Here is a 72,089-nt window from a genome sequence, read left to right on the forward strand (position 1 = left end):
TTGATTCTTGATGATGATTTACAGTCTGTTAATAAGGCATTAGATTTAATTGAGCTTTACTCTACTTGTTCTGGGTTGAGAGCTAACTTTGATAAAATACAAGCTGTATGGATAGGGGCTCGAAGGGGCTGTGGAATGGAGCTTCCGACAAAAACTGCTGTAAAATGGAATCACTCCGGTTGTTTTAAGTTACTTGGGATTCAGTATTCTCTTTCAAAACAAGAGAAATATATTGATAACTTCACTCAAAATATCACTAAGATAAAGAAACTTTTAAAAGATTGGTCATTAAGAAATATATCACTAGTAGGAAAAATTACAGTCATAAAATCCATGGCTTTACCCATTTTAGTGCAATCATTTACAGTTCTTCCTGATCCACCGGGGCACATTATTAAGGAAATTCAAGACATATTCTTTAACTTTCTTTGGAATAGTCAAGTTGATAAAGTTAAGCGAAACCACGGTTGTGGGAGTTTACGATGAGGGAGGGCTAAAGATGCCTCATATCCTGTCTTTCATGCATGCTTTAAAAGTTTCTTGGATTAAGAAAATCTTGGATCCAAATAATGCTGCCCCATGGAAAGTCCTACTGGCTGATATTTTAAACAATCATGGCCAAGAAAAGTTTTGGTTTTATACTAAAAGTGCACTAAACAATTTTTCAAATAGATTAAATCCATTCTGGAGAGATGTTGTTAATATATGGGCATCTATTAAAGAAGATCCATCCACAGCCCCTGAGCATATAATTTTTCAACCACTTTGGAATAAGAGTAATATTAAGATTGGTGGACGACCCATACCTTTATCATTTTGCTAAACCAGAACTATTTTTTGTAAATGATATGATAAAAGAAGCTGGAATGTTTCTAACCCCACAAGAATTACAAGAAAAATATGACATAGCACTTAACTTTTTAGAATATCACAGTTTGGTGCATGCTATCCCACAAAGGTGGAGAAATTAGTTAATTGATAATAGAGTCGAAAAAGACTTGAAAATATCACAAATAAATATATATCTCTAATTCGTGTCAACCAGAAAGTTGTGAGACCTTTTTATAATATTCTTTTGGAAAGATGTTTTGAATCACCTAAAAAATCTCAAAACAAATGGATTAGAGATCTGGGACTAGTGGAGGATGAAAACTTTGAAATTTACCATGACATTCCATTTAAAACCCTACTTAGCACAAAACTGCAATCATTTCAATATAAAATAAATTTAAGAATTTTATATACAAATAGTCTTCTTTTGAAATGCAAACTCTCTGAGACAGAGCTTTGTAGCTACTGTTTTGAGACAAAAGAATCCTTAATTCATTTATTCTTTGAATGTAATTTAGTGCGCACTCTTTGGCTCCAGCTTAGGAATGAACTGAGATCAAAATGTAATATTACAATGGATATCACTCCAATATCGTGCACATTAGGTTATCCCCCTTTTATGAAAATTGTGAAATATTGAATACGTGCCTCATAATCATTAGATATTACATTTATGTTTGTAGAATCAAAAAAGAAATACTGAATTGGACAAAATGTTTGGAGACCTTAAAATATTTTAGGGATATTGATCTAAAATCATTATATCTATGTTCAAACCGACAGTCTCTATTCACCAAGTTAAATTGGCAATCTATAGACAATCTTTTTCAATCCGATGAGTGAATTTTTACAAGTCATATGCTGTTGAATGAAAAAATAGTATAAAACCAGTTTACCATATATACTTTATGTAACATACATGTTTTTTCTCATACACTTTTTTTTGTGTTAATACCATAAAATGTCACTTTTGATCATAATAAAATATATTTGACAAAAAAAAAAAAATTGTCGACCCCATTGTCCTTGTGTCTCATCCCTTTTTCATTTCATCATCATTTCATGTTCATTTGATCATCAATTTCATGTTCATCGTCTGAATAAAGTTGAAATATTGCTGCTCGGACATTAAACCCCAACTAACAAACAAACATCTAACAGGTTGGGAAAAGTAAACCCCATTTGTGGTACTCATATGATTTTTTTACTCATAATAATCTTACAAAAGTTTGAAAAGGTAATATTCTAGAGAATTTTATCTCTTCAGAGGAGGAGGTACATGTATCTTATTTGGTAATTTTGTCAGAAAGAACTCAAAAGTTTTGCTTAAAAATATTTACCAAAGTGTCAATTCTTAAATAACTAGTGTTTCTCAATTTAATAATAAATAAATGACTTCAGAAATATGAGGACAACACATCTAACAAATTCTGAACATTATCTTCTATCCCAGGATTTTTTTGCTTTCTATTTTATTTATGACTTTCCAGTTATAGAAGGTAAAATTAGCTAGATGAAGATAAAAAAAATTGCTTCCACTAAAAGTCATGGTACAATTTTTTCAGTATTTTCATTTAAGGATAAAATTGAGAGTGAAAGAAGAAAAAGGAGCAGGAGAAGTTCATTGTCCTAGAACAGACCATAATTACATGCACATTGAAGGCAATGATTCAACAGACCTTGGATTGGAGAACGATGACATCACTGTCATTGCCGAAAACAATGATACTGAACTCAAAGTTCTTAAGGACCAAAGTATATTATTAAAAATATTTTTTAAAGTGTTATACCTTAGAGTTAACTGATTTAGATGGATTAGAAACTTTTTAAAATAGGAAGATGAAAGAATTTAGAAAAACAAGATGAAAAACTTGGTTGATTAAGTCAATTTAACTCTTTCAGCTCTCTGTAACTTTTGTAAAATATCTCTTTTGAAACTTTCAAGGTAACTTTGAAAATCATGTTGTAAAAAGGACATGTTACATAGAATTGATGTTATTCTAGCAGTCAAAAGTGTCTTATCAAGTATCCTCTTTGGTATGGTTTTACTTAATTTTTGCAAATCTCAATGATTTTCACAGGACTATCTCTTTCATTAAATCATGAGTCTTTCTCAGCTATGGTAGTCATCTTCAATCACCATTTTAAACATGAGCTTGTTTTTGAGTGCACAATATTTAAATTATAATTAACAAATTTGTACTTATTTATTACAGAAAACATTTATTGCAATTCAATATCAGGGTATTGCATATTTATTAAAAAAAAACATGTATATATACAATATTAGTGTTTTATAGAAAAATATAGAAAGTATTTGTATGAGGCTAAGGAAGGGGAAGTAACCGCGAGGCTCTGCCAAGCAGTTACTCCCCTTCCGAGCCGAATACAAATACTTTCTATATTTTTCTGTAATACACTTATATTGTGTTTATCCCGCAAATAGTCAACATTGAAAACCCGCATAGTAGTTCTGAAAGATGGACATCGTTTGATGAAATGTTGTAACTTTTACTTTTAAACGAGTCATAAACACAGCATAAATATTCAAAATTAAACAACAATTTCCGTCATTAAACATGTTTTTCTGATGTGAAATAAATTCTTCCATGACCTACTTTCACTTTTGACAAAGTTACTGATTTGTGAGGTTATGATGGTACTATATATATATACAAACGTCTCAGAAGGAGGGACAACCAAAATGTTGCTTCGCAAATTTGACATTTCTTACATCGTTGGGAATTTTAAGACTGATTATGTGGTCTGTAGCTGTTTTCTGAATATTAAAAAGAAAAAGTGCATTCGAGGACATTTTGACATACATGTACGTGAATCACCTCCTGTCTGATTTTAATAAAGACTGCTACTGAAATAATGGAAGTCAGAGTTGCTGTTGATTCTTGACTGATTTGATGTAATAGTCAAATGTAAACTGAATCTTAATGATTAAAGCATAAGTCAGAGAAAGTAAGATTTATTTAATTACAACAGGAGCTGTCTAAAAAAGCATTACAATCTTGATTACTACAGCTATATACAATGTATAACATAAAAGACTGTAATGATGATATAGGCAAAATAATGAACATGAAAATGATATTTTTCATAGCTCTAAGTAACTTGTTTATGAACATATTTCATAGCCTACTTAGGTTGTTAAAATTACAGATTAAAATATTTATTATTTGTGTACTTCAAGGTTGAGAAAAGCAGTATTTTAAGCAAAAATTTTACATAGAAGACTTTTACTTTTCTAGTTTGTAATTGAACTGAAGCTTTTTGATCCATTTTCTTATAATTTATTGTATGGACAAAAATTGTGGTTGTTTAAAAATGTTGAAAAGTTGCCAAAAGCATTTACAATGCATGTACCATAATTTTAATACCCTATCAGAAACCCTGCGAAAAGTTTGTCTCTGTCAGTGCTTGAGGGTTTCCAGTTGATAACTTGAAAACTGATTAATGAACTTTCAGTAAGGCTATTTTGAACACTTTGCCGTCCCCTTTTATAACCATTACATGGCATAGTATCATTTAATGTTCATTAATGTCCTATTTTTAAATTTGTTTTTTACCAAAATCACAAAAGTTTAACATAAGTCTAGTAGCTGTCTGTACATCACAATAAAGGGATACCTACTTTGTGTAATTTGTATCTCAAAAAAGTTTAAACTAATATTATTCAATCTTAGCAGTGTTTATTTACATATTGTTTCAAATATCTATTACCAAAAGCTACTAGAATGACCTACTGGACAGGTGCAAGAACTCCACAACAGGACAGGTTAAGACGAAGTGAAGGTTCCTTAGATCTTATGAACCAATTGTTTGCTGTTTTGATGCGTTTAAAATTAGGTCTTTTTGTTCAAGATATAGCTGACAGGTTTAATATTTCAGCAGGAACTTTTTCTAAATATTTTTCAACCTGGATTTGTCTCCTGCATTATGAACTGAAAATTTTAAATTCATTTCCTACTGGAGAAATTATTGATAAAAACATGCCTGACAGTTTTAAGAACAAATATCCTTCTACTAGAATGATATTAGACTGTACAGAAATTTTTGTGCAGAGAGCAAACAGCTTTATTAATCAGTATGTTACTATTTCTGCATACAAGCACCATAATACTTTTAAATTTTTGGTTGGAATTACTCCATCAGGGGTTATTTCTTTTGTATCAGAAGGATGGGGAGGGAGGGTATTTGATCGGCAGATCACTATGGAATCAGGTGTTTTAGAATTGTTGCAGGAAAGTGATAGTGTTATGGCTGATAAGGGATTTATTATAAAAGATTTGTTAGAAAAACAAAAGTGTATGTTGAATATTCCTCCTTTTCGAGGTGTTCTGCACAATTTTCCACAGCAGAGGTCTTTGAAACTCAAGAAATCGCAGAATTAAGAATACATGTAGAAAGAAGTATAGGTAGAGTTAAGAATTATCACATACTAGATGGTATATTACCTTTGTCAATTGCGCCATTATCTGCTAAGATTTTTCAGGTTATTTGTTGGCTTACAAACTTTGATGTTCCTTTGGTGCAATGAAGAAGTTTTTTTTTAAATGTTTTAGTATTTAAATTTTACTTATAAACTAAGAAGCTGGCCCAAGCCTGTTGTTTTATGTAACCTGTTAAAAATTTGAAACATTGTGAACTGTAAATATAGGGGAATAACATGTTATGATTAATAGTGCCATGGTGTTGTTATAATGTTTCATTGAATCTAATTCTTCTTCATTTTAATCTTGATTCACTGCAAATTTTGAGCATTCATTTGTCATTGTTTGTTATAATTTCTCTTGTGGAAATATATCAGTTATTTTAAATTTATTTTATGACGGTGCATAGCGAATAGATATCCATTGTACATGTATAATATAAAAAGGAACATTTTTCTTCACTTAATTATTTTCTAACAAATTTAGAACTACAAAAGATGTGTAAATTCAACTAATTTTGGCATCATCATTACAACATATTCTTTATCAAAATGAATTCTTTCTATGAATATGTTGTTTTCTTTTGATGCCGTCCAAACAACAAAATCACACCATGAAAGCCCTTTTATTGCCATCTCTCCTTGAACTTGGGCAAGGTATAGTGTTTTCTTTCCTCAAGGAAGGTCCTAAATCTGAATGAGTTAAACAAAATGTTTCACTTTCTAGTTTCAATATCTCATCTATTGTCATGTCTTTGATTTGAACCTTGTCCAAAGAAAATGGGCACTTAATCTCCAAAACACCTTTCTGGACTGACTCATTAAGACTGTAGTCACAAAAAATCCCATCACTTGATGAACCAAGGAATGAGTGTGATGAAGGTCAAGTTAGCCCTGCTGGTTCCACAGTAATGTTACCAAATTTGTTCATCAAATATATATAGTTCTCCCATGCCTCATCTTCCCTCTTCATTCCCCATTTCACAGGAGCTGGAATGCTTGAGTACCTAAAAAAGTTGTTATAGAAATTGAAAAGTAGATTATAATAGATACTATACTAGTGTGTAATAAGATGCCACGCTTGACACAGTTTAGATCCAGGTCAAACCCAGCATGAACAGTTGCGCAAATTATGGACACAACATCCAATCTTGATACAGTTCCAAGTTTAGATTCCAATTAAATATTTGACACAGTATAAAATAAACTAGACACTTAATGGGATTAATACCCCTGCATTCTGTTGAACCTTGTATATTTGAAGATCATTGTGGACACATGATTCATATTGGACACAATTTTTATGGGGGATAAGCACTTTTGACAAATAATTTTGCAACATTTCTATAATAACCAACTCCAATCCACAATCAGTACTTTTTTTTGTTGACAACACAAAGACAGAATAAAACTGTCAATTACTTAAAACATAAATTCCTGATAATATGCACAATCCAATATGGTAATTTAACACTCCATAAGTTTCATAACAATTCTGGAAGTTGTTAAGGAGTTGCATATAATATATGAGACCAAGTTTTGCTGGAAAATACTAATAATTTTTGCCAAATTATAAATTCCTGACAATATGCACATCTCCTTGTGATTATATTATATCCCACTAAGTTTCATAACAATGCTGCAAGAGGGATAGACACACAGATAGGGTGAAATCTATATACTCCAATTTCATTTGAGGGGTTATAAAAATGGCCCCTATATATTCATAAATGGTTCCAATCGCAACCCATAAAATGGATCCCAGCCTTCCTTTGGATGTATTGAATTTCATGATACAATTTCATAGAATAAAGTTATTGTCTAGACATTATGACAATGCTTGTTTCCATTCCTTAGTTTCTAAAAAGTTCAAATAACAACCCCTAAAACTAATCCCTTCCCCATCACAAGACCAGAAGCAGATCCAGATATTCATAAATGGGGGATCCAAGCTACTCTCTAAATTTAGCAAAATTTCCAACAAAAAAGGGTTCTAAACAATGGGGCCCCTACCTGATTAGCCAAATAATATCATAAGGTTGTTATTTTACTTCACAAAATGTTGTAGGTGAATATTTGATATTCTTGTACTACTGACCAGTGCAATACAGGAGTTATACAATAACATGTACATGTAACAAAGCATTACAGTCAAAGCTAGAATGGTGATGATGAAATTGTTTTGATTGCTGCTGACTCCCTTTTAGAATAGAAAAAAAAAATTAAAGTGATAGACCAAGTTTTTGATTACCAAATTAGCTCATTGCATACACATTGTAGAACAGAATTTGGACGATAGAAATATAAAAAGATTTAACTAAAGAGGGGGGAGTTGATTGCCTTGGAAGATTTCTTCACATTAAAATGTTTATATCTACCATAATAACCTTTTATTTTTTTCATGTACATTGAAACTAGTTGTTATGCCCCCGCGACAAACTGTTGAGGAGGGGGCATATTAATTTACCCCTGTCCGTCCATTCGTCCGGATTACACATAGCTTGTCTTGCTACCTCCTCGTACAGTTTACAGTACTATATCTAAAATATTTTAAAAACACATGATGAAGGTGTGCAGGGTCAAATGTTTTTGATTTTCGTGAAATTTTACAGAAATTGGTGATAGTTAAACTTGTCATTTTACTCAGAAACAGGGCTATATGGTTTGTCCGGTTATCTCCTTGTACAGTTTTTGAACTACATCTAAAATATTTGACAGCATATTTCTACATGTGATGAAGGTGTGAAGGGTCAAAGGATTTTAATTTTTGTGAAATATTACAGAAATTGGTGAAAGTTAAACTTACTTATTTTCGTCAAAAATATGACTATATGGCTTGAATGGTTATCTCTTTGTGTTTTTTTTTGCAGGATGTTTCTACACATAACATGCAAGGCCACAGGATCTTGTTTTTTCATGAAATATTACGGAAATTGGTGAAAGTTAGACTTAGTCATTTTCATCAGAAATAGGGCAATATGCCTAATATGGCTTGTATGGCTACCTCTTCATCTAAAATATTTTTGCAGGATGTTTCTTTACATAATGATGGATCTCGATTTTCATGAAATATTACAGAACTGGGTGATTGTTAGACTTTGTTATTTTTGTCAGAAATATATCCCAAGCAACAAAGTTAGGGATTTGTTATGGGGGGTATTAACAATTTTTATGTGTCCATTAATACGTCCATCGGTCCTCTTTTTTTTACATCGCAACTAGTCTGACACAACCAAACAGAATTTCATGACACTATGTGGCCAGGATACAAAATGTAGATATGCATATATTTAGGAATTTCTGACCCCCAAATTGCGGGGGCTCCTGTGATAAACAGGCCTTCTAGTTTTTGTTTTCCTCTATCAAAATCAAGCATGTACTTTTTTAACAAGGCAATACCTGTATTTGGAAAGACTTTTTTTTAAGTCTTTTAAATTCTTCAATACCAAACTAGGGTAGGTGTTTCTGTCTTCTTGATGTCTTGAATCAAATTCCTGAATGCTGGTCTTAGTCTCCGATTTCTTAAATGTCAAATTATTGACAGGAACAGGATCTTGTTTCTGTTGTCTAAGAACAACCCATTTACATTTTGAAGAAGTGCAGCTATCTGTGCCCATTTGAAACTGAATCAATCGATTCTTCCCATTCAAGGCAAACAACAGTGCCCCAATATGACTGCATGCCTGTCCTAAACTTTATAACATAAGTAACATTTATGTGCATACTTGTTGATTATTCAACAATAATTCAATTTGATTTGTAGCAAGCATTCTGATTAGTTGATTCTCTTTGAGCAGAGAACGCACATTTATTTCTCTACAACCTGGTTTGGTACTATGACATCATTGATGTGTCAACAATCCACAAATCAAAGAATAACGTTTTGTATCAGATTTAATCGTAATATTTGGAATGGAATAAATAAGAAATAGAATTAATTGGTACATTTCTATTTTTTGATAAGGTTGTACAAAATAAACTGTTCAAAAACAGAACCATTCCTTACTTAGGGCATACTTTGCATACTACTACTAACTTAGGTAAAATTAATTGTAGATTTACCTTCTTGCATTAACAGAAGCAATAATTACACTTAATACTTTTCTTCCATGTATATGTACAAGTATATAACAAAAACCTGAAATTGAAAAAAGTCTAAAGATTCAATGTCTTCAACATGAAGATTCTAAAGATTTACATGATTCCAAAATTTCTGGCAAAAATAATTTAGTCATTGTATAGGTATGTACATGTACATGGATGTCTTTATACAGTTACAACTTTAAACCATTATGATGTCAGAATTATTTTGTCTTGAGATTTGTAATTGTAAACATACCCAATTGGGCATTGGCAATATGCATACTGCACAACACAGTTATCAGAAGTTGTCACACATACATAGACTGCATACTTCTCTTTCTTCATGGAGGCAAGACAAGTGTCCTTAATATATATCACTGTACTTGTAATATATATATACACAATGTATATATATATATATATATATACATTTGTATATATACATGTATGAATGCATGTATCTGGTGGAGGCACAGGGAAATCTCCTCCATTAGCACCAGCAAATGTCTAAATTACAGTATCAATACAATGTCAGGTGGTTTTTTGTCAATAATTTTTGATAGATTTCACACTTTTCCATAAATGAAAAATATGAAGTATCTTAACACTAATCAACATAAGCATTTCCTTCACGAAATTTAGCTGATACATGTGTATATCATTTTTTACACAAATGCTTCCAACCAACAATTCAAAATGTTTTAGATCTTTTACATGTATTCCAAAAAAGCTTTAACTTGGTGGAAGTATTAACTGGCCAAGGGTCTTCAGAAAACATGTTATGGAAACTAATTCATGGTAACCATGGAGATACTATTGCACCTCAAAGGAGTAGAAAATCCATTTTTTGACATTCTTTCACTGAAAATTGGTTCTATTTTTTTTTTAAAGAATTAAACCATAGGGTCAGAACCCTGGTAAAATCAATAAAGTACAGGTATTTTAAGAATTTTAAGGCTACCTGGCCTCTAGAAGTTGCTGTTCCAAACCACGCTAAAAAATGGTCAAGTCATAATAGCCAAAAATGACACCATTATAAAGAAAAGGGCTAACATAACTTGTAGCAAAAAAGAACATTCTAATTCAAACTTGTGCAGTTAATTCAGCATGCAAACATTGTATTTTTACTAGTAATTTTGATATATGTAGTTGACACCCTGGGTGGGAATCGAACCCACAGGCCAGAATACAGCATTCATCACGTACAAAATTTACTTCTATTGTAACCATTCTCTCCCCCACAAAGAAAATAATGAAAATAACCAATGAAAATGGGCATTGCCATTCTTAGTTTGATGCATATTGGTTATCAAAGTCAAAAGGAGGAAGATCATTGCCTGGTTTTTAAAGTAGTTACATAAATGTAGTTAAATTTGAAAATCTGTAACTGAGTTTGGTAACTGCACTAGCAGATTTTTATCAAGTATTCTGTTATATTGATTTGTTTTAGCATCATCATGCACAATATCATGAATATTGTCTTGGTACCTGAATTATAGTTGTAGTTCAAATGTACTTTTCTTAAAATGAAGTTTAAAGGATTTAAGGCAGATTAATAGCATTTGAAAAAGTGTATTTAGATCAAATATGAAGAAAACACTACATTTTAACAATGGAAACATATCAGTTTTTAGTTAAATGTTAAAATGTTAAAAGTTATCCTCACCAGTGAACTGTCCTAATATATCCTTTTGTAAAGAAATACATGTTTTGATATGACCTGTTAAACTTTTAAAAAATGTACATACATATCTGTTCCATTGTTACTCTCCTAGGCTCTGGCTATTCAAGAAAGTAAACCCTATTGAACAAATGTATCCCTGATTGTACTTTTTATCCAAATGGAAGCACAGCTTCTCTAGGATTGGAAAGTCAATCATCATGATCAATATCTATTTAAATATATCCCATAAGATGTGTACAAAATTCAGTGTCCATTTGATTATGTGGATGACTGTTATATTTCTGGAATCTGTACAAGCAATGAATAAAAAAATATTTTAAACAAAAGTTTTGATACTGCTTGTAAGGATGAAAATAAAAGTTAAATTATTTTGAAGCTCTTCAGACTTGTTTGTATATAGATAAAACCTACTCCATATTAGCATATATGCATTGTAACAGAAAATGAAGTTTTAACAAAAAAAAAGACTATAATTCATATTATTTGGTAAATCGTTTAAAAGCATTTTAAATAAAAATAAATTAATTTGAGATAAATACTGTAATTTGATTGGTTAAAATAATTTTGTTATATCTCAATGGATAAAAAAAATATTGACACGTCCCCATTCAGTTAGATTCAGAGCTACTTTTCTCATGTTTAAAGATACAAGTATGTTTTAAAATTAATTTATAAGAATTGGCTATGATAAAAATTTTGTCTATTGAAAAATTACATAAATTTTCCATGTGCATATTTTGTTTATTAAACTTTGCACAATAAACAATATGCACATGGAAAATTTATATTACATGTATTTTTCAATGGATAAAATTATTATCATAACCAATTCTTAAATAATAATTATAATAATAGATTGGCTAATGTTTTGGAAGAGAATGATCTCTAAATTGATTGCTTAACGTATGCTGATGACACTGTATTATTTCAAGAAATACAGCAATAACGAGATAAATCAGGCTCTTTTTAATCCAAATGGTGTTTAAATGTGAATTTTGTTTTATTTTTTTTTAAATCAGGAAGGCATTTAGATTATCAGTTTCATGAAGATGGTAGATTTATTGATTGCATGTACCAATATAAAATATTTGGGCACTACATTTGTATCCAGTGGTAAATTCACTCAGTGTCAGTAAGAATTATACAACTCCAGCAGCTTGTTAGAAAGAGGTACAGTATATTCTTGTGAAAGTTTTTGAAAATGATGCATCTGAAGATAACTGTGATCAAATTTATGAAATACAGTATATGTTAAGTGTTAAAAAATCAAGTAATTTTGCTGAGGTGTCTGAACTTGGAAGGTATTTTATGTACTATCAATGTTAAAATATTATTCCACATAAGAGAAGGTGGATAGTGGGTTATTGTTTGATCCATACATGTATATGTGTATTATAAATCTTCCTCAATACAATGCTATTTTATGGCTACCTTGAATTGAATTTATTCTTACAAAGCTTGAAACAAAAAATATTGACTACAGCAATTTACAAACATGATCACTGACAAGTTATTTCACCGTTATAATGCTGTTTTGGATGCTCATTGAGATCATTTCAAATCTGCACAAGGATAACAATTTTCTTTTTTCATTTAAAACTTCATTTGGTATAGAAAAATAACTTGGATTTAACGGAATTATTAGACAATCAATCTGTAAATAAAACTAAGTGTTCACCCTTTAATGGTTGATACAGACCAATATTCCAAAACAAGAAATAAATCATTGCGATAATGTCAGTACTATTCATTACATTAAGTTTATGATGAAAATTATTTATTATGATAAATATAATTGAATGCCCATCATTATATATATAATGAGCAAATTGAGACTGACCTTCATGTAAAATGTTTAAATGTACCATTCCAGAAATTTGCCATTTGGATACTAATTCTGAATCAAATTTTATTTTTCTCCCAAGAACATTTAACTCATAACAAATAATATATGATTATAATTCTGAATAGTCTCTTCATTTAGGTTAAAAAACACTGGTTCTGTCCCAGCTCTTAATTGAAATTTTCTATCACAATTGACAATGTGTCAATCATTTGTATGTAATTCTATGCTCTATCAAAGGGCTTTTAAATTGGACTAAATGACTCTTATTTTAATCAGACAGTGGTTCAATGGAAGAAAAACGAGAAGTCACAATAATGTTACTAAAGATCAACTTGATATTGTTGAATGTATTTTCAATTTTCATGGTTAGAGTTTAGAAGTTCTAAATACTAAATGGGAACAAAATACCGATGATTCTACACCAAATTCTGATGAGAAATGACCTCTTTTGACCTGTTGACAAATACAGTCAGGACAGGTAAACACGTGTGTTAGTTCCATTGGGGTGTAGGTCGAGACAATGGCTTGATAAATGAAGCACCTACTAATGCTGAGTCTAGCGATGAAGACCACGAAAGCACAACCATATGTACATGCACTTCACCAACAGTGTGTTCGCATTGTTGTTGGATCCTTGTGTAACCCATACACTACAGCTAACGAGTATTTTGAAGTGGCCACTCGCACACGGTGGACAAATCAAGTTGTCCACGCTTTGCGCACCCTTAATGCCCACGGTGGACAGACGTCCACGTGCCCACCGTGTCAGGTGGACAATATAATGTCCACGCCCACGGTATCCGGTGGATGCGTTTGTTGGGGTTTAACGTCCGAGCAGCAATATTTCAGCTATATTCAGACAATGAACATGAAGTGGATGATAAAATGAACATGAAATGATGAAATGAAAAAAGGGATGGGACACAAGGACAATGGGGGATCGGCAAATTTTGATTGCCACTGGAAATAGGGAGAGGTGGGTAGGGTCGGACAATTTAGCCTCCTGTGGCGGAGCCCTATGGTTCCTACTCTTGGAGAATACCACAGTAGGGTTCTTCAACGTGCGAGGAACGTGCCGGTGGATGCGTGATAACCTGTTGATTGTACACCTGACCTGTCACCAGATTGTTACAAACTGTAAATTATGATGTTCAAGAAAACCGAGTATTTGCGAACTCATTGTTTTACTGACAACCTATTTAACGCAGTTGTATTTTCTTAGTGAAAGAACGGATTTGAAGCAAACACGTGCAACTTTAACTTACAGTCTATAAATAACCAATTTCGGTAGTGTGTCATTTCAACAAAATTTGAAAGCAGGAAGCATCATTGGAAGATGATATATGATCCAGAATTATTGAACTGCGTAGTTCATGAGTTTTCAGATGGCAATGGATTTAACCGCATATTATCCGAAGCACAAGTTATCCAAATATAGTGATGGGTGAAAATATCCTCTCTTAAGTTGAATATGCAGTTCTTTTAGATTTAACGCACCATAGACAGTTGAACGACTTATTTCTTCCGTTTTTTTTTTCTTCACTTAGTTCAACAATTTTTGACTCCGATTAATTTTGTTATTATATAATAACAGTAGCATACAAATTGTAAATTAAAATGTTAAAAAAATTGAGTACTTGCGAACTACTTATTTTACTGACGGGTTTCGTATGTAATAATTCTAAAAAAAAAAAAAAGAACAAAGTCTTTTAAACCAATAACTATAAAAATGCTTTGAGTGTGTCAATTTCTTATGCAAATTTGATAAACGCCTTTGTAACATCGTCGACCAATCACGTTTTATCAAAAGGTGTGGCCCTGTGTTTTGGGCATCGTATGAGATAAATTGACATTTCGTTGACACAGCAACAATTATCGATCGACGAACAACGTGCCTTATTTGCATAGATAATAAGAAGAGTAATAATACATGAAAGTATTTAAAATTCGACACCGTCATTAAAAAAAAAAAAATGTTTTCTTAAATTTTTCATAACGTTTACTTAAATCATAACTTTTCATTTTACGAGTCAGACTTTTTAATTAAAAGTAATTTACATGTAATTGCCGAAACTCTTCGCATATCAAGTTATTAATCAAAATGCGCTTCGAAAATGGATTTCCTTTAAAGTGTTTATTTTGAAATCTCGTAAATTTTTTTAGAATCTTCTGAAACTTTATTCCAGAAACATTATTACTTTTATTTTTCGAATTATCCATTGTTAGTTTATGAATATACAAATTGTGAATAACACAAGTCAATCCTATGTTTATTTCAATAGTTAAATGTTAACTGTTCTTGTAAAATCATGCTCAATACAAGTATTGTTTTTTTTCTTTTAACTAAACGTAATGATTTTGTAAAGTATTTGTGATTTTCATATCATAGCCACCTAGAAATAAAATTAATCAATGTGTTTACAATGTAAACTTAATTAGTCAAAACAGTATTATTCTTGTAAGGTCACATTGAGCCAATATACAGGAAGTGGTCGATTAACAGCTAATTAACGAGAAGGAATTGTTTGGTAATATTTAGATTAAAGAATAAAAAGAAACCAATTTAATGTTTTATGATTGCAGAGACGTATTAGGGACATCCAAAGTTTTATTTTTAAATAAGTATTTCGACATTTAAAATCCCTTATAAAGTATAAAATAGTATTTGAATCCCCCAGATATAATCTGATAAAAAATCAAATTCTTCTAGTATGAATTTTACGACTAACTATGTATATAATAAATTCATTGGTATCTTTATTTACACAGGTGTGCCGACTTAGTAGGCCTTTTACTGAAAATCTCAATATTTCAATACTAAAACGGGACAAAAATGAGTTATTTTGTCTTTCATTTGTAGTTGTTGAAATGGATACATATTAAATTAATCATAATTGAGAGTATTATTCAAATTTTAGCATATTTAAAATTCGTAACACCAGCCCACAGTCGTTTCGATTTTATTTTCGAATTTCATGAAGGTTGCACTCATCGTATATCTCGTTTATTTGTTGACGGTTGTTGACAAAAAAAAAAAAAAAACAAAAAAAAAACATTTTGTTACTTCTAAATCTTAATACACACGTGCATGAAGGTCTAATCATGATTAAATCACTTACATGAATACGGCTTCTAAGGTACATGTAAGTGTCGATAGCTAATAAGCGCCTGTTAACTGTCCAGTTTCAGTTTACAATACTTTGAACCACACCCTCCATATTCCTATAATTTATCACCTGTCAATCAACGTTACTGGAGCTTTACTTAAAACCACACCCTTGACATTTTATTTAATCGATTACCTGTCAATCAAAGGTCCGAGATAGAAGACCTGCATCTTTAGCCACCGTGAGAAATTCAAAGCAAAATAATGCAGTGCCGTAAAAGGGGATGCAGTTGTAAATAGTTTTATCTTTCAAATGGACTGCACATCCAATCTTAGCTGATTTTCTCTAAGAATTTTAAATTTTATAAGCAAAAAGAGGGTGCAATTTTTCCATCACATGGCCGTTAAAGTATTCTTCTCAGAATTCAACTTACAAGATTAGTTGTTGTTTCCAAATTCATACATGTTATGTTGAACTATTCAGTATTTCTGAATATATTCTAATCCAACAAGTAACACTTGAGTAACGTTAAATTAAATTTTCTTCTATAACACGATTTATTTTTGACAAGTGATAGCGCTGCACTGTATTAAAACCTGCCGCTACCGTTAATTTATTAACTGTCATTTAAAGAGATCAAATGGCACCTATCAAAGGTTACCACGATTTCCTGTATTTATTCCATTAATTGGTTGATGCTCACGCTTCTCTGCTTTAATCCTGCCCACAGGTAATTGATGACTGTCAATTATAAAGAAGCTCCATTGACACCTGTGCAATATTGTTACCAATAGTTCATACAATTAGATACGCTTTTAAAATACAACAGGACCGTAATATTTATTACGTAAGAATGGGTTTTAACTCCGATTCCTGTTAAAACGGAACAAGATTTAAAATTGACCACCAGAATGCGTGGGCAACGTGGACAGAGACCAACCACGTGTCCACCGTGGGCCGGAGGGAACGTGTCCAAGGGTGGACACAAATTGTCCACCATTGCCCACGCCCACCGTGGGAAAAGGGAATCGTCAAAATGGTCGCTGGCCGTAGTGTAACAGACAATCGTGGTTGCCATCGATTCCAGTCCGTCCGCACATGCGGAACCGAACAATACGAAAAACAAAATATAGAAAGTTTTGGACACTGATGCAACGTCGTGGTGGTTGGAATGACGAACGTTACCAAGCGAAAAAAACAACTTTTGCTTCTACGTCACGTGACAGGAATCTTGACGACGAGTCTTGGATCAGCTATGGAGAAATGAGGGACATGATGCCCGATTGTGTTTTAGAGGCTGTTCCTGAAATATATCCGAATCCTCCCAATGTTCCGTAAATGGACCATAGGTGGTAATAGTAGCTTTTATACGTAGTCTTGATTGGTACCCCGTATTAACATAAGCTAATTTACGCTGACGAAAAAAATTGAAACATAAATTCCTTGTGCATATGAAACAAAAAATATTGGAGTATATACTTTCTGTGCATATAATTATGTCTTTTTACTTGCTTCATGAAATGCAAAATTCGATTGTTTATACTACCTACTATTCCACGTGGTATTGTTTATATTTATCAGTACAGCATCCACGTGACTTGCATGACCTCATTGTGATTTTCAAAAGTTAGCAGGTTTGCCATACTTATACAAATTTTGTATTACAAACATGAAAAAGACAAAAATGGAAGAAGATATTTCTGATATAGCACTAGCATGCATCTGAAACAAACTAGCATCAGTGTTCTTTTTTGGTTGAAAAAACATACAACACGTTACATTGCCTTTTCCCCTGTGTGGCCTGACCCCTCTGTTTTGAAATCCTGCTTTAATAACATGTTTCTTTTCTTTTGTAGAAGCCAAATAATCACAAACGAACGCAGTATGAATCCTCTTCATCAGACTCTGATCATGCTGACAGAGCTTTGTGACAAACATTGTTTATGTATTATATTGGGGATGGGGGATAACTGGTCAGTTTTTATTATGATGCCTATTTGCTGTTTGAAACTTTCACCATTAATTATCCTTTTAGTCGTCTTTATGATAATTAGGCAGGAGGTGATTCATGTATTTCAGAAACCCATCTGATCACTTTCATTTCTTATTAAGAAACAATTACAGACCAAATAACCAGTCTTACTTTTAAATTTAGTTATACTTTTAAGATAAAAGTAATATACATGTACATTTTATATGATATTGGTACATTACTACAGTTATAATTCTTGATTTGGTCGATTTATGTATGAGATGAATGTATTTTTTTTACTGAAAAATTCAGAAGGGTTGTCTAAATGTAAAATTATAGCATAAGAAGACTGAAAACACATCATTTGATTTTTGGGTTTTTCTATTCCATGAATCACCTGTACCACTGGTATTGTCTGAATTTTGTATGGATTGGTACTGAAATACTTCAGTAATTTTACAATGGCACATTTTTCTAAAAGGGCGTGTTTTTTTATGTATAAAATGCAAATAATATGCTGTTTATTTTTTCATGCCTAAACCATTAATAATAGGTTTTATTTAAAAACTTTGACTGTAAAGTTGTACATATCATGTAATAATGTTGATGTAATTATGGTATCAGGTAATGAATTTTACTGTGATTAGATAATGGGTTGATATGGTTTCATATCTTTTACACATTTTATATTTTTTTTAAATGATGCTTTTCAATACACAATATGTATTTTCTGATTTTACACATATATGCTTATTTTTATCACCAAGTGATACATTCAATTCATTTAATAATTTGTTAATTTGTATCAAGCTATAAGGAAAAATCTCTGCATTTCTTTTTGTGTAAAATTTATATTTTATCTTAATTACTAACAACCTGCCTTCTTGATACTTTCAAATTGACGTTTTAATGTTTAGATTACTTTTTTGCTGTATATTTACGTCTGATTTAGCAAATTTCTATTTTGTTGACCTTGAAAAAAATCGGGTAGGTAATAAGTAAGTAGTTAGACTAAAAATTTTGATAGGTAGTCTTGTGATTTTTTTAAAAATTGGATTTAGACCCGTGGATTTCTCTGTGTTAATAGTTTCTAGTTTCTGACTTTTTATTTATTTGGCATAAAACTTTTCACCAGTCAATTGGAAATAATAAAACAGTCACAGGAATATATTTTTGGCCAAAATTTGAACAATTTCAAGACTTTTTTTAATACACAAATATTTGCCTTTTTTTCAACAGCCTACATAGGTCCTCTTTGTATATTTATTAAACAAGCTGTTTGTTGTCTTTGCTACTGTATTTGGAGAGACTTTGATCTTGAATGTTGTTGAATATTTTAAATGAAGTATTGATGTGAAAAATAAATGATTAATATCATAGTTTCACTGTTCATTAGAATGCATTTACAAAACTTTCAACAGTTTTCTTCCATGTTCATATATGCTTCTTATCCAGATAATAGACTTCCTATACATAACTAGGTATTGAGAAGACATGATTTAAGTAGCCTTTTAACATTACAAAGAAATGTTCAAGTAGTATTTGGTTTAATTTTTCACAGTTATAGCAAAGGTTTCTTTTACATCCAAAATAAGTTACTAAGACATATTCAAGTAACAAGGGTTTGGTTATACTACAATGTTATAGTAAAGTGCAGATTACGTTGGAGTCACTTTCCTTAGTAACTTAAGAAAGGAATGCTAAAGCATTGTTTGATTCTGGATACAATGCAAGGTAAAGTAACGTTACAAATACGTTATTTTGACGATACAAAACGACATTAATTTAACATTAGATTTTTACTGAATTTTAACATCTGATCTATGTAACACTATGTACGTTATAACAAATGTCAAGGTGATGATAGTTTCAAGTTAAAATTTAACGTTATAGCAAAGGTAACATTTATACTAGGTTTACGTAACCTACTAACGTTACAAAGAAATGTTAAAGTTATGTTAGATTTTAGTTATAGAGGAACAATTAAGTTAACGTTACTTTAACGTTAGGTCGACACCACAAAATAACTTTAGTATAACGTAAACTTTTGACGTAAATGTGACATATAATTTATGTTATACTAACGTTATACTAACGTTAAATTGTTTGCTGGGTAGATGCTTTTCACAAGTATCTAGATGCTTCGCACAACTATCTAGATACTTCTCAAAAGCATCTAGATTCTTCACACAACTATCTAGATACTTCTCAAAAGCATCTAGATAGTTCTGCAAAGCATCTAGATGCTTTTGCAAAGTATCTAGATGCTTTTGCGAAGTATCTTGATGCTTTTGAGAAAAGCACCCAGATGCTTGTGAGAAGCATGTAGATAGTTGTGAGCAGCATCTAGATGCTTTTGCGAAGTATCTTGATGCTTTTGAGAAGAATCTAGATGCTTGTGAGAAGTATCTAGATAGATGTGAAAAGTATCTAGATGCTTGTGATCTTGGGTTTAGGAGTAAGATCACGTGATGTTCTGTTTTTATGGTGTGACGTAACAGGCTGGAATGAAAACCAAGTTAACACAATATAACTTTATTAAAATAGATGTTTCTTGTATGGCGGCCGTTGTCCAAATGGCCCGAATAATATAATCAAAACAATATGATAATGCATTAGAATAGGTTAATAGCTAACATTTATGCATAAATTAAACAATGGGGAATTTAACTCATATTTTGATAAAGTGGGGGAATTTAGCTCATATAATGTTATTAGACAGTGCCAAACAAATATTGTGAATTATGAAAACATGGGGCTTCTTTTACTTAAATGTAACTACATGGTTGCCATAGAAACCAAAATGTAAACAATAATGATTGACATATCTAGATAAAGATTAAATTGAAACTGTCACTAAATTGACATAATAACTACTAAAAACATATATACAACGCGCTGTGATCTAAAGAAAAAGTTAGTAAATGAAATGCAAAGCGTGCAGCATAATTGAAATTCAAGTTACGCTTAATAAACTATGTTGGTATTGAGCTGCTAAAAAGTATTACATAAGTACAGCTCATTTGTTTAATTTTACCTTTAAATGCCTATTTACGGCTGAATTCATAGCTATAAATGAAATGTAACTTTGCCGCTGTTTACAAAATAAAGTTTCAAGTGGAGATAACTCCTACAATATATCTTAAAACCAAAGCTTGAACTTGTTGCCAATAAATGCGCATGAACCATAGTAAGTATTGCAAAGTAAGTAATTGAGACAATGATTCAGTAGATTATTATAGAACTACATACACATAAGTAAATGTTAAAATGTACACACACATATATGAACACAAATAACAACTGATTGTCATGTGCTAATAAAGATATTCTATTCAGATAAAGTGCGCTAATTACTGCAAGTTAAAACACTTAAAAATAAGTATCAAAATGTAATTTATACTAAGACATAAATATCTCATATTAACTATTAAACATTCAAATTGTAATATAAAAATTTACTACTTACCTGGAATGAAAACCAAGTTAACACAATATAACTTTATTAAAATAGATGTTTCTTGTATGGCGGCCGTTGTCCAAGTGGCCGAATTTACCAAACATAAAGTTATGTTTTCACTCCAGGTGAGGCCCATTGAAGGAAAATAGCTATATACACAAAGAGCAAATATATTAAAACCCCTTATTGAACCTCTATGAAAAAATATGTGAAAAGCCATTTCATGTCACCTAATCCACCTATGTTAAGTGCTAGGACGCAGTCCTTAATCCGGATATGCTATAATCTTATCCCTGATTTTGTATAGCCTTAATTATACAGTTAATTATCAAGTCTTGGTATCTTACGTAAGATATTTACATACTTAAAACATGTTGGCACTACAGCATTATGTTTCTTTTTAAATATATGTTTATTAAAATACTTGTGAAACAATATTATGTTTTCACTCCAGGTGAGGCCCATTGAAGGAAAATAGCTATATACACAAAGAGCAAATATATTAAAACCCCTTATTGAACCTCTATGAAAAAATATGTGAAAAGCCATTTCATGTCACCTAATCCACCTATGTTAAGTGCTAGGACGCAGTCCTTAATCCGGATATGCTATAATCTTATCCCTGATTTTGTATAGCCTTAATTATACAGTTAATTATCAAGTCTTGGTATCTTACGTAAGATATTTACATACTTAAAACATGTTGGCACTACAGCATTATGTTTCTTTTTAAATATATGTTTATTAAAATACTTGAGAAACAATATTAAGTTTAGGTGACTGGCTTGGACATTACAATGTACAAACATGAAAAATATCAAATGAAACAATAAAGAAAATTTAGGTGACTGGCTTGGACATTACAATGTACAAACATGAAAAATATCAAATGAAACAATAAAGAAAAATATATGCATATTATGTACAAGAAGGGATGATGGCTTGTTTTCCCTATCACATGCTTGTGAGAAGTATCTAGATAGTTGTGAAAAGCATCCAGATGCTTGTGAGAAGCATGTAGATGCTTTTGCGAAGTATCTAGATACTCGTGATGAGTTTTTGTGTATCTAGATACTTCTAAGAAGCATCTAGTTACTTGAATGAAACTTCTAGATAGTTTAGAGAGCTGATTTTAATCAGATTGAGTTTTTACACAAATCTATTTTTATCTTTAAAACTAAGCTCTAATTGGTCGAACAATCTAGGTCATCAGTGCGGTAATAGGAAATATCACAACTTGAAGAAGTCAAATGATTCATGATGAGGTAAACAGTAAAGCTTACTTGCGTTATTGAAACCCGATAAAATCTTTATATATTCTGAAAGTAGTATCTACTAACATCACAGGGGCATGTGTACTGTGATTTTTCGAGATCGCTAGACACACCCGCTCTTTCCTATCTCACTATGTGTTGATTTAAAAATGTCCAACAGCCATCTTCCTCCGTCTATTGTCTCAATATGTAGAAACCATCAACTTTCAGGGGCGGATTCAGACACTTTGAAAAGGGGGTGCCAGTCGGGTTCCTCAGAAAATGGGGGTGCTAAGAGTTGTCAACTATTTTTTGCCAATTTTACGCATGAAAACAAATCATAAAGGGGGTTGCCAACCCCCTGCACCCCCCGGATCCGCAACTGACTTTTAAATACAATACTCACGGGAGTGGGGGGTGGTCACTTTGGTTAAAACTTTGTACGGGGATGCAGATCGAGCTAGAAAAACATCCTCATTAATATATTTGCCTGGAAGAAAATGAGTCCCACTCTTTTTTTCAGCGCGAAATATATACCATATACATATATTCTACTACTGCGTACTTGACATCTTTTGAATTAAGAGTAGATAAGTAAAAACAAAGGTCTCCAGAAGGTTGCAGAAACGGCACATAATTGCTAAATCTTTTGATGAGATTTTATATACATGTATCTGTAATTTATCAACTCGTCACCTAATCAACCAAGTTTTTTGGTTCATTCTCACTTAGCCAACATTTTGAAAATTGATAGTCTCATCTGGCCAACATAGGTAATTGGGGTGTTAAAATAACATTTAGAAATATTGTTTTTATAACTGTTTTATTGAGGCCACCCAAAGGGCTACATTTATGTTGGGTAAAATAAAAAAAAAATATTAATGATATATTTTTAAAAGTATTTATAAAATAACACAAAACATTTTTTAATAATCTTTAAAAAAATATATAAATATATATATTTTAAATATAAAAATAAAAAAAATATAAGTTTAATTTTTAAATTCTGTAAATAAAATTTAGTAAAATGAAATGACTGCTATTCTTAATTGAGAATAATTATTATTAATTGATATTAATTAATATAAATTAAAATAATTAAAGATAAGATATGTTCAGCTTGCACCACTCTACTTGACAGATGCATACTCACTATAGCTTGAGATGCTATGGAAGAGTATATAAATGTGGGGCCAACTAGCAGATTTATCATTTCATTTCTCATGGCTAACGCTCAAGTACACGTAAACTTTCTTGAAAATGGCCGCGGTGGTCATTCTTTGCTCCATAATGGTTACAAATATTCAATAAAAACTAGACGCAACGACCGTTGCTACTGGAGATGCGTCTCACGTCAATGTCCTGCTACTCTGACAACACTAGATAATGTTCCTGTTACCATAAACAACAACCACAACCATGACTCAGATAACATTAGTTTAGCAGCAGCAGCCTTTATTAATAAAGTAAAAAAGCGTTGCAGGGAAGAGGTGTCACCAATACCTTCCATTTTTGATGAGGAGCTTGGTAGTCTTCGTAATAATGAGTTTGACGATGACGTCAATGAGATGATAGAGAAAATTCCGACGTTTGAAAGTTGTAAAGCTGCACTCTACATCATGGAACCACTACGACAATAATGGTCCAAGAACTACCAACAATGTTGAGGGCTGGCACAGTAAAGTCAACAAACTTTGTCATCATGCACACCCCAATATTTTCCTAGCCATCAAATTGTTTCACAGCATACAGGCATCAAATGAGGGGAAGATTATTCAGATCAGATCTGGTGGTAAGCAGCGTGCCTCTAAAAGAAAATACAGACAAATGGAACACCGACTTCAAATTCTCAAAGAAAGATTTCAACGTGGAGAAATAACATTAATGGAATTTGCAGATAGTGCTTCTCACTTGGTTCACTTAGACTGAATAAACAATTTCACATTGTACTTGTAGTGCTCCTGATTGAACATATTTTTTAAATGTAATAAGTAAAATGTAATAACATGCAGACAATTTTTTTATATGAATATAGTGCTGATTATAAAAAAATATCATTGCTTTAATATAAAAATATGTTGTTATGTGTTATTGCTTGAAATTGTGATTTGATCAATTATTATTTCTAAAATAAAAAAATGTAAATATATATATATTTATTACTTTTTTCTATCAAACCCCTGCATATTATAAAAAACCTCAACAAACACATTTACCTTGAATAATTATTATAGTCCCCATGGAAGAGGCCCCAATCAATTAAATAATTGCAGTAAAAACAATTGCAAAGTCTCACCTAGCCTACATGAATTTAATTACCTGTAGGTACCTGAAATACAAAATGTTGGCTAAGTGAGAAGACACCAGTTTTTCCCCATTGGCTGGGTATTCGTTGCAGCACACACTAATTGAAGATGAATTGGTGATGATTGGAAAGTTTGTCTTAGCAATAAATTATACATTGAAATTGTAGATATTTGACCAATTGATATAGTACTATACTTCAGAAATGACAGCCCATTGACATAGGAAATGAAAAAATTATGACCCAATCATATATTTCAACACTAGAAAACACAGAATCATTCCAGAGTCACGTCTGCATATAATAGTATAAAGGAAGCGAACCCCAACCCCGTTATACAATTATTGTTCCCTGTGAATAAGACAGTATATATATATATCAAACAGCCACTATATAGGGCTTATAGTGCTCGAATAGGGCGATAATCGACAGCCAATCGATACGCGATTCCTAGAGATTGATGTCACTGACCGGGCTCATAAATTGTCGGTGGGGGCGATTTAGACAGAAAACTTCCTTATTTATAATTACAAGGACTTTGACCACCCTCAACCCGAAGTGTATCAAATAACCAATACATGGGGTTTGTAGTGCTCGAATAGGGCAACAATCGACAGCCAATCGATACTCGATTCCTAGAGATTGATGTCTCTGACCGGGGCTGAAATGTTGGCGGTCGGGGCGATTTTGACAGAAAAGTTGCATATATATATTTGCAACGACTTTGACCCCCGTTAACCCGAAGTGTATCAAACAGCCCATATATAGCGGTTGTAGTGCTCGAATAGGGCAATAATCGACAGCCAATCGATACTCGATTCCCAGAGATTGATGTCTCTGACCGGGGCTGAAAAGTTGGCGGTCGGGGAGATTTTGACACAAAACTTGCATATTTATATTTGCAAGGACTTTGACCATCTTCAACCCGAAGTATATTAAATAACCAATACATGGGGATTGTAGTGCTCGAATAAGGCAACAAATCGACAGCAATTCGATATTCGATTTCTAGAGATTGATGTCTCTCGCGGGGGCTCAAATATTGGCCGTCGGGGCGATTTTGACACAAAACTTGCATATTTATATTTGCAACGACTTTGACCCCCATCACCCAAAGTGTATCAGACAGCCACTATATAGGAGTTTTAGTGCTTCAATAGGGCAATAATCGACAGCCAATCGTTACTCTATTCCTTGAGACTGATGTCTCTCGCCGGAGCTCAAAAGTTGGCGGTCGGGGCGATTTTGACACAAAAGTTGTATATTTATATTTGCAACGACTTTGACCCTGCATGAACCCGAAGTGTATCAAGTAGCCACTCTGTAGGGGTTGTAGTGCTCGAATAGGGCAATAATCGACTGCCAATCGACACTCCATTCTTAAAGATTGATGTTACTGACCGGGGCTCATAATTTGGCGGTGAGGGCGATTTTGACAGAAAACATCCTTATTTATAATTGCAAGGACTTTGACCATCCTCAACCCGAAGTGTATTAAATAACCAATACATGGGGATTGTAGTGCTTGAATAGGGCAATAATCGTCAGCAATTCGATACTCGATTTCTAGAGATTGATGTCTCTCGCGGGGGCTCAAATATTGGCGGTCGAGGCGATTTTGACAGAAAAGTTGCATATTTATAGTTCCAACGACTTTGACCCCCGTTAACCCGAAGTGTATCAAACAGCCCATATATAGCGGTTGTAGTGCTCGAATAGGGCAATAATCTACAGCCAATCGATACTCGATTCCCAGAGATTGATGTCTCTGGCCGGGGCTCAAAAGTTGGCGGTCGGGGCGATTTTGACACAAAACTTGCATATTTATATTTGCAACGACTTTGACCCCCCGTAACCCGAAGTGTATCATACAGCCACTAGATAGGAGTTTTAGTGCTCGAATAGGGCAACAATTGACAGCCAATCGATACTCTTTTTCTAGAGATTGATGTTTTTGACCGGAGCTGAAATATTGGCGGTCGTGGCGATTTTGACACAAAAGTTGCATATTTATATTTGTAACGATTTTGACCACCTTAACCCGAAATGTACCAAACAGCCACTATATAGGGTTTTAGTGCTGGAACAGGACAACGATCGACAGCCAATCGATACTCGATTCCTAGAGATTGATGTCTCTGCTCGGGGCTCCAAATTTGGCGGTCGAGGTGATTTTGACACAAAACTTGCAAATTTATATTTGCAACGTCTTTTAGCACCCTTAACCCGAAGTGTGTGAAACAGCCACTATATGGGGATTATAGTGCTCGCGAAGGGCAACAATGCACAGCAAATCGATAATCGATTTCTAGAGATTAATGTCTCTGACCGGGGTTCAAAATTTGGCGGTCGGGGCGATTTTGACCGAAAACTTGCATATTTATATTTGCAAGGACTTAGACCCCCGTTAACCCGAAGTGTATCAAACAGCCCATATATAGCGGTTGTTGTGCTCGAATAGGGCAATAATCGACAGCCAATCGATACTCGATTCCCAGAGATTGACGTCTCTGACCGGAGCTCAAAAGTTGGCGATGGGGGCGATTTTGACACAAAACTTGCAAATTTATATTTGCAACGACTTTGACCCCCCGTAACCCGAAGTGTATCAGACAGCCACTATATAGGAGTTTTAGTGCTCGAATAGGGCAACAATCGACAGCCAATCAATACTCTATTCCTAGACATTGATGTTTCTGATTGGAGCTCAAAAGTTGGCGGTCGGGGCGATTTTGACAGAAAACATCCTTATTTATAATTGCAAGGACTTTGACCATCCTCAACCCGAAGTGTATTAAATAACCAATACATGCGGATTGTAGTGCTTGAATAGGGCAACAAATCGACAGCAATTCGATACTCGATTCCTAGAGATTGATTTCTCTGCTCGGGGTTCAAGTGTTGGCGGTCGGGTCAATTTTGACACAAAACATGCATATTTATGTTTGCAACGACTTTGACCCCCTTCACCCGAAGTGTATCAGACAGCCACTATATAGGAGTTTCAGTGCTTCAATAGGGCAATAATCGACAGCCAATCGTTACTCTATTCCTAGAGATTGATGTTTCTCGCCGGAGCTCAAATGTTGGCGGTCGGGGCGATTTTGACACAAAAGTTGCATATTTATATTTGCAACGACTTTGACCCTGCATTAACCCGAAGTGTATCAAGCAGCCACTATATAGGGGTTGTAGTGCTCCAATAGGGCAATAATCATCTGCCAATCGATACTCAATTCCTAGAGATTGATGTCACTGACCGGGGCTCTTAAGTTGGCGGTGGGGGCGATTTAGTCACAAAACTTCCTAATTTATATTTGCAAGGACTTTGACCACCCTTAACCCGAAGTGTATCAAATAACCAATACATGGGGGTTGTAGTGCTGGAATAGAGCAACAGTCAACACCAATGGCTACTCGATTCCTAGAGATTAATGTCTCTGACGGGGGCTCAAAATTTGGCGGTCGTGGCGATTTTGACACAAAACTTGCATATGTATATTTGCAACGACTTTGACCCCCCGTAACCCGAAGTGTATCAGACAGCCACTACATAGGAGTTTTAGTGCTGGAATAGGGCAATAATCGAAAGCCAATCGTTACTCTATTCCTAGAGATTGATGTCTCTCGGCGGAGCTCAAAAGTTGGCGGTGGGGGCGATTTTGACACAAAAGTTGCATATTTATATTTCTGACGATTTTGACCACCTTAACCCGAAGTGTACCAAACAGCCACTATATAGGGTTTTAGTGCTGGAATAGGACAACAATCGACAGCCAATCGATACTCGATTCCTAGAGATTGATGTCTCTGCTCGGGGCTCAAAATTTGGCGGTCGAGGTGATTTTGACACAAAACTTGCATATAATATTTGCAACGTCTTTGAGCACCCTTAACCCGAAGTATGTGAAATAGCCACTATATGGGGATTACAGTGCTCGAGAAGGGCAACAATGCACAGCAAATCGATAATCGATTTCTAGAGATTAATGTCTCTGACCGGGGTTCAAGTGTTGGCGGTCGGGTCAATTTTGACACAAAACATGCACATTTATATTTACAACGACTTTGACCCCCTTCACCCGAAGTGTATCAGACAGCCACTATATAGGAGTTTCAGTGCTTCAATAGGGCAATAATCGACAGCCAATCGTTACTCAATTCCTAGAGATTGATGTCACTGGCCGGGGCTCATAATTTGGCGGTCGGGGCGATTTTGACACAAAAGTTGCATATTTATATTTGCAACGACTTTGAGCCTACATGAACCCGAAGTGTATCAAGCAGCCACTATATAGGGGTTGTAGTGCTCGAATAGGGCAATAATCGATACTCAATTCCTAGAGATTGATGTCACTGGCCGGGGCTCATAATTTGGCGGTCGGGGCGATTTTGACAGAAAACATCCTTATTTATAATTGCAAGGACTTTGACCATCCTCAACCCGAAGTGTATTAAATAACCAATACATGGGGATTGTAGTGCTGGAATATGGCAACAATCGACAGCAATTCGATACTCGATTTCTAGAGATTGATGTCTCTCGCGGGGGCTCAAATATTGGCGGTCGGGGCGATTTTGCCACAAAAGTTGCATATTTATATTTCCAACGACTTTGACCCCCCTTCACCCGACGTGTATCAGACAGCCACTATATAGGAGTTTTAGTGCTCGAATATGGCAACAATCGACAGCCAATCGATACTCGATTCCCAGAGATTGATGTCTCTGACCGGGGCTCAAAAGTTGGCGGTGGGGGCGATTTTGACACAAAACTTGCATATTTATATTTGCAACGACTTTGACCCCCCGGAACCCGAAGTATATCAGACAGCCACTATATAGGAGTTTTAGTGCTTGAATAGGGCAACAATCGACAGCCAATCGTTACTCAATTCCTAGAGATTGATGTCACTGGCCGGGGCTCATAATTTGGCGGTCGGGGCGATTTTGACAGAAAACATCCTTATTTATAATTGCAAGGACTTTGACCATCCTCAACCCGAAGTGTATTAAATAACCAATACATGCGGATTGTAGTGCTTGAATAGGGCAACAAATCGACAGCAATTCGATACTCGATTCCTAGAGATTGATTTCTCTGCTCGAGGTTCAAGTGTTGGCGGTCGGGTCAATTTTGACACAAAACATGCATATTTATATTTGCAACGACTTTGACCCCCTTCACCCGAAGTGTATCAGACAGCCACTATATAGGAGTTTTAGTGCTTCAATAGGGCAATAATCGACAGCCAATCGTTACTCTATTCCTAGAGATTGATGTTTCTCGCCGGAGCTCAAATATTGGCGGTCGGGGCGATTTTGACACAAAAGTTGCATATTTATATTTGCAACGACTTTGACCCTGCATTAACCCGAAGTGTATCAAGCAGCCACTATATAGGGGTTGTAGTGCTCCAATAGGGCAATAATCGACTGCCAATCGATACTCAATTCCTAGAGATTGATGTCACTGACCGGGGCTCATAAGTTGGCGGTGGGGGCGATTTAGTCACAAAACTTCCTAATTTATATTTGCAAGGACTTTGACCACCCTTAACCCGAAGTGTATCAAATAACCAATACATGGGGGTTGTAGTGCTGGAATAGAGCAACAATCAACACCAATCGAAACTCGATTCCTAGAGATTGATGTCTCTGACCGGGGTTCACAATTTGGCGGTCGGGGCGATTTTGACACAAAAGTTGCATATATATATTTGCAACGATTTTGACCCTGCATTCACCCGAAGTGTCCCAAACAGCCCATATATAGCGGTTGTAGTGCTGCAATAGGGCAATAATCGACAGCCAATCGATACTCGATTCCCTGAGATTGATGTCTCTGATCGGGGCTCAAAGGTTGGCGGTCGGGGCGAGTTTGACACAAAACTTGCAAATTTATATTTGCAACGACTTTGACCCCCCGTAACCCGAAGTGTATCAGACAGCCACTATATAGGGGTTGTAGTGCTCCAATAGGGCAATAATCGACTGCCAATCGATACTCAATTCCTAGAGATTGATGTTTCTGACCGGAGCTCAAATGTTGGCGGTCGGGGTGATTTTGACAGAAAACATCCTTATTTATAATTGCAAGGACTTTGACCATCCTCAACCCGAAGTGTATTAAATAACCAATACATGGGGATTGTAGTGCTAGAATAGGGCAACAATCGACATCACATTGATAATCGATTTCTAGAGATTGACGTCTCTGATCGGGGCTCCAAATTTGGCCGAAGGGGCGATTTTTACACAAAACTTGCATATTTATATTTGCAACGACTTTTGCCCCCTTCACCCGAAGTGTATAAAACAATCACTATATGGGGTTGTAGTGCTCGTATAGGGCAACAATCGATACTGGATTTCTAAAGATTGATGTCTCTGACCGGGGCTCAAAAGTTGGCGGTCGGAGCGATTTTGATACAAAACTTGCATATTTATATTTGCAACGACTTTGACACCCTGCACCGGAATTGTATCAAACTGTCGCTATGTAGGGTTGTAGTGTTCGAGTAGGGGAATAATAGATAGCCAATCGATACTCGATTGCTAGAGATTGATGTCTCTGACCGGAGCTCAAATGTTGGCGTTTGGGGCGATTTTGACACAAAACTTGCATATTTATATTTGCAACGACTTTGACCCCCAATTAACTAGAAGTGTATCAAACAGGCACTATATGGGGCTTGTAGTGCTCGAATAGGGCAATAATCAACACCAATCGATACTCGATTCCTAGAGATTGATGTCACTGACCGGGGCTCAAAAGTTGGCGGTGGGGGCGATTTTGACACAAAACTTCCTAATCTATATTTGCAAGGACTTTGCCTCGGGCCATTATAGGCATACAGAATGTACATGTATAACGTGGCTATTATAAGAGAAACACTTTTATTAATTATTTTACTTTTACTAATTGTGATTGCAATTACTCCATATGAATAACTAGGTACCTGTACATGTATTTTTAATCTTGTACTTGTCTATAAATTTACGATTTTTGTTTTGTTTTGTACTGTTTTTTTTTTGTTTTTTGTTTTTGTTTTTTGTTTTTGTTTTCTGTTTTGTTATGTTTTTGTTGTTTTGTTTTGTTTTTTTGTGTGGGGGGGGTGATTTGAAAAGACAACAGTATGAAATCATATGCATTGAGACCCGTGCAGGTCCGGGTGTCAAAAGTATTGGCCTGCAGCAGCGCTAAGTTTGTCGTAAAAGGCGACTAAATAGTGCCCTGAACCATAGTCGGGGGCTAGGGCGCTCTGCCCACAGAGCAAATGGTTTGTGTGCCCAGGTGGTGGAATGGGGTACCCAGGCGTGTTACATGCTGAGGTTGTCAGGCTATAATACGGAAAACCTGACCGCAAACCATAGCGGTGCACCGTGTTGGGAAAGATGTTACATTCCTCGCACCTTAAAAAACCCTACTGTAGTATTCTCCCGGAGTAGGAACCATAGGGCTCCGCCACAGGAGGCTAAATTGCCCGACCCTACCCACTTCTCCCTATTTCCAGCGGCAATCAAAATTTTTCGACCCCATTATCCTTGTGTCCCATCGCATTTTTTATTTCATCATCATTTCATGTTCATTTTATCATCCAATTCATGGTCATCGCCTGAATATAGCTGGAATATTGCTGCTCGGGCGTTAAAACCTAACAAACAAACAAACAGACAAACATCATATGCATTGATAATAGATTCTGACTATGTCCTGAAATAAAGTTGGTTAATAAAAGTATCAATGCATGGCTTTTTCCATATTGGCCTTGTAACATGCCCGTGGTATTAATAATGACTTTGGATGGCTGTAATTGCCATTATTAATACATCGGGCATGTTACAGGGCCATACATTATTACTATAATAATCATGATAATAGTATTACACCCGTCTAATTTATGTCGATGATTAAAACTCCCAAAACATTACATGTATACATGCATTTACATGTGCATAGAAGTCATTCAACATGTTTTATTTTGTCTAGAACGATTATTAACTTTTAACATACTTTGTTTCAGTCTTGCTGCCTTAATGGTTAATCTTGTGGTACTATTTTTATACAAGTATACCAAGGTCACAATAGCAGGTAAATACAGTGAGAGGGGTATGTTAGATAAGTGACAGAACCGTCTAAGTGGTCTCGTTGTAGCTACCTTGCTCGAGTGAGAAATGTAGTGAATTTGATTCCTAGTCTTTAAATTGGGTAGTCATTGCTTCTCCACTAAGTACGTGGCATAAATGAGACACATGTGCATGTAGAATGACAACGGATTTAGTAGGAGACTAATAGTAGTTTGGGTTAATAGTATGACACACGGCTGTTTAAGTCCTATTCGGAAGAAAATTATCGCTAGTTTTTTTTCATATTTATGTACATTGTATGCCGCCGTAATCTACCTTGGTCGATTTTACTGAAATTTTCAGGTTTTCGGAGGGTACCCTAATTGCATTCTTTGAATACGACTTAAACAATTTAAAGCAAAATATCTCTTAATTGGTACGCATGCATTAGTTTTAGAAACTCCTTTTTGTAAAATGTAATTCCAAATCATCTTCCAAAAATACGGAAGATGATGTTTTCAACATGCTTGAATTTTTGATCGACAACATATTTCTCCAGTGTGGTGGACGCGTTTTTCATCAAAAGGTAGGCATTCCAATGGGAACAAATTGTACTTCTCTACTTGCTGGCTATTCGCTCACTTTTATGAGGGTGACTGTATAGCTGATCTGATCCGAAAGAAAGGAAATTGTTTAGCTAGATCTTTAAAATTTAGTTTCCGTTATATAGATGACGTAATATCGTTAACAAATCCTAGTTTCTGGGATTTTATACATTGCATCTACCCCAAAGAACTTGAGATAAAGGACACTATAAGACACTGTGAAGTCAGCCGCATACCTTGATCTACACTTAGAGATCGATGGTAAAGGAAAACTGTCGACCAAACTGTACGACAAACGTGATGACTTTTCATTTAAAATTGTCAACTTGGTCCATGCTCCCAGTTTGTAGTGGAGTCCGACTTTCTCATTCACTTTCGTTACTTTGTATTTATTATTTTAGTTACTTTATGTTAGTTGTCGTGTTTGATTGTTCTCTATTTCTGGTCTTGGTCCCTGGATTACATTTTTGATTACCGCTATAACCTTGGTTACCTTTGGTAAAATTTATGTAATTTTGAATAATAGTATGGATTATCTCGCATTAATGATAAAAAAAATGCTATTTTTTCGATGTCAATTCTTTTTAATATTTTCCTTTTTAATATACTGGAAGGATATAGTGCAAGAACTTTACAACAAAACGTCGTGCATGTTGACTCATTTATCGAATATCTCGAGTGGTTGCCTTAACCGTATAAGGAAACATTTGTTTTCTGCAGACACCCACTTTTTGTCGTAGATGTTCAAATAAAACTATCTGCACAGGGTTTGGTCATATATTAGTTCATGTTTTTTTTATAATAATGAATCATGCTTGATCATGTAAGACATGATTTTTCCCGAAATGGCACATTCAAAATAACAAATAGGAATTTGTTGTCCAAGTCGAAAAGTTAAGGTACAAAAGTGTGATGTTTTTTTTTATAAAACACATGCACGATTTTAGTTTATAAATTCAAAAACTTTGATGGTTGTAAGGGATCAATATGCCCATGGGGCAACCTCTGCTCTATCACCCGATATATAATATTGCTGTCATACTGTTAAGGCAAATTAACGAAAATCGCTACCCTGCTACACTAAAAATTGCTTCAAATAATGGCTCCAAGATTGGTGATACATGCTTACATATACATGTTCATGCGGGCTGTTGTCTCTATGAACTAAATGTAGCACTATAAAGATCGACTAGTACGACTAGTACAAAGCAGGTTATGTCCGATTTGCCAAATTTTGCAACCTTTTTTTCCTAATATGCATGGAATGATTTCCACCAATATACTAAATGTAAGCCAAAATTGGAAAGATCCTCAATGTATGCATTTTATACATTTAACACAGACAAAATTTTCGAAAATCTCCTTACAGAAATAACAAGAACTATATGCATTATACAACTTGTACATTTTTGTAGTACATAACCAATAATCTTATCTTCTTTTTCAGTCAAATGGTCCCTAAGAACAGACCCTATTGTGTTTAAACATGATGTGACGCTTTTTTGTTCTCTCCCAAACAACTTTAATAAGGGTTATCCACGACAATGGAAAAGAGATAATAAGGTGTTGATTTCAGATGAGGGTCCTGCGAACAAATATAAGTACGAAGGATTATTGGAACAAGATGGTTTTACTCTTACAATAAAAAACTTTGCGATGGAAGATTTTAGTCAGAATTATTCTTGTCTGTACGGATTTGAGGAGTATACGGCGAATCTGAAAACAACAAATTACCAATGTAAGTATTCGATATATCATTGTACATTGCGGTAATTAAAACAAAAGTTTATCAATTATGGACTTTAAACGAAGTCAATACGTTATATATTGACTTGTTCAGGTCATAATGACCGAGGACGAAGTCCGATGTCAATATAATCTAACAAGTCTATTTTTAACGTATTGACTGAGTGAAAATCCTTAATTTGAAGTCCGATGTCAATATAATCTAACAAGTCTATTTTTAACGTATTGACTGAGTGAAAATCCTTAATTTGTATATTTCATATGTAGATAATATATTTTCGTTTTGTCTGTGACGCTTTCGCCGTCACTGGCTAAGAGTAATTACGGAACGGAACGGAACATACCCGGATCTAAATTTAGTAGTATAGCGTCAATATATTTAAAAATAGAAACCAGGCCTCATGTACGTGAAATATGCTTTGCATCACGTGATCATAATAACCAATCAACAAAGTAGACCGTTACACCATATGTCATATTAAAAGTTATTCAATGAATCTTGTCTGCAGCAATTGAAACCCATTAGGACTGAGATATTTGTTCTGTTAAGGACAACGTTCGGTTTACACAGGTTAAAATATTGAAATTGATAGGAAAGGACAGTTTACACTGCACATGGTTACTGGTTTATTCAGTGTTCAGTTTAGACAAATATCACTTTACGCTGAAGTTGCAATATAAAACAACGATGTGTTTATAGCAATGAGCCACTTCCGGGAGGTTCGAAATTCGATACATGTAGCATGTGTATGCAGTGTATAACACATGTTACATGTACTTAAACCATTGTTGTGACGTCAACCTATTGTTTTAACAGAGGTTTTTTTACGAATCAACGGTGAACATTCAGTTATAGATAAAACTTTCCAAAAACAAGTCAGTGAGTAGTTTAAAGAAAGTGTAAGCCGTGTTCGATTTATCAGTGCGCCACTAATTACCATTTGTCCAAAAAGAACTAACGAAAAAATTCAAATTCAGTCATTTTATTAACATTGACTTCTGAATGTATATCCGCGAATCCAAGTTGGGTTTCAGTTAATCCTTTCGCCAGTTTGTTTACCTGGCGTTTAACTGTACATTTTGCTTGCTTCATAGTGATAACTTGCGATTTCATGTGCTAGAGTACATGCACTTAATTTTGTATAATATGATAGCTACTTTTAAGGACCACATTTGTTTAAAGGATTTTGTTTTCAAAATAAGAAGGAAATGGAGACAAACCTTTTAGCTTTTTCATTGGAAAAAATATTATGATAAATATGCCGATCGGAAATTCGAAAAAAAAAATCGAATTGACGATCTAGCTCTTCGGTATGGTCATGTCATAGTAACTCCGTATCATCAACTGTTCACATATTTACCTCTTGCTATGGAAGTAGTGTCAAAAGGCCGATTCTGCCCCACATGCAGAAATCCTGCATAAAATCCCCAACCCCGACGGCCAAATGCAAACGGACGGCATCCCTATTGAGCATAGGGTAAATACAAGAATTATGGCTTTTGCACATAGCATGAGTCAGGTCGCCCCAGAGGATAGTGGGGATGTGGATAAGGACACCTTAAAGAGAGGTGTGTCACAGATTGAAATAAATAAAGGGATGGCATCCAATAGTGATAATATGGATCGCTTCCAGGATTTCTTTCTGGAAAATCAAGAAGATTTGGAGGATACCATTCCAACCCCAATCCCCCAAAGGCAGCAGCAGTGCTGCGATAACCCCAACATGGCGCAGACGGATAAGCATACCTAGATGTGCCAAAATTGTGGTGCGCAGTCCGCCAAGCCGCGATTTGAGCATCAACCAGATGGGGAGCAGAAGACCACCTGCGATTATCCACTGAAAAGGAAGAAGGGGCAGTTCTGCAAGAGCAAGCCCGGGATGGGTGGTCGCTGCTGGAGGCATAGCAAGCAACCACGCCAGCAGGAGGAAGAGGTCATCCCAGTCGAGGGGAAGATGGTGGTCAAAGAAACCATGAAGACCCTCCGTGAAATAGCTAAGGATGAGGGTCTGAGGGGATTCAGTAGGAAGAACAAGGAGGCCTTGGTGAAGCTCATCGAGGAGAAAACCGTAAATGTACCCGTAGGGAAGTCTTCAGCAAGATGCAGCTGAAAGCACTCGCCAAGAATCGCGGGCTCACCAGGTACTCCCGGCTCAAGAGAGAGGATCTACTCCAGCAGGTGGAAGAGAGCATCAGAAGCGCCCCAGTCGAAGAGGAGATCAAGATCACCGATAGGCGTCAGGCACTGAATGGGGTATTTGGCACGGTCGTCATCGAACCTTTGAAGCCGCACGACGTGGCCACCTATCTGAAGGTAAGTCGAAGCACCATCACCACCACCATCTCCGATCCGCTTGCTCAAAAGAAGGGATTGAAGGTGAACTTAGTGCTTCTTGCAGAGCTGGTGAGGACCAACCCCGCGACCGGAGAAAATACCTACGTCACCCCTTACTTCCGATCACGCACGACAATGATCGGAGAATCTGACGACCTCGAATCGGAGATCACCTACATGATTGAGAAGATCAAGGAAAGTATGACAAAGTACATGCGTGAAGGTAGTGGGTGGACTTTCGGCAGCGTCGAGAAGCTAGAAGTCCACCTCAACCAATTCAAGCCGCTCAAGGGGGCTTCCTTCATACCGACCCCATCAGCACTCGCGAAAAAGAAGGCCATCATCAACGTGCGGAACGAGGATCAGGAGTGCTTCAGATGGGCTATCCTCTCTGCTCTTCATCATGAGGAGGTGGACCAGAAACATACCAATCGCCCCAGTCAGTACGCAAAGTGGGAGAATGAGCTAAAATTCGAAGGCATCGACTTCCCGGTTTCGCTCAAGGCAATCGATAAATTTGAAAGGCAGAATCCTGCCATCAACGTCAACGTCTTCGGTTTCAACGGCGTAAAGAAGGGTGAGGATGAGGAAGAGGATCTCCTGGTCTATCCCCTCAGGATATCTAAGAATACGGGCCCCACCCACGTAGATCTTCTCTTCCTGACTCGGGAAGGCAAGCAGCATTACTGCTGGATCAAGAGCTTCTCTCGACTCCTGAGCTCTCAAATCTCAGAGCATGGTCATGAGCTCTTCTTCTGTCGCAGATGCCTCTCCCTTTTCTCCAGGCAGGATCTCTTGGACGATCATATGGAATATTGCAGCCAGAAGGATGCCATCAGGATCGAGATGCCGGAGGAAGGATCCGCCATAGCCTTTCACAACCACAAGAAGCAGATGAGAGTCCCATTCGCGATCTATGCGGACTTTGAATGCTTCACGGAGAAGATCGATACCTGCCAGCCCGATCCGACCAAGTCCTACACGAAGCAATATCAGCAGCACCGACCATCAGGTTTCTGCTATCGCGTGAAGTATGCCCACGGCGACTACAAGGAATCGGTCGTCTACTGCGGGGAAGATGCGGCTAAGAAATTCGTGCAGTGCATCGCATCACTAGTCTGGGATTGCCACGGGATAGCTCAGACGCGGTCACGAAGCGATGGGTCAATCAGCAGATGAAAGACGGTATGAAAGACCTCGAAGAGCTAGAATCGGAAATGAAGCAGATGCAGATGACCATCAAGCGGATGCAAAGGGAGTATGACGCATCCATCAAAGACCTTACCAAAAAACTAATGACCGTGGAAGATGGTAAAGTCGATAAGTCGGAGTGCGTCTCGACCAATGGCGGCTTGATGACTAAGGACCTAAATATGCAAAAAATATCACCTGCTAAATCTCCCTCTCCCCAGGACTGCGTCGCTAGGGCCTGGGCGATGGTAAAGATCTCCGTCCAGCGCGGAGTATATCCCTTCTCGAAGATGCCCTTCTTCTTGGTGGTCCGGACCTGATCGCCGACGTCGAATGGCTGAGGCTGCATGGATGGGAGGTCTCCGTAGAGATTCCAGAAGACCTTGGCCTCGTGCTCTTTCTGGCTGGCGGCGATGGGGGTCATCTTCATGGATCGATGCTTGGAGGTATTATACTGGTGGACGAGATCGTCCAGGACGGGAAGGTAGGCGCGCGTGGAATTGGCCGAAAAGTATTTGAACATCTCCTTCATGGTACGATTCCAGCGCTCCACCAGGCTCGATTTCTCTTCGTCCTCGGTGGAGTAGAGATCGACGTCGTGCTTCCGGAGCAGATCCTTCACCTCGCGATTATAAAATTCCGTGCCCTTATCGGTCCAAAGCTTCTCGGGCGTGCGATCCTTGAAGACGGTCCGGAAGGCATCTCGCAACGTGGTGCCTTTCTTATCCGTACATGGAGAAGACGTCGATGATGCTCAGAAGGTATTTGAAGCCTCGATTATTGCGGGAGAAGGCGCTCATATCTACGAGATCGGCAGCCCAGGTATCATCCACCCCATCTACCACCACGCGGCGCTTCTGAAATTTGCGCCGGACTGGCTTGTGCAGCTCTTCGGCTAGCTCATCCGTCCATCGGACTTTTTTTTTCCCACGCCCAGGCCAAATCGTGCTTTGGTGCCGATGATGGGTCTGACGATGCCACGCTCGAGGCGCTCGCGTGCGGTGGGATTGGGTATGGCATCGAGGGAGGCTAGCATCGTCTTATCGCAGATCGAATTTCGTGCGGCCGTATCCTTATGCTTGGCGTAGCAAAGATCGTGGCGATAGGCGGCCTCATCGACTCGGTTGATGGGTCTAGACCAAGGTTTGGGGGTGCCGTCGGCATTGAGTCGCTGGCTGAGTCTGGTCCCCGGACCGGTGAAATTATGCCCCGGCAGATGTATCTCGATGGGCAGCCGCACTCGGCACAGGTCCCCACCTTCCGCCGCCGCCGTCCGTCGTCGCTCATGATTACGGCGCGATTATTCGTCTCCGCACTTCAAGCAGTATATTCCCATTGTATATAGATAAATGGACGTTGAAGACCTTACCTACGATGAGCCCGCCGCGAGTCGTCGGCATAACCACTTTCTCCTCCCGCAGCGATCCATCCGAGGTCTGATCATCGGGAAGTCAGACTGCGGCAAGACGACTCTGCTGACTCTCCTGCGCGATGGATGGCTCGATTACGATCGCCTCTACGTCTTCGGAAAATCGCTCCACCAGCCCATCTATCAGCTGCTGCGGCAGGCGCTGGGGAAAGGATTTTCGAAAGACGATATCCGCGACCTTCTCTCCATCAAGGATCGCTATCCCCACTCTCTGGTCGACGTGGTGCAAATGATGAAGCCGCCGTCCAAGCCTAGCGGTATCGAACCCTTCTTCTTCGAGGAGGCGAGCGACGTGCCCGATCCTCGAGAGCTCGATCCCGCCCGCAAAAACCTCATGGTCTTCGACGATCTGATGCTGAGCAAGCAGAGCAAGTGCGAGGATTACTACGTGCGCGGTCGCCATAATAACGTCGACTGCTTCTACCTCTGCCAAAATTACTTCAAGCTCCCGCGGCAATCGATCCGGGAGAATGCCAACTTCATCTGCCTCTTCGAGCAGGATGCTACGAATCGCGATCATATCCGCCGGGACCACTGCGGCGATCTCACCCCAGCCCAATTCGATGCCTTATGCGACCACTGCTGGGCTAAGCCTCACGGATTTTTGACTATCGATCTCACGAGTTCCAAGACGGCTGGAAAGTATAGATGCATTCTAGACGATTTCTATCGAGTCTAAGATAAAGAATGGATTACTTGAAGGAATTTTTCCTGGAGAATCAGTTCGAGCTAGAGAAAGGTCGATCTCCATCGATCGCTGAGTTATGGGGATAACTCTTTGATATACTCTCCAAGCCCCCTCCATGGCTGGATAGGTGCGAGGGGTGCTCTGCGGATCACTTTTTTGACCGATACGGGGAAGAGTGTGAGTGCAAACCTCTCGGCGATATTTGCAACCCCTGCATCCGCCAGCATCTGGGCGAATTTGGAAAGTGTGAGTGCCGCTGCCGCCATAGCCTTGAGGATGGCTTCTGCAATAAGTGCGGACTCACGCTCATTCGCCGCATCGATCATCAGGATTTCGAAGGAAGGACCTATAATCCCCACTAACGTCGCAAACCTAAGCCGCCGCCCGGACCCCCGTGCTCCGTCAAGACCGTCAGTGCACGTATCCCTCCATACCGGGCAGTGATAAGTGCAAGAGGCATTCGAAGCTTTTCCCTGGGAAATGCTATCGTATCCACGAGAAGGCTATATACGTGCCCACATTTGCCATCTACTGGTCGGGCGTAAAGGTGAGGATGGTGGGGGAGTGCGATCTCCTCAAAGGCGTGAAGAGGATCGACCGCGAGCCCTTCTGCTCCTCCAAATGCATGGAGAGTGCGTAGAATCTTCGGGAATCCACGGTTTTTTGCATCCCGCTGAGGCAAGAGGCAAAAAGCATGGGAGATGGCTTGACCGCTATGGGGCGATCGATCCAACGCTATGGGGCGTTGGGGGCGATGGGGGTGAACGCTATGGGGCGATTGATCCATCGCTTAGGGGCGTTCGATCCAACGCTATGGGGCGTTGGGGGCGATGGGGGTGAACGCTATGGGGCGATTGATCCATCGCTTAGGGGCGTTCGATCCAACGCTATGGGGCGTTGGGGGCGAAGGGGGTGAACGCTATGGGGCGATTGATCCATCGCTTAGGGGCGTTCGATCCAACGCTATGGGGCGTTGGGGGCGATGGGGTGAACGCTATGGGGCGATGGGGGTGAACGCTATGGGGCCCCACAGCAGCAGACCCGTCTCAATAATCTCATCTCGGGCGGGGGCATCGCCACCATCCACGACTTCGTCCAGCGCTATAGATAAATATATCATGGCCGATATGCTCTCTATCACCGAAGGACTGATTTTCGATGAAAGTCTCCAGGAATATCAGGTTCAAGAATACGAACCTCAAGCCGGGGCGCAGCTGAATAATGCCGGCGCAGAGATATGCATCAATATCGGGACTCAGGATCTCTTCCTCCATCCCGCCGAAAGCTATCTCTTGATCGAAGGCCGACTTCAGAAGAATGATGGCACTGCGTATGCCGACGCCGATCTGGTATCGCTCGTCCATAACGGTGCCATGTATCTCTTTCGCAGCATCAGTTACCGACTCTCCGGCCAGCAGATCGAGCATCTCAACGACCCTGGCATCGCCACCACCATGCTAGGGATGCTGACGTATCCCGACGACTTCTCCAAATCGCAAGGTCTCAACCAGCTAAGGTTCAAAGACTCCACGGCCGGTGCCGAGGCAGATAACGTTGGATTCGCAGCACGTCGCGGGTATATCATCACCAAGCCAGCCAATAAGGGATCCTTTTCCTTCTCCATCCCCCTCAAGCACGTCTTTGGCTTTGCCGAGGACTACGATAAGATCGTCTACAGATTCAAGCACGAGCTCTCCCTGGTGCGCGATTCGGATGCCAATGCCATCCTCCGAGCCGCCGCCGTCAACGACGTGGCCAAAGTAGTCTTGAGCAAGGTCTCCTGGTTCGTCCCCCACGTCATCCCGTCCGACGAAAAGAAGCTGCGGTTCTATAAGACCATCCAGAGCAAGACCAAGATCGATTGCGGATTTCGCATGAGGCAGTGCGACTCCATAGCCGTGCCCCAGACCTCGCAATTTCATTGGCGTCTAGCCGCTAAAAGCGGGCGAGAAAAACCACGATGGATCATCGTCGCCTTTCAGACCGCAAGGGGTAACGATCAGCTGCATAATGCCGCCGTCTTCGACCACTGCCGATTGCGAAATATTCACGTGACCCTCAATGCGGAGCGCTATCCCGCCGTGGACTTCAATGCTGGCTTCACCCAATGCAGGGTCGCCAGGGTCTATAAGGAGGCTGCCGAATTTCGCAAGAAATTCTATAGCATGGAAAGTCTGCTGAGCAATGGCGGCATCAATCCTTCCGACTTCATCGATCTCTATCCCCTATTCGTCATCGACGTGAGCCATCAGCCCGAGCGATTGAAAGAGTCGACGGTGGATATCCAGATCCGAGCCGACTTCGAGCGCAACGTCCCTGCCAATACCCAAGGTTCTCCTTCATCGTCTCTGGGAACGATAGCCAGATCTTGACTCGCTTCAACCCACCCCTCCAGCTGCGCGAGGAGAAATTTTACGAGATGGCCAAATCAATGATATCAACGATGAGATCCAGCGGCAACTGCGGCTCCATAAGCACAAGGCTAAGATCCTTCTCGACGCCAATCGCGCGACGCTGAGAGCGACCCTCACTCTCGCCAAAATTCAAGTGGATTTCAACGTGTCCAATAGCATCAGTACGGTGCTTGGATTCGAGCGCCGGACGTATGCCTACGATCGAAGCACTAATGGCTATGCGGAAGGCGAGAATATCGTCAATATCATCAGCATCAATAGCATCCTCGTGAATATGGATATCATCCACGGAAGCTACGTCAACGGCACGCAGCAGTCCACCATCTATAGCTTCTTTCCCGCAGTCGATCCCGGCATGAAGATCATCCAGACTCCCAAGAATCTGGTCTACTTACCCGAGACCCTGAAGACCATCGACCGCATGCAGACGTATCTGACCGATCAAGACGCTCGTCCCAGCGATCTGCGAGGGGAGAATCTCACCATCCGCTTCCATCTGCGTGAGGTATAGATAAATGGATTATCAAGAGTACGGTCTCAACTTGACAAAAAGTCAGGCAGAGAAGATCCAGCGTGCGGCAAAGAACGGTTGCCCGGTGAGCGTCCGATTGTCGCATGCCAACCTATCCGGTGAGCATAAGATGCTCCTTACTCGCCGCCAGATCCAGCGCATCGCCAAGCTCTTGCAGAGCGGTAAGTGTGGTATGGTCTTGGAGATGAGTCCGAAGCAGGTGAAGCATAATATGCAGAAATAAGGTGGATTCCTCCCCATGCTCGCAGGTCTCGCCTCTGCTGCGCTACCCATGCTAGCCAAAACCGTACTACCTGCTTTGGGCGTGGGTGCATTGAGCGGTTTGGGTAGTGCAAACGTCCAAAAGGCCGTGGGATCTGGATTATTTCTCAAGAAGGGTGGGAAAGTATGCTGCGTGAAACCTCATGGTCGTGGTCTGTATCTCAGCCCAAGGACTTTGCCGAATACGTATGGCGATGGCTTATACTTATACGTCGGTTCTACGATGATAAGGGGTTGATCTTAGGTCCAATAGTCCCTTCAAAAGCATCCCCATCTTAGGCATGCTCCTATAAATAAATGGACTCCGTAGACTTTGGGAAGAAAGCCTACAGGGAAGCTGGGATCGAATCTATCGAGCGAGAGCTCAAATTCGAAATGCATAAATACGCCCGACCGTCGAGGATCTATAAACGAGTGGACAAAGTGGTGTCTTTTGCTCTGGGTTCTTTTGCCGTGCTCAATGTCATTTGCACAACGGGCACACTCAGCACCGCCGCAACGGGGATAGGTGCCGTAGCATGCATTCCGTTGAGCTCACTAGCCGTCGTGAATTCCATCACGATGGCGGGGTTGGCGGTGCTAGCCAAGCGCATCCGCCAAAAGCGTAAAAAGCATGAAGATACCGTGCGCATCGTCAGATCCTACCAATCCAAGATCGAAGATGCAGTGAGCAAAGGCCTGGAGGATGATGATATCGATAAATCTGAATTTGCAGGGGTTGTGAAATGTCTTAGCTTCTACTACGACGAAAAGCAGCAGCTGCGAAAATCTTCCACGGCCACCACTTTTAGTGAAGACCTTACTGCGCATGCGCCGTAGGGAGGATTCTTCCAACGCGCGCCTCGCTCGGCTACGCCTCGCTCCCTACGCTTTTTCCAGAATCCTCCAGATCAAAGTTTCAAGTGACCAAAAAAAAATTTCCCAATCCAGTAATTTGGATTGGGAAATTTCGAACCCTATACCCATAGCCCTCGATTATTTTTTTATTACTTCCTCACCAGATCATAGGAGAGGTACTGCTGCTGAGATTTCTTGCTCACCTTGAATCCAGTGCTCCGAACGAAAGCTCCTTGCAAGGGACCATTCTCTTTGTTAAGAGTGGGGCAGGCCCATACCCTGGTGGTCTCTCCGTCTCGATTCTTCAGGGTGAGGATTTTGCTTTTACCGAATTTCCCATCCACTTCTATCACCTCCAAGATCTTATAGATCACCCCGGTGGGTAAGTCCTTCCATTTGAGTGCTTCCTGATTCTGGTCCTGCACCTTCTCCTGGAAGGCGTCTTCGCTGGTGAAGTCATCCCCATCTGTGGGAATGTCATCGAATCCATTGTGTACGAAAGCCATAATTCTTGTATTTACCCTATGCTCAATAGGGATGCCGTCCGTTTGCATTTGGCCGTCGGGGTTGGGGATTTTATGCAGGATTTCTGCATGTGGGGCAGAATCGGCCTTTTGACACTACTTATGGATAAAATCTGGAGTAAGTCATGGTTCCACTCGAAACGTCTTTAAACGAATGAATATGATAATGTTGAATATACCCAATATATACCCGAAGCAAAATTAGCTCACTTGAATTACACAAAAGACCTAATTGGGTGTCGAAGCAGATTATTTCGGAGACCTAAAAACAATAGTTCTTATGGATCCCGTGGAAGACTATGCAAGAAAATGGATAAAACGAGACAAGAAGACATTGATTCTCTGTCAGAGTGGTTAAAGACCGTGAAGTGTTTAATTTTGAAACGAATGAAAGTTTTAAGTAGGTCAATGAGTGCCAAAGCTACATCAGTTTTAAAAGATGTAGCAAAAACATTGTCGACTATGCATGACAAATATATTGTCGTACCAGCAGGCCAAACCCAAAACAACATTATTTTTTTTTTCTGCAAAACGGTTTACATCCAATGTTTATTATCAGAGGTAGATGTAGACAATAATAGCAGTGATTAGACCTATACTGCTACCACACTCTCCAATGAAGAGATTGTGGAAAGTAAGGACGATGCTTGTGCTTTACCGTCCATGTCTTGGATTCCTGACCTCCACAAGAATCCATACAAACAACGTTTCATAGCTGGATCTGCAAAATGTACCGTCAAACCCCTTTCAAAACCTCTTACTTCTATACTCACAGATGTCAAAGAGGGTCTGCATTCCTACCACAACACTTGTTTCTCCCAGTATGGTATTAACTCAATGTGGATCCTAAAAATCTTTTGGAGACAATCAGTTCAAGACTATTATGAGTATATAATAGAGTAGTCATTGCTGTTAGACCAGGGACAAAGTTAGTAAAAGATCGAGACATGACGTCATCTAATTAGGATAATTAGATCGTCCTTATTAATGTGATTAATGATTTAATGTATTACAAATTAGTTTGACTTTTTAATATAATGATCTCTATATATGACATTCTTTACTTGAGTCGTAATTATGCTTATTGTATACTAATTGGGATATAATTACTATAAACGTTTGGAGAGTGTATTTTTATCTGTTGATAATATTTTGAATGCTCTTTTGTTTTTGATTACCATGTAAAGTGAGCTAATTAAATTAAAATTATGTGGTTCTATGTTATTATTTTGCTATCCTTGTACCTTTTTGTCAGGTCTAGGCTACAATATTATTCAGTCCATAATTGATAATTTAGCCATAACCTCGGCTTTATGTATGACAATTACCAAACCATAAATGTATCATGCTTTATAAAAAAAACACACAGCACTAGATAAATATACATAAACATTTCATTGAATAATTGTATTAATATCCTTATGGTATGGTATTATAGTTCACACCAATAACTTTCTTGTCAAATACGATCTTATAATCCTTCCTCTCCGTCTTTGTTATTATCCTGCTATTCTTCTGGTCTCTAACAATTTTATGCTCATTAGTTACAGTTATTACTTTATTGCTCCCAGTGGTAACCGTGTTCAGCATTGTTTCAAAATTGATGTCAAGCGCATTTTTATAGTTCAAAGTAATCCCCTGAACTTTGCATACAGTTTGACACCGGTTTTGTCTGGTTTATTAAGTTTGTATGCATAGTTCTTTGGTCATCCAGTCACAACATGTGTGATTTCATTTCCAACCACTTCATTAGTAAGATCTCCCAAGCAGTCCTCAAGAGATGGCATCCATTCTTTTTCTTTCGTAACGATTATCATAGAATCCGTATCTGCGTAGAAAGCTCGTTTTACCAGTTTTTCTAAATAGCTGTAGAGTTTTTACCTTGCTTGTGCTGTGGTGTACGCAGCTTATACTACGTTGGTTCTTCCGGATGTCTCTACAAATTCGTCCATCTTCTTCCATCTCATTTCAACAACTTCATCAGTAAGAAAATTCACACCAGCAACTTCTTGTTGATCGATCGTCAATAAGACATGTCGAAATATATGGCATGATCAGAGACGTATTCAACTTGAGGTAGATTAAACTGTTGTCCAAATTTTCCCCAAAAACTATTAAACATCAATTTTGCCAAAGCCCAAAGTCCAGGATTTTTGTTGATCTTGTTATAGTCCAGTTCGATATCTTCCTTCTTAAAAAATCGCCAATGTACTTGCATTTGTTTTTCTCGTCTTTACACCAAGAGGGCCAACCACTCGCTTCTTGTTTCCTTTTAAGAAAAGTGTTAATGTATCGGGTAAAAATGCCCCCGGTTTTAGTTTTCTGGTCATATTGTTCAACATTGTCGAAGTGCAATACTTCGTAGATTCTGTCTATTTTGTAACCTTTTTAATGGCCATTTTAACCTCATCCGTTACCCAAGTACCAGTATTGCTCTATCGCCCTCCAAATGATTACATATTATCTGTTCTGTAGACATGTTAGATTCAGCACAATTCCTACACAATGGAAATAACAATTTATTGTGAATTTTTGCCGGTAAAACAGAAATATTAAGCTTTCGTAGGGGTATGACTTTGCATTTCATAAGTCCTTCGTATTCCGATAAACCATTGAAATTATCGGCAACTGTCTGTGGGTGTCCTGATAGAGCTTAAAAGCTTCAGTTCTCCCTTCAGCAAAAGCTTCTCTTGGTTCCAAAGGAGATACATAGTTGATATCATGTACAAACTTTTCGATTTCACTATTTTCCCTTATTTCACGGTCGAAGTCACATTCCCATTTCGATATGTAAGTGAAGCCTTGACTTTTGATGTATTATTTCTTTTCTAGTGTCCGTTGATAGAGATCTGCCATCGTCATATGGTTAACCGTGTTGACTGTTTGACGTGAAAAACATTTACTACACCCATGCCAAAAGCAACCATGATATTTGTATACTGTTTTATCTCCATTCTCTCGCCCCGTGCAGGTCCGGGTGTCAAAAGAATAGGCCTGCAGCAGCGCTAAGCGTGTCATATAAGGCGACTAAATAGTGCTCAGAAACCTAGCCGGGGGCTAGGCGCTCTGCCCACAGAGCAACTGGGATGTGTGCCCCAGGTGGTGGAATGGGGTACCCCTGGCGTGTTACATGCTGGGGTTGTCAGGCTATAATACGGAAAACCTGACCGCAAACCATAGTGGTGCACCGTGTTGGGAAAGATGCCACGTTCCTCGCACGTTAAAGAACCCTGCTGTGGTATTCGATAGAAGTAGGAACCTTTGCGCTCCGCCACTGGAGGCTAAATTGCCCGACCTTATCCATCCCCCCTTTTTCCAGTGGCAATCAAAATTTGTCGACCCTGTTATCCTTGTGTCCCATCCTTTTTTTCATTTCATGTTCATTTTATCATCCATTTCATGTTCATCGTCTGAATATAGCTGAAATATTGCTGCTCGGACGTCAAACCACAACAAACAAACAAACAAATCCATTTTCTCTCTCGTGATAACCATCCACTCGGTATTGACTAATTGTCTTTTCTCCTCCATTAGGGGCATGTTGAATGTGTATATTTTCTGTATGTGACATATATCTAATCCACTTCGATGCCTTGACGGAATGCTTCTCTTCAGGTATATAACCATGGGCTTGAATGATTTCAATAGCATCTGGTTGTAGAAATGTCCTTCTAAACACCAGATTACACGCAGAATTTATAGTTATACACTCGGAAAAGGGGTCCATTCCATCATAGCGGCCATCAGAAGTTAAATCTATGAAAATATCTCTGAATTTCAAACAGCATCTGCGTAGGATGTCGACATCTGACCTATACTATTTCAACAATTCGGCATTAAAATCGAAGGCGTCATTTCGATGTTCATTATACAATTCCATGAATGATTCGCGATTGTTAGTATTATTTGTATCTGTTGACATTGAATTTGGAATCTGAATGCGCAACGCATAAATTCGGTTTATGTTCATATGTTCCACAATTTGCCTTTTTGCAACTGAGGCATCTAATACCGTCTGGTCCTCCATATCCTATCTCACACTGGAATAGATCATCTTGTGTACATTCGAAATAAAAAAAATATATAAACTTGTCAACTGTCGTCATCGTTTTTGTCTTCATCTTGGTCACCTATCTCTGGATCATCAAAATCGGAAACTGGTATCATATAACATTGGTGATCTTGGTTAAAGTAATCCTTACATATTTTACAATAAACTTAATTGCATGCGTATTCCTTTGTATGCATCAGCTTGTTGATTTTTTGGTTGCAGTATTTATATCTCTGATAAGTTCTGCACGTTGAACATATTTTAGATGTTTCTTTCTTGTGCAAGTTATAACTCTCTGACCCTTTTAAATAATGATTGCAAGTGGAGCAGTATATCCAGGCATCCTCTGATTTATCATGTATTTTATGACATGAGGAACACACGTTGTTACATCTATGTTTCTCCTTATGTTGATATCCTTTCTGACATCTATGGCGATAATAGCTTCTGTTTACGAACGCAGGCATACTGGTGATCACGTCAATATGTCCATCGTGTAAATAAAGGAAAATCTTCCTCTCCATTTCTGGTCCTTGGAATATTATCCCATTAAAATGATCTTTCGGAAAAACAGTATTGTGTACATCATCTATTACTGCCTGAAAAAGCTTGATTTCCTCAATTCCGCATGGTTTAACAGGAACACCAGCTTGATAATGAAGTTCATGTGCTAAGTGTTCTTGAATACGCACCCTTTGCGTATGGCTTCCTACTTTTCGTGTTTATCAATTCTTGCTTTGGCTGTAACAATAGCCTTAGCACAACAAAGATCGTCGTTATTTTGAATACGGATGATGCATTGTTTTTCCAACAGAAAGCGGTCTAAGTCCACGTATGCGTGCTTTTTACCTCCACTTGTAGGCATATCAACATGTGTTGTGTCCAGTAGGAATTGTACGTACGACTGTAAAACGCGTTCAATTTCCTTCAGTAATGTTTCTGTTGGCAGCTGTGTAACTTTCATCAATTTTCATAAATTCAGTTAAGTCTTTGATCAATGAATTTAATAGCAACCCTAGCGTTTTCAAGATAACTGTCAACTCGCGTACCTCCATCTCTTTCAATGTCACTTTATAACTTGTTGATTTGGTTCGAAATTTAGGAATGTTTCTCTTAGTAATTACACGAAAATCATAAAATTCATTAGCAGTATCCTTTTTTGTTAATCTTCGTTTCATCGGTGTTTCGTCGGTGTTATCAGCCTTTCTATTTAAATCTCCTCATATTTGCATATGATTTTCCTTTATGTGTTTTTGTAAACTGTCGTTTCTTGAAAATAAAGTCCCACATGCATTACATTGAAACAGAGAGCCATCATTATGCCTAGCCATATGGCGTTCATAATTGAATTTCCGACCGAACTTTTTACGACAGATCACAGTCAAAACTTTCTCGGTGTGCTAAATCTCGCTGGGGTTTAAGAAGTGAGCTCTTCTTGGAAAACTTCATTCCGCACGTTTGACATGTATGTTCCATCTCTGCTTGCTGCCAACAAAATGGACACCGAAAAAAATAAAAAAATGATTTAAATATTTATGAATTTTATACATACTCCATCGCGAGATCAACATTAATACGAAATTCGTGTGTCAGCTCAGTACTAGTTCAGCGTTTCAAGTGCAAAGATGGATATATACTGTCCCGAATGCGATATAGAGTTTTCCAGAAAAGATGCCATGTTGAGACACAGAAAAATAAAACACGGAAGCAGTCAAAAACAGAGCAATGAAGGTTATCCGTCGTCAACACCACCGCCGCCACCACCACCACCACCACCATCACCATCGCCGCCGCCGCGGAACCTTGAAACGCCGCATCATGTGAAGAACAAATACCAACGCCGGTACCTAGACACGCGGTATATCGTTAATAATCATGACCCGGTGCGGATCCAAGAAACATCAAAATTACCGCCGCAGTCGGAAGAAACAGTATCATCTGGAGGAAAGTTCAAATTCAAACATCCCTTCACTGGTATTTTCAATGGACCAACATCTTGTGGGAAGACATTTTTAGTGAAATATATTCCACAACAACTTCTGATTACAATTCGGCCAGAGAGAATTATTTAGATCTATAGACGATGGCAACCATTATATGACGAAATAAGACTCACGATTCATCCTTAGGTGGAATTCAACTATGGTATACCAATGGATATTGATAAAGACTGTTACTTGAATCCATCCACCAGGACCTCAATAATCCTTTATGATGTTATGGCTTCTGCGTCAAAAGTCAGTAGGATCACAGAACTATTCACTGACGGCAGTCACCATAGAAACCTGTCGGTGCTCTCCATTAATCAGAATTTATACTTTAGTAAAGATCCGACTCAACGGTGCAATTGTCAGTATATGGTCATATTCAACAACCCCATCGATCAACAACAAAAATGACGTTAGCTAAACAAATGTATCCTGGGAAGACTAGTTTCTTTATGGATAAATTCTACGAAGCCATTAGCAAACCTCATGGATTCCTTTTTTTAGATTTGAAACCGACAACACAAGCAAATAAAAGACTTCTTTCTAATGTGATTGGTTCAGCAAAGAGTGATGACGTCATCGATGAAAAACATTCGTTTTTACCCAATGATCTAGCAGATATATATCATAACTACCCAAACCTTTCAACAGAACAGACGTATACAAACATGCCTTCCTGCGGTAATTGTGAAAAGTTGGTATCCAGAAAATGAAACATTACAGAGAAAGTGGGACAATGAAGATGATGTCGAAGATGACGTGAAGAAAACAAAGTGGATAGAATACGGCAGTGAAGAAGACGAATCTGATGACAATGAAGATATGGTGGAAGAAAACGATGGGTACAAAGAATTATTGAATAAGGCTGTTGATTCCGCATGAAAACGTTTTGATGAAAAGTATGATAAATATATAGAGGACGGTATGGATGAAAAAGACGCATGTCAACAAAGTAATGAAGATATAACGCAACTTGTCAGAAATGAGTTTTTCAGACGTAACACAAACTATTTAGAAACTGTCGTAGACCTTCAACAAAGTAATGTTCATGAAGATATCGTTCACGACATTCAGGCATTAATGGATGACGATGTTAAGAAAGATTTGACAATCAAACGTGTGCTGAGGAAAAGTCGTGTACGCTTTGAAGAATTATTTGATGACAATTATTTCAAAATGAATGGAAAAGAAAAGAAGACATCTGACGAAGAGGAGGATTCAGAGGACGACGAATAAAACTGTATTAACATATGCAATATATAGTTTTCCCAAAAGACTTTTGTCTACAGACATTTCAACGTGGAAAACAAATTTAAAAGAAATTTATTATGATCCTTCAAGCCCAACTAGTTTTTTCTCGATCGGATAAGTTATATCAATACGTCAAAAAGAATGGCCGACATAATATTTCAAAATACAAAATCAGGAAATGGTTACAAAGTCAAGAAACCTACAGTATGCAACGTCCGTATAGACGTCCTCAAAACAGATCGAGTATTTTTGTTGCTGGAATAGACGATCAGTGGAATATGGATTTAGCTGACATGACAGAGTACTCCAAATACAATAACGGTATTAAATTTCTCCTAGTGGTGGTGGATGTATTTTCGAAATATTTATGGCTTCGTAAACTAAAAGATAAAACTTGCGAATCAGTTGCCTTAGCTTTTTAGGAAATATTAAGGGGACCCAGGAGACCGAGTCTACTGCAGAGCGATATGGAACAAGAATTCCGATCTGTAAAGTTGAAGCCGTTTTGAAAAAAGTACAATATCCGTCATTTCTACCAAATGAATTCAATTCATGGATGAAAGCAAGTGATGTTGAAAACATAAAATGTGATGGAATATTATATATATATATATATATATGGTCTGAAAAATTCCCAACAATATTAGAACTGCCAAATTTGCGATGCAAATATTTAGTCGTTCCCTCCGCGGAATTCGAACCCTAGACATCTCGGCCCGCTAGGCTATATAAAAATATAGCTTTCGCTGGCGGGGTCATTCCTCCTCGTAGGATTAATCTAGGGCTGTAACTAAATACACGATGTATGGATAGTACGGGACAGCTCATTTAGATATTATTATGTAGGATAGAGGATCAAATTAATGATGCATGTCACAACAAATCAATATTATACAAACGTTTCAGAATGTAACGACTCTATTTGCTACACTTGAAATGTGTAAGATTTAAGATTCAAAACACAAGGACAGCTAACGAACGTTTATCAAACATAATACTTACATTTCAACCACACAAGTACTTACGGTTCAACCACACATGAACTCCTGCATAAAATATCCAGTTATTTCTCAAATATGTTAAATTTTATGAAAACTGATTAAAAGTACAAGAATGTATTTATGGTTTTCCATGCCCCATCAATTATTCTGTCACCAGAATTATTGGCTGGCGCTTCAGAATTCGAAGCCCGTATGAGTTATATGCCAGAGAGAATTCACCAATAATAACGGGGACATGTCCATGTATATGCTATCTCCCTGTAAAAGCCGCCATGGACATCGCCCTATATCGGTTACGTCGAACTCATACGTATGTACTAACCTCAGATTCATAAAATTGTAACTTTATAAACAAGTATCTAATTACCTTCCAAAAAATGTTGGACGTGGCTTCGTTGATAGAACTTATCGTATGTCTGTCGTAAATGGCTTATCGTCGTCGTTTATATGTACTACTATATGGAACACTCCGGTCAAATGGTGAATAGGTTAAATTTTACATCTTGTTAGAATACTTATAACAAATAAGATGTTTTTTTTTAAATGCATTTTGATCTTTATAAAAGATAACTACACCAACCTTGGACCCTTTTAAAGTGGAATTGCCCATTTTGGGAAAATTAACCTACATCAGTGTAAATATGGCCGCGTTTGAACATACATCAATCATTTTGGAATGTAAACACAATCTTGGTGATGTGTATTCGTATTTTGATTTATTTTCTCTACATTTTTGTAAAAAAAATGGGTTGTTTAGGTTGGTGATAATTTATGAGACATATAATGGCGACGTCTGTGTTATATCTGCTTCTTGTAAGATACCCGTATCTTGATAATCTTGGATTTAAATACTTAAAATGGTAAAATCTCCAACTGATCTATTTAAACAGTTGTTATTGGTGAATGTTCATTTTTCCTCAATCCTTTAATTTTCAATTTTGCTAATATTTTATTATTAATGCATTGTAATGACGTAAATACCTACAGGTGTAGATATAGGTAAAATAGGTCAGTACGAACTTGTGTACTCTTTGTACCTGAGCATCAAAAGGAGATTAATAGTCGTCTTTTCTAATTCAGATAATAAAGTAAATACAATCCATATTTAATTAGCATTAAACACTGTATATTTCTATTCCCCATACTCAGTTAAAAGCCCGTCTTAAAAACACTATACATCGCTGTTTTCCCCCCAAAAAGATGGTACTCCTAGATACAAATATATAGTTCTTGGTAGAGATTCCTCATACTTTGTAAGAAATAATTTCAAATCATCTTCCAAATTTGCAGTAGAAGATGATTACAAAATGCTGGAATTTTTTATCGACAACATGTTTGTCCAGTGTGGTGGACGCGTTTTTCAACAAACGGTCAACATTCCAATTGGAACAAATTGTGCTCCAGTACTTGCTGACCTATTCAGTCACCATCATGAGACTGACTTTATAGCTGAGCTGATCCAAAAGAAAAAGAAATATCGTTTAGCAAGATCCTTTCATCTCAGTTTCCGCTATAAAGCTGACGTATTATCTTTAAACGATTCTAATTTTGGGATTTGATACATCGCATCTACTCCAACGAACTTGAGATAAAGGGTACTACTGACGCTGTGAAGCCTCATACACATGTACCGTTATCTACACTTAGAAATCGGTGATAAAGGAAAACAATCACCAAATTTTACGACAAACGTGATCACTTTTCATTTAGAATTGTCATATTTCCTTTCATCTGTGGCAACATCCCTTCAGCACCTGCGTATGGAGTGTTCATATTACAACTCATACGTTATGCCAGAACTACACAGACTTTTTGTATCGCGCTAGAATTCTAACATTTTGACTTCTAGATTAGGGTTATGTTGCTACAAGATTGAAGTCATCACTATAGAAGTTTTATTGTCGTCATCGTTATGGTGTATTCATCAGCGCCATGAAAACTGATATTTGTTCAAAGTTTCACAGTTTTCCTGTCCTCTTTCGTCTACCCTGGACTTGATTTTTTATGAGCAACTCGGCGGGTGTTTCTAGAAAAGCAGAAAACGGTAACCCTTTTGGTGCACCTGGTCCATGCTCCCAGCTTTCAGTGGAGTTCGAGTTGCTCATTTCATTTTGCTGCTTTGTGTGTATGATTTTAATTACTTTGTGTTCTTTGTTGTGTTTGTCAGTTTTCCATGTCTGGTCTTCGTCTCTGAATTGCATTCTTTTAAATACCGCTATAACCTTGGTTCCCGTGATTACTCCTTAAGTTACAGACACAATGGAATGCTTTTGATCCGTAAAAAAGAAATCACTCGCCCTTCGGACTTGTGGGTTCTTTTGTACGAATCAATGGCTTTCCATTGTACCACTATTACATACGATTGTCTATTGACGTTAAAACTGTCCTGAACGAGCCCGGTTTAGATTCATTTGGACTTGGTTTCGATTCCGCAAGGTTGCAGACGGGCACCATTTTGACGCAAAGTACATGTGGGTGTCTTATGTATCTTTCTGGTACAACCTTATGCATACTTATAACTGCTTAAAATTGTATGTTTTTTTTTTATCTTAACCGGGAACTTTTTGAATGAAAAGTGGGCAAGGTCACTAAATGATTAATTAATCTAAACAAGATCGTTGGCTATTTTGTAAACACCATAAATCTGCAGTTATATTTCATTTACTGTTAATTTTTTATACGGGATTTCAATGATTTTTGCTTCAATAAAATTATTATAAACAATGATTTCATTCAAAAATCTGAGCGCTTATAAGATAAAATGATAGAAAGAATACTTGACCCTCCACTTGATCCATTTCGTTTTTTTTCTTTTGTTCACAATAAACAAGATTTCAATCGATGTTCTGTTGGGTTCAAGGCATTTTTGTTAATGAAATAGAATATCATTGATGTTTGTGCATACCAATTTTATGCAGTTACAATACGTTTGCATAAGGTTGTACCAGAAAGATGTATAACACACATACATTTCATCAAAGTGCCCGTCCGCCATTTTGCGTTATCGAAACCAGGTCAAAAAAAAATCTAAACTGGGCTCGTTCAGATCAGTTGGAAATCTTACCGTTCACATTTTGGCCATCAGATTTCTTGACTGTGTCCTATAGATTTTATTTTTACTTTAAAATACTTGATACATGTAGCATGATAACATAAGGGTACATCACCAATCGCATTACAACGTACAAATCCAGGGGCTGGGGGGGAATTGCTATATTTTTACAATCACTCAATATACTCTTGTTGGACTTACGTATAACTCCATTATAAATCAATTTTCGAATCGGAATTATTAAAGGGGTAACGTTATTTTAAGATGGAACATGATCAGTCTAAATTAAAAGAATGAAATTAAAACGAATTTTCATTATTGTATATGTAACCACTTACCTTTGTGTTTCTCTGCTTTAAAATATGCATCTTCAACCTGCCATTTTATCATATAGACTAAAGTTCGTATACCTACTGAAGGCACACTGGGTATTTACTTATATATACCTTTGTAATTCCAATTAAATATAATATATACTACCGGTAAAATATATATATATATATATATATATATATATATATATATATATATATATATATAGAAGGGTCTGAAAAATTTTCAAGGATGTTAAAACTGTCGAATTTGCGAAGCACATTTTTGGTCAGTCCCTCCGCGGGACTCGAACTCGTACCGTTGTGCCATCTATGGCAACACCACCTGCACTAAGTCCAGCGCCCTAGACTACTCGGCTAGCTAGGCTATATAAAAATATAGCTTTCGCTGGCCGGGTCATTCCTCCTCGTAGGTATAATCTAGGGCTGTAACTTAGTACACGATGTATGGTAGTACGGGACAGTTCATCTAGGTGTTATTATGTAGTATAGAGGATCAAATTAATGATGCATGTCACAACAAATCGATATTATACAACGTCTCAGAATTTGACGACTCTATTCGCTACACTGCTCCATCGGATCAAATTGATACAGGGAAGATTTTTTCAGACCCTTCTATAAGTTTACGTTATCTTCCTTGTATCAATTTGATCACATTCTGAGACGTTATATTTATATACATACTACACAAACCATATAATTCAGTCCCTGTTCCTCCTTCTGTCTTCTTGTCTGTTTTCATTCCGGCCACAGCTGGTACATGTACCCTGTAAATAAAATTAACCTATAGGAGCCTTCTAAAATCTGCTGAGACCACTGTAAGATTAAAATATGTTTTTTATATATACAACTACAGACACATTTTGAAGCCATACATTTTAACCATTTTTTTTTAATTTTCTCTAAAATGCGTACCAAGTCAGGAATATAACTATTGTTTTTAAAATGTTTCGTATTGGATATGTACTTTTACATTTTATAAGTCTCTTCACGTGACTCCGTGTTTACAGAGAATCCAATCTCAAAAACGTTTAAAAAAGGTATTTTTTAGTAGCTACACATTTACTTCTTCCGTATCAATAATCATACGGGTTTGTTAGTACACAAAATAATCTATCATTCAAATGCATAGAAAATTGTCATTTACGGAGTCCAATTTTAAAGCAAGACATGTTTTCGCGTAAAATATCTATAAAAATTATATATATGTATATATGTACCATTTTCTAAATGATAAAAGTGTTAAGAAATGCATATTAAAGAAGATTTTGCATTGTAGTGCAGCGTTTCGAGATACCGGAAGTAAACAATAAAATGCAAAGTGGTCTCGGATTTCAATAAAATTACAGTAAGGACAATGATGCGAGACTACAATCATCGGATTTGCCCTCCCTCTTTGTGATTTACATCAACCGTTTTTGACCAAGCTCATTACGTCATTGCCATAGTTTCTTCCCAATGTTCAATAGAAGTATTGACTCTTTTACTATAACGCTGTTTCATTGACAATATACTTTTTAACATACAGGAGGGCATTTTATTACGTGTAGCAGTCTACACCAAAAGATCAAATTTCAAGTTTCAACATTACTAAACAACAAAATTATATTCTTATGTGTCCATGATGAGTATAAAGATAAAACTTGTAATAGTGAAAATTTAAGAGACAAGTATAATGTTTTTAGTAGGCCGAAGTTAAGTGTCTAGTACTAGTCCATTGGGCAACACGAGTTTTTGATTGCCCGACCCTGCCAATCCCTCCCTTTTTCTAGTGGCAATCTAAATTTGTCGACCTCGTTGCCCTTGTGTCCCATCCCTTCTTTATTTCATCATTTTATGTTCATTTTATCATCCATTTCATGTTCATCGTCTGAATATAGCTGAAATATTGCTGCTCGGACGTTAAACCTCAACAATAAATCAATCAAATCAATATATTTTTTTTAATATCTGAAATACGCAGGTAGTTTTAGGTTAGTCCTCCGCCAATCTATTATTCTTTTTTACAGGGCAACCAGAACCAGGTACATCAAAACTTATCATGAATTCGACGATAAGTGAAGTACAACTTATAATTCAATTTGAAAAGGTATATCCTGAACCCAGTTGCACCAGTCTAATTGGGGTATGTATTTAGTACAAATGAAACTCGATATTGTTCTAGTCCATTCTTCAATAACAACGTTCCTATTCATAATATCAGAATCCTTGCTACAAAAATCGTATGGCCGAGAGTACAGGTTAAAACCTGTTTCTAGTACAGTCATTTACTTAGTACCATGGGTCAGGGAGTGTATATAAGAAATTTAAAATCCCTGCATGGGTCATTTCCATCACGATGCATTTAAAAATGCATCAAATATTTTTTTAACAATCGCTAGATACAAGACAAGGAAGTGGTTCATAGACTTGCTGAATTTGTTTGTTTGTTGGGGTTTAACGTCCGAGCAGCAATATTTCAGCTATATTCAGACGATGAACATGAAAAGGATGGTAAAATGAACATGAAATGATGATGAAATGAAAGAAAGGATGGGACCCAAGGATCATAGGGTCGACAAATTTTGATTGCCACTAGAAAAAGGGAGGGATGGGCAGGGTGGGGCAATTTAGCCTCCTGTGGTGGAGCGCAAATGTTCCTACTCCTATCGAATACCACAGCAGAGTTCTTTTACGTTCGAGCAACGCGACATCTTTCCCAACACGGTGCACCACTATGGTTTGCGGCCTGTTTGTAACATGCCAAGGGTACCCCATTCCACCACCTGGGGCACACATCCCAGTTGCTCTCTGAGCAGAGCACCTAGCCTCCGGCTAGGTTTCAGAGCACTATTTAGTCGCCTTTTACGAGAGGCTTAGCGCTGCTGCAGGCCTATTCTTATAACACCCGGAAAACAGTCAACACAAAAACATTAAGAAGCACCTTATTAAAAACGAACACACACAACAAACTCATTAATACGCCAGATTCATAGTAAAGGGAATAACTCTAGAACAATGTTCGTTCCAAATACTGATGTTAAAATGTTAACAGTGTAGACCGTTGATAGTGACTTTAAATCCGAGCAAATCGAGGCAAGACAAAGTTTGGAGATAGAATTTATGAAAAATCAAGTTTCATGAAACATGGTACATGCGTGCGGGGATCCGCGCCTGGGATTTTTGAAAGAAGAGTACAATGTAGCTCAGCAATCAGTCAACATGTTTTGCGGCAGAATAATGCAAATTTCGTGTTTGTGTTTGTGTGTGTGTTTAAAATAGGGAATGAACTGACAATTTGCCCTTTCAGGTGCAACCTATTGAGGCAAATTTTACCATTACAAAGGAGACAGTAGATTATTATTTCTTTGCTGTAAACATGAACTTAGAATATGTATACGGCAGGTTTGAATGTGGTGAAAACATTTCTGTTGTATGTGAAGTACAAAATAAGTCCATGATTTTCACAAAAGCAACACCTCGAAAGTGTGCAGGTTTGTATCATATATTAGTTATTAATATTTGTATTACATGTATCTGTCATATAATAATTCATTTGTGAACGAACCCTAGCTAGCAATTCGTCTACATGAATAAGACGACATTGCTCCACTACATATTTCTAGCATTTCTCAGTAAGCAATTTTGTAGTGATGTGTTTGACATTAAACATAACATAATCATCTTTAATATTTAAAAAAGTTCCAATTTACACCAATTTAAAAAACAATTATGTCTTTTTGAGGTCCAGCTAAACATGAATTGAATTACATGTACATGTAATAAAAATGTTTTCAAAAAGTCAAATTAAGGAGTAGATAGGATGCCTATAATAGTTTTTTTTTCTTGTTATGAAGTATTAATTGCCACATTCTTTCTTTTTCCAATCGAAAATTATATATTATTGGTTTACAACATAAAAAAAACCAATTGATACATACATTTGAATGGATGTTAAATTTGATATTTGTTCAACGTGATAATCAAACATTGGAGGCGATATGCATTCTATATGATGCACACATGCAAATGCGGATCCAGAAACTTTGAAAACTGTGTGTGTGGGGGGGGGGAATTTCCACCCGGAGTTACTCAGAAAAAGGGGGTTCTAGGACATTATTTGCCATTTTGTTGTAAATTTTATACATGAAAATGACAAATCTTTGAATAAAAGGGGAGGGGTGCGAACCCCCTGCATCTCCTCTGGATCCGTCACTGTGCGGTGCTTGCAATTTACAGCAGATCCTTTTAATGTAATCTGTACAAAGTACATTTAGTATTGAGACATTAATGAGAAACGTTTTGATATTTTTTGTCGGCGTCTGAATATGACTCGGGCAATTGACCTCTGGAGTGAGTATAATTACAATCATATATGTACGTTGTACATGTTCTACATATCTTACTCCAGAATTTCATACTCAACACTTTTTTTAAATAGCAGTCTGACGGAAGGTGATTCATGCATGTCAAAACTTTTATTTCTTGTTTAAAATTACATTTAGAATCAGTTACTGATCACATAACCAGTATTAGCTTTTTTTTTAATTTGTCGTTGCCCTTTTGAGGCAACACGTTTGCAGATTGAAAAAAAAAATCGTTTATTTAGTGGGTTTTTCTTCTCCATTAATATGCGCAGTGTATGAATGTTCTATGGACTGGTACTTAATACCAGTTGGTCTTTTTTTACAAGTAGCATGTAAGTATATCGGGGACATATTTCACGCTCCAATAAAGAGTGAACATTTTTTCTGAATGGGTTTTATTAAGATAAGAAAACACAGTAAATACACAAAAACAAAAACAAAAGCAAAACAACACATGAAAAAGCAAATATTTAATACATTTTAAATTCTGAATAAAGAAACCCAAGGTCGATCTGTTCTTTATGTTTATCAGGGATCATAAACTTTATGATTTTATCGAGTTAAACGATAAATTCTTTAAATGTTTAAAAAGTAAAATTAAAATTAGAATATTTACGCTTGAGATATCATGCCTCGTTTTTAATTATGTACATTTGATAAACTTCCTTAAAATTGTTTTTATGTGTATAAACAAAGTATGGCTAAGTGTGTACATGTATAGATTAATAGAACGACCCTTTGCCCAGTATACGCTTTTTTACTTCAATATTCAGAAAATAAAGATTTGTTTTCAATTTAAAGACCGACCTGCCACCGGAGGTGAAAAACTTTTTTTTTTTTAATTAGATGTTGGGTGACTAGGATATACTTTAACCATATGAATTCCAAACCCTGATTTTAAGCATATTGCTGCAGTACAGAAATATTACAGTGTCGTATCCAGACGGGGAGTGCAGGGGGTTGACACCTCTTTTATTGGAAATTTGTCCTTTCTATGTATACAATTAACACAAATGGCAAATTATGTCCTAGCACCACCACTTTTCTGAGAAACTTCGACTGGCGCCCGTTTCAAAGTGTCTAGATCACGCCCTGTTACCGTCTCAAATTGTCCACCAAATACTATCAAAATGTGTGGTATTTATCCATTTTATCTGGATGAATCATGGGATCAACTGCCTTTACTGTCGCCCGACAAGTGCGCGTTGTCTAAAAATTATTAATTAAAGTTTTCTGTTCAGAAACCAATAAGCTGTTTCATTTCACACTGACCAAAATTTCCATTCATCCAATAAATAAATATTCTCTTCCACAATCTTTTTTACAGCAGTTAAATCAATCTAGGGCTTTTGATATGGGAAAGTATAATCTTTAAGCATTGGAATAATAAATAAATAGCTTAATACATGTGCATGCATTCATTAAGGGTTTTGTTGAAAATTAAAATCTTACATCAAGGACAGTGTGCATGTTCGTTTGTCGAAAGCAACTCCCAAGGTTTGCTTAGTGATGCTCGTTAGCCGAATTGCTACATGTATCTACTTGTAGGTATCCCCCACTAGCTTCACAAAGTCAGATAATTTACAGATACATACTCGTTTAAATCCCCTGTTTTGAAAAAAAAAAAAAAAAAAAAAAAAACACACACACACTCGTTAATATCAAAACTAACCAAGGACATGGAGCAATACCAAAAGGAAGAAAAAATAGACGAAATGATCTGTCGTATAGTAAAGTCCCTGAAATATTTCTTATGTTTTATGCACTATACGATAGACATACAAAAACAATAATGAAATTACTCTGTATACGCAGTGATTACATTTATAACTTGTGAAAATACTCGAAAAAAAAGGAAATAAGAAAGTACTAGGAGAACTACTCTATTTCGTAATGCAAATAAGATTTTCTAGCATATAGCACAATTACACTTGTAATGATATTTCTTTCAAGCATTCAAACTATTCGTCATAAAGGTTTGAAAACAAAATTTTAAATATCGCATTGTATTTTAATTAATTCATTTAAAGATTATTTTTATCTTTGTCACCTAAGCCGTTTGCCAACAGCAATCCCCATGCTTAAACAATGCTACATGTACGTGGGAAAAGAATCAAATTAATTGTAACTGTTCAGAAGGATACCTGGGTGACAAGTGCGAAATCACTAAAAATGAAACCATGACAGGTAAGCTTGTAATTCCAATTATTAAACACGGCCAGGAAGACATCCCTTTTGGCTTGAACAATCATTTTTTCTCATTGAAAACAAATAAATAGATCTGATAAAGATATGAACTTTTAACCTCTTTTAACTGTATTTCTTTGATATTTATTTTTGGATAAGAAATATATGCCATTTGTATGCGACCTTAAAAAATGCGGTCGTACACACAAGCATAATGGCATGATGCTGTCATTGTCGTTTTCCGACGTCGATCGTAGACTTTCTAATTATCTGACAATAATTTGATTTTTTTAAATGCACAACATGGTGACACTCAAATCAAGGCTAGGATTGATTTGTAAGTTATGTATTGAACCGTTTAGAAGTAAGGGATCAAAACGCGCCAATAAACATGGACAATAACCTGACTAAGTGAATTAATCTCTGTGATATTTACTGTAAAATGGGAAGTCTAGGATTCATATGCTAATCGTGACTTGAAACATTAAGGAATAGGGACAAAAAAGGGGCAAGACACATGCATTGCAACTATGATCGGGCAATAACTAAAGTATACAGATGCTCTCAGGGGGAGTGTCAGAAGAGCCGGCTCTAGGACAGTTCTAAAGGTGTCACACATGTAGAACAGTTTTAGAGCCAGTTTCTACTAGCAGAACCGACTCTAGAACATTTCTAAAGGTGTCATACTTCACAACATTTTTTTTTTTTGCGCCAGACCTTCTGACAGTTCTACTAGCAGAATCGGCTGTACCTCAACAATTTAACTACTAAAGCTTTTTTTGCCTTTCCAGCAGAGCCAGTTCTACGGGGACAGTTCTAGTAGTACAGCCAGCTGTTCGAGAAGAGTTCTACCAGTATAGCCGTCTCTGCTGGAACTGTCAGAAGAGCTGGCTCTAAAACTGTCCGAAAACTATCCTAATCATTCATAGAACTATTCTTCTGGCAGTTCTAGTACAATTTTGCGAGAGGTTAGACCTGATCTCATCTGTATGCCAAAGGAGCTCTTTGAACTTGTATGCATGTATTACTGGGTTCAACGCCACAAAACGTAGGCGGGGATTGATTTCGGAGTTGTTATTTGAACCATTAAGGTATTAAGGACATAAAATGAAACCAGAGCGAAACATTTTTATGATGTTCGCACAACGATTTGTTTCAAGTGAATACAAATATTTGAAACTACTTCAAGGTGCCATAACCTCAAAGGAAAGCTGGGATTGATTTTCAGGGTTGTAACTTGAATTGATGAATAAGAAACAGAAAAGTGGACAAAAATATGCAATTTCATTAGTTCAGAGAGAAGTTTGACCTTTAGTGTATGGATTGCTTTGTACTTTTTTCACGTTGTGCCACACAAGCTAGGAAAGGCTACATTTTTTATCAATTTTAAGGCTTGCAACTGAAGCCACTTCTTGAAGGGAGCACATTGATTCTCGTAAACTATCTGTAAAATAGTTTATCACAGTCAAAATAGATGTATTAAGCTTGAATGTTCGTATTTTCCCAACTATTCAGGATGTGACCTTTGCAGTCGTATCAAACTTCGCAGTCGTATCAAACTTCGTCTTTATTGCGAAACATTTTATTGTTAGCTATATTCAACTTCTTTACATACCTATCTATACATTTGAATGAGAAGACCTCATTTTGTGTGTCGCTTCTCTTCCTTCCGCAAATAATTAAGCATCATGACTTTGTGTGTTAATGATTATTCCGTTTGGGTGTTTTTGGGAGACAAACGAAAGGCGTCCGGATATTCTTTCCGTCATTAGATGTCATAGAAAACAATTCCATTCCGTCAACCTGTTTTATCGGTTGTACAAAAAAAAAAAAAAAATGATATATTTACAAACGATTACATGTAAGTTTTAACTAGATAGCATACAACTTTTTTGATAAATGACCTACCACCGGTATCAAACATTCCGTCGATCCCTACAAGCGATAAAAATACGATTTCTTGGGACTCCTAGAACTGGTTCATTGAGTTATAGTGCTGCGGACGGCTAAGGATTTTTCGAAGTTTAATGGGCCTAGAGGCTATACGGCTATATCGCATGTCAATGGAAAGATAAATCAATGTGGTTTTTGAATATCGTACTTATCAAAGTGAAAAAGACTATTTGATCACAGAACAAACATGCTGGATTTCGTAATAAATTTAACAATACATAAACTGTGAACTTATAACTATGCTATGAAAGATGTACATGCATTTGTCATAATATTTATGTTCTATTATGTTTAACCGTACGCCAGGCTGATGTTTGTAATGTAATATCCTCAACAATGAATTGTGCGTTACTTCTGTTGTCATGTTTTGCTTGGTAGACAAATTGTTTTGAACGTTTATAATATCATAATTTTAATTTTCAGGCAGCCAATCACGTCTGTCTGCTTCATGCAAAGAAGGAATAAGTGAGCCACTTTATGGTTCACTTCTCAAATTCTGATTTGTTATAATCTAAATACCTATCAGAATTAAACTGAATATAGGATCACAACTGTAAAAGCATCTTCGCTAGCCACGGGTTACAGCCTTACCCCTCCCTTCACGCAATTAGAGAAGCAGGACCGTAACCCTTGCCTAGCGAAGATGCTGTAAAATCTAGGCATTATAAATTGATTGATTGATTGTTTGGGTTTAACGTCCGAGCAGCAACATTTCAGCTATATTCACAAAATGAACATAAAATGGATGAGTGAATGATGAAATGAAAAAAAAGGATGGGACACAATAATAGGGTCGACAAATTTAGATTTAAAAGGGCGAGGAAAGTGGCATCTTTCCCAACACGGTGCATCGCTATGATTTGCGCTCAGGTTTTCCGTATTATAGCCTCAGCATGTAACACGCCATGGTTACCCCATTCAACCACATTAGGCACACATCCCTGTAGCTCTCTGGGCCGAGCACCTAGCCCTTGCTAGGTTTCTGAGCGCTTTTTAGTCGCCTTTTACAACAAGGTTAGCGCTGCTGCAGGCTTATTCTTTTAAAACCCGGACCTGCACCGGGCAGGCATTTGAAATAACCCACTCAAAAATTGGAAACTATTGATCGATCTATATAATATTAAAGGCCGATTATGTAAGAACAGATCAACCTGCGCTTAAGGAAACGCAGAGGAAAGGCGTAAAAAATTCTGTCCTACCAATGAACGTAGTCCAAATTCCCAGTTTTTTTTTTTATCTAGCCTGGCTTGCTTATTAATTCTTAAAATTGATATATGTTATTCTTATGACTAATTTCAAGTCGCTAATATTGTCAGATACTTCTTGCGTACTTCTGTATTTAATGTTCGCATAAGATTTGCATTGATGTGTAGTTATACGCCACATTCTCCAGCAGATCTTCGCCGTATCCACGGCCACAGCGTTATAGTTCTATATTTTAGTATCTTTATACGAGATAAATATGTACCTTTTAAAAATTCGTACACGTGTGTTCTGTGTGTTTCTTACTTTAACGTGAACGGGAAGTTTACATGAAATGACCAGTTAGCTTTGAACATAACCCCGTTTCCGATTCAGGCACTGAGGCTAGTTACAAGACTATACAGGTCATATGGATTAGCACGCCCCGATATTTAAGAATATTCATTGTCAGCTGCTTATTCTGGTTCATACACTGGTTCCTGTAAATATCATAAGCGACCCAAAGATCGCTACAACGTATCTTTTTAAAAAACATATTACACACATGTCTATGCGTGTGTTTTGCTTGCATTAGAACGAGAAGTTTACATTTAAAGATTAAATGATCGGTTAGCATTGAATTTATGTAACATCACCCGGTTTCCGATTCAAACACAGACGTTCGTTACAATTGATAACAAAAAGGTCATGTTTATTATCTCTATACCGGTATCTATATAAAGCAATTCGGGTCATAACGGTAACGTAAGAGTGCGTAGTAATATCTAGGGAACCAATATTTTTTGCGGAAGTTCCCCGATTGAAGAGCATTTGTACCATTTCGGATGTTTAAAGTTTGCCAAAATCAGTGACAATGAATATTTGACGAATAGCGACTTTGAAGACTTCAGTCTTTGATTGTATTTTTGTGCCTTGTCTTGACTATGGATATCTTGTTCTTCATTTCAATTTCCTCAAAACGAACATTGTTAAGCGCTCAATTATCGAATAACAGAAAAAGAACATTGTCAAACTTTTTATCTATTTGCTTGAAAAAGCACTTAAAATATTGATCATGTCAAAAAATAAGCTTAAGTTTCTTTTGATTATATTCATGCTTTTCTGTTGTGCCAACAGTTCAATAGTTCGGAAACAGACAGATTGTCCGGATAATGATTTCGTATTGTACAATTCTAGTATAATAAATAGTCAAAATATGTGAAAATTTGCGATTTCAAACACATTTTGTAAACCTCATGTTGCAGATCGAATCGAGAACGTTGTGTTTATTTTATTTGTTAATCAATAAAGAATATTTAGATATACATTGTACAATGTAATATTCTACGGTATCTTATTATCTATTAATCACTAATAATGCACTAAAATTCAATCCTTTAATGGGCAATTTTGTTCTGTGATTATATAGTCAACTTTTGCCGGAAAAAGTTATTTTTTACATTTTTAAAACATTTTTTTTATACATGATTTTTGTGATCTTTACATGCTACTTGTTTCCCAATACCTACAATAAACGATTTCACTAAAATTACGTTTCAAAGTATAGTCGGGTCGATCGATCTTTGACTGCTTCTCTAGTAAATACAAAATAGCAGAAAACCTTACTACCGTTTTTCACTTTGATAAATACGATATTCAAACACTACATTGATTTATCTTTCCATTGACATATGATATAGCCTTATACCTTCTAGGCCCATTAAACTCGAAAAGCAATGCATTTGTCTGTTCCTGTCCGAAGTACTATTAGGCACAGCCTACAACCGCGCATTGCACTTATACACTTTCTTACGTTTGAAAAATAGGGAAAGGACGGTATAGGATAGGTAAAGGTGGTCATTGTTTTCCCAAATAACTCGTACCAGACCTAGGTATTGTAAATAATTATTTTTCATTTTCTTATTTGTTTTTGTATGACACATTTGAATAATAAAACAATTCAAAAACTTCTTCAACTTCCGGGTTAACTGATCGTCTATCGTCAGACTTGCATGCGATGCACGGTATAAACTTTTGGTTCTGTCAACCTGCCTTAAAAATGACTTTTATCAAGACATTCATGGATTTATGATGGAGTCTATCTAGTGTGTTGTCTGTACAAGGAATAACGAAAACACTCCATAAAGTTACCAAAATAACATAAGTTGCTGACATACCACCTGATTTGTCAACATTAATACAATTAATAAAAATTGGTAGCATAATTTTTTTACGGATCCAAAAGACATGGGACACCCGATTCTATATATTTCCGGGAGGTCTTACGAAAATAAATTCTTGCTCTGCAAGTCACAAATTATAAAATTAAAACACCAAGTCAGTGTTAGTACAAACATTACTATAAGCGTTTTCATCTTATATTTTGGAGCAAGCATTATAAGGACTTCTGCGAGTAAAATGCTGTTTTTCCAAAAGCATTTACAGTAATGTTTGTAAAAAAGAAATACAGAAAATATAGCATATTCCATACTGTAGTCTTAGCCATATACTTTGAAGCTTTGTCTGACATTTGGTCAGACACACTGACAGCTTCTGTATGGCCAAACATTTTTTTTCTATACCGGTCCTAACTACATCATATGTATGAGTCAAAGATGTAAAAATAAAATTTACTATTTCTGTCAAATTTTATTGTAATGACGACACTGACATGACTGGAATTGATTTGTTATCTTGATATTTTTTTTGTTGAAGTATGGGAACAATATTTAATATTTTCAACCATGCTCATAATGACTGCGATTTAGCGGGTGTGTTCTTGTTTATTTTATATTGTAGCAACAGATCCTGTAGACTCAAATGCTGGCATGATTGTGCCCATAGTTGTGACCATGATAGTGCTTGCAGTGGTATGCGTAGTTGTTTATAAATTAAAAAAAACACCAAAAGTCCCGAAATGTATGAAAGAAACTTGTTTTCGTGACGGTATGTACATATGTTTTTAAATAACATGAAAGTGCCTTCATTCTGTAAGCGTTTTTGAAAACAAAGGTCTTTATGTATTAATGACCTTTAATGACTGATAAAACATTGTCTACGCGAGGGACCAATTAAATGTTTTCATTCAAAATTAACATGTTTGTCATCTATTTTGTACTACACTCTCCTTGCTTATATAGACGGCAAGACTTTTTGTTTATCAGCGACAGTCAACTTCATATCATGTAAAATCCATATTGATTTCGCATATTTTTATTGTCAGAATTGATTTCGATAGAAATCACTTTTAATGATCCAGTCAGTGCAGTTCTGTTAGTAATACATCATGCATTCAGAATTGATACCTACACCGCCAAGCTTTGTTACTTATACACTTGGCACATTTGGATTTTCCGCATGCACGATGTCATGTCGCACGCTCAACGCTCACTAAATGCACCATCAACGTGCACTACTAGCGTGCGTTTAAACACACCATAAACGAACGTTCCTAACGGGCATTGAAACGCACGACAAACAAACGCTACTATCATGCGTTAAAATGCTAGTCGAACGAATTCACCCATCTACCATGAAAACGCACGATAAACGAACGGTCTTAGCAAAATTGAATTTACAACAATAAACCGCGATTCTTACGAAACGACAGCTCGTATCCTGCGTTAAATCGAGCATTTCTATTCTGTGCAAAGATTCTATAAACGTGCTTTAAAAATAATAATAATAATAACAGATACACGCGTACGAAAGCTAAATGGGAAGCCCCAAAGTTTCTAAGAGTGAGTGTATCGAATTGTTCACGTCAGCAATGAAATAGATATTTAAAGATATATAATAGGTACTATTTCTTTCTTGGTAAATGTTTTTCATATGCCTATGAATGTGTAATTAAGAAGGAAGTGGACATATCTAATCTGTGTGTTTCCTAATAATTCTTCTCCACGACATGCGCACATTATATTATGGTTTTATTTGAATTACCCGATGTTTGTATTATTTAAGTCGTTGTATATGCTACATTTATAGTGCAACGTAACTACGGGATAGCCGATAAGCTTGTGTGATATACAATTTTACGGGGTGAAGTTATTCTATTTTAATATGCGAAGTATAAAACAAATTACTTATAAACAGTGGAAACTTTGAAACCGAAAACTGAAAATTTCGAAGTTCTGCCTTAACCAGACAATTTTTATATTCCTTTATGCCAGATCAAATTTATCTTGAATATATGAAAACCGAAGAACTGTCTTTACTGAATCAATTTTAAAATTCAAGTAGGCGAGTAGGCATGGAATGTATGATGGTTGCTGACTTCTCGCGATGACCGTTTGTTTATAGATTCCAATGACTTACAACGTTTTGTTGTAGCTTAAAAAATATTTGAAAAAAATATGTGAAAATCTATTATATCTATATCCATTATATATGATTTGTATTACTGCAGGAACACAGACTTATAGACATGTAACATTCGTATTTTACTAAAAGTCACTATTTATCGGATTTATTTACGTTTTATTTGAGTTAAACACGACTGTGAAATATAGTTTCTTTTATGTACATATTCATTTCAATTATTGGATACAAATGTTTTTATTCCAAATGAAGTTTTCATTCCGTCTCATATTAACTAAAATGCAACTGTAAACCAATTATCTTTCTGGAATAATAATGTGATGGAAATCAATTATATCTTCGTCAAGTTACTTCTTGTTCATGTAATGACAAACAAACTGGCTTATAGCAATGCATATTTTGATATTTACTAGAGAAAACATCCGAGAAAAAAGTCGATAAAGATCCATCACCTCAAGAAAAAGACTGTACTTAAATCTTTTTTATCCAAAGAGAATGGAGCAACCAATGAAACACACGAAGCCACTGAGAGTGTTCCCTTGACAAATATGCAGAATGATGAATAATGCCGTACGTATAATTCAGTAGAAAGTAAACAGTACTATGCACACATTTACAATTACAAAATAGTAGATATCAACATTTTGTTTGTTCTTGAGTTGAATACGAATTTTTACTTTGTTTTCCTGTGTATCAACACAGTCTTAAATACGTTGATGAAATATCGTAATTTACACCTTTGTCACAAGTTGTAAGAAACTTATGTGATTTATGAAGCATCCACCGAAACCTCCAGTCCAATGGGATAT

At 36.9% G+C, this 72,089-nt stretch overlaps 1 protein-coding gene and 1 pseudogene across 1 annotated transcript; one reads left to right on the plus strand and one right to left on the minus strand.

Annotated features, from left to right (window-relative positions):
* The first annotated feature begins 22,624 nt into the window (after positions 1 to 22,624).
* On the plus strand, positions 22,625 to 59,429 carry LOC148605286 (uncharacterized). Its single transcript, XM_088547571.1, has 4 exons — positions 22,625 to 22,689; positions 33,010 to 33,077; positions 35,105 to 35,395; positions 59,302 to 59,429. Exons 1-4 carry the CDS (start codon positions 22,682 to 22,684, stop codon positions 59,427 to 59,429), a joined length of 495 nt encoding a protein of 164 aa, XP_088403697.1. The 5' UTR covers positions 22,625 to 22,681.
* On the minus strand, positions 48,987 to 51,114 carry LOC148605287 (uncharacterized; annotated as a pseudogene).
* Positions 59,430 to 72,089: the final 12,660 nt, after the last annotated feature.

The sequence above is a fragment of the Perna viridis genome, chromosome 10 (genome assembly GCF_037379345.1).
Source record: "Perna viridis isolate PV_CMFRI_1.1 ecotype Kerala chromosome 10, ASM3737934v1, whole genome shotgun sequence".
Taxonomy (NCBI): domain Eukaryota; kingdom Metazoa; phylum Mollusca; class Bivalvia; order Mytilida; family Mytilidae; genus Perna; species Perna viridis.

What these genes read in the sequence shown, in the direction of transcription:
- LOC148605286 (XM_088547571.1), top strand. An exon ending in TACCAAGGTCACAATAGCAG is followed by an intron (nt 33,078 to 35,104) that starts GTAAATACAGTG and finishes CTTCTTTTTCAG; the next exon opens with TCAAATGGTCCCTAAGAACA. An exon ending in GAAAACAACAAATTACCAAT is followed by an intron (nt 35,396 to 59,301) that starts GTAAGTATTCGA and finishes TCTTTTTTACAG; the next exon opens with GGCAACCAGAACCAGGTACA.